The sequence below is a fragment of the Ptychodera flava genome, chromosome 2 (genome assembly GCF_041260155.1).
Source record: "Ptychodera flava strain L36383 chromosome 2, AS_Pfla_20210202, whole genome shotgun sequence".
Lineage (NCBI taxonomy): Eukaryota > Metazoa > Hemichordata > Enteropneusta > Ptychoderidae > Ptychodera > Ptychodera flava.
Window position 1 is genome coordinate 46,401,222 of NC_091929.1, and position 72,089 is coordinate 46,473,310.

Genomic DNA, 72,089 nt, shown 5'->3' on the forward strand with positions numbered 1-72,089 from the left:
GAAGTGTTCTTCTTGAAGAAATGATCAATTGTCAGCATTATTGCAGGGATTTTTTATCACGTTTGTTCGTCATGCAGTTGCATACAAAGTTAGGATGCATTTTACGCCATCCTGCAAACTATCCAATCAAATAGAAGTGTTCGTCTTGAAGAAATGATCAATTGTCAGCATTATTGCAGGGATTTTTTGTCACGTTTGTTCGTCATGCAGTTGCATACAAAGTTAGGATGCATTTTACAAATATATTTTCTGCCTTAATTTCAGCTGATCAACGGAGGGAAGAAGTGCAAGCTTTGAGAGATTATCGAATTCAATATCATGCTGTAACTCAAAGACCTCTATCGGATTATAAATGTCAGAGCGGTATGTACAACACGGTTTGCATTTAGTTGACTTTCTGCAACAAATTATACATGGTACGATAATCGACATAAAAAATACAAATATTACTTAGATATAATGTAATAGGGCGTCCAGTCACTGTGTTTTATTCATCATTCACGAATTCATAAACGACTGTAGCAGGTAGAACCTTCATGGTTGATGTTCTTGATGCAGTCTTTTTAAAAAAAGAGCTTTCAGTAAAGAGCTTTAATTAGTTAGTAGTTTATCAACTTAGATCCAAACGGATAGTTTCTACAGGGGCAGTTTTATAGCAAAAATTCCCCTCTGTTCAACCATAGTTGTGAGATTGACACCCTCTTTAGATCAGTTTTACTAAGTGCGGCCCTGCATATGAGTATTAATTTAGATCCAAGCGGGTAATTTCTACAAATGTGAAATCGATACCTGACATATTTAAAATCTGAGTCACGTGCACTCGGCTCATTGCCATAGCAATGGCTAGTGGCTCATTGATGCGTATAATTACAGACGTTTACAACTGAATCAACTTTCATAACCATTTAATCCATAATGTCTCATGTATCGTTCAGAGGTGGACTAAATCCTTACTGTTTCTGTATATCTAGTGCCTGATGAAATGTTTTCTGAATAAGATCAAGGGCAGCGACTGTCGTGGACTTTTCTTGTATTTGAGTAAACAACTGTTTGTATGGAACATAGTGTTTATACTTTCCCCGCCTCTTTGCTACTCCTGTTTTTCTTTGTATTACATCAATGACAACTCATGGCACAGGAGTTAAGGCTATCAGTACCAGAACTGTTGGAATAGCTGCTTTGACAGCAGAACTTACAAAGAATTCCATTAGTTATAGAAAGAACCATTATAATATCAATTCTTCCCATTAATTTATAACTGCAATGATAAGCAGAACTAATTTTTTCAATGTAGTTGGCCAACTGTTCATCACTGTAAACAACTGAGTTGTGCATTTTGCCTTTGATGATATATGTAAGGGTTGAAAAAAATAATTGAAGTAATATAGAGATCCGACACACAATATCGCAGGGGAGGAGAAGAAAATATAGAACTCCAGGATTGAGATGATTAAAATTTGGATGATGATGTTTATTTTAGTCATGATGAAAATCTTTTACAGAAGCTTAACCTTTTCTGGATGGCAGCTTATGCAACAGTTCACGCGTCAGCTCACGCAACAGCTCGCAAGTTGATCGGTAAACTAAACAGAGAGTATAACTTATAAAGGAAACGGCTAATGTATTCTTAAAAGAGAAGAATGACACTGATTCCTCAGCACGAGATTTTTTGATTTTGGATGCTAAGATTATACAAAAGAAAGCTGTTTAAGAGACATCAGGCTGCCAAAAGAGAAAGGAAGGTGTTTTAGTGCTTCCTCAATAAAATGTCCGGAAGCTTCTGAATTTATAAGAAAGGTATTTAATAGGGGTGACTCAAGGGGCAGAGACCCGACCTTGTGAGTTTTACATCCGGCTCTGAAGATGTGTTATGATTGAGAGTGCTGCCTGAGGAGCTAATGTCTGGTGATATGGTACGACTCAGAGATGAACTTAGAGTCTTACGATGTGATGCTAGTGGTAATGCACATGACTACCTAAAGTTGATAATCGAAATGAAGTGCTACATGACCTAATTAGTGAGGCGCATGAAAGACTTGCACAGACTAGGTCTCTTCGTGATTCAATTTCCGATCTAAAATAATGACTCAAGCTAAAGCCGACAGAGTCATTCAAATGACATGGTATAACATTCGCTACACTACTTGCTGCCATTGGCATGACAATATCATCAATTGCCCTGGCTGTGACTAAAGACCGGCCTTTGCTCAGCTAGCAGCTCAGGACATAATGATAAGCCAAGCAACGGCCCACCCAAAATGTACACAAAAGCAAAGGAAATTATCAGGCAGTTTGGTGAATGGTTAAAAACCCTAGCTGCAAAAAGTGCTGCTGCAATACCTGGTTTAATCGGCTCCCTTGTCAGTTTTCTATTAAAACAGCAGGATCAGTGGTCGGGTTCGTTGGAGAACAGCTATGGATATTTTTGACAGGTTTAACATTAGTCATAGTAAACAAAATTATGCATTATAGCAACCTCCATCATGTCCGTTGAAAACCATATTGCAAATTTCCTTTTTAAAAATAAAAACCTCTTTGATTCTCTATCAAATGTAATGGTGTAAACTCCGGCGAGTGCATCATCATGTCCTTCGGGCAAATCAAGGTATGAGGCTCAAAGACGATAACCTATATCAAAACATTTAAAATTAGCTTTCGTCAAGGACTGTCATAAGACCAACTTCTTTAAGCGTCTCGAATTCATAGCTGTTTTTCAGGATGCTGAAGACGATACAGATGCCCACACTCCAAGAATATTGGGTCCTTCGACTTATTACTCAGTCAGATGGTAATATTCACATGAAAATGTGATTTGTTTTGAGTATACTATATGCAATACTAGTAAATAAAATACCATGCAATCGGCCATTGTTACCGACTTTCAGCAACCTACATGAGAGGGAACAAAGGCAGAAAGAACCAATCATGTGGTTACTCATAATCCAAGTCAGGCACAGCCATGTGTGATGCTTACATACGGTGTCCAGAGCTGAAAAGTGGAGTAGCTTTTGGTTACAGATACCTTCAATCTTGTTTTTGACCTCATAATATTGGGTCACGAATATAATCAAGTACTTCAAAATATTGCCAAAAAATATAATCAAGTGCATGGTTTTAAATTTGAGCTGGAGAGGACGTATTGATTGTTTTGTACAACCGAGAAACTGGCGAAAAGTTTCCATCAGATGCTACAACCCGACGACCAACAGAACGCATGCAAATGAATTGTTCTATAAAATGGCGGCCTGCATACTGGTATGCACATTCATAACTTGGCAGCCAAAAATGTGCTTGACCTTCGAATTATTTTCTTTTTGAAGTATCACTTTCAGATAAAGTTGTTCCTTGGTGACGTTTGATTTTGTTCCCTCCTCGGAAAGCTCCAAACATGAAAAGCCTCAAAGTCGGCCAGGAGACCAACGTCGGGGCTAGAGACCATTTGCCTTCTGACGTCGGGCAAATTGTCACCTACCCTTGGGCACAAAGTCCCTTGTTTGGGCTATAATATATGTCGATTGTCACCTCTATTGTGCATCTTCGCTTGCAAAGGTCTCTTGTCTGGGGTGCTCGATGTTCCCCAAAACCTGAAGGTAGTTAGTGGTAAGTAGTGGACAAGTGCAAGCGGGTGATGCTCTGTGATGGTGATTAAGGTTAATGGTTCCTCTTGTCTTTTAGCAGTCGCTTTCTACATGAAATGGCCCACTACAGCCAAAAGGCGTCCCGTTTTTTACAGTTATAGCGTCCCGATGTTTCACTACACATACGTGGAGTGCGAATTCAGAGAGTCAATATCACCTCCCGCGTCATGTTGAAAATTTTGCCGTATTTCCTTGCAGCACAGCTAAATATCGATGAAAGAGTAACAGTTCCTATTTCCCGTATATGCTGCCCTTACAATTATAATATTTTGGGACGAATTTCACATGGATATTCAAAAAATACGTAAGTGATAACAGTCATATGCAAAATTAAGTAAAAACGCAGTCAACAGCAATACGATCTTCAACTCGTTATTTCATAAAAATAAGAGGGAAATTAAAAGAAAATAAAGTTTTAGGTACCAGCGAAATGAAAAAGTTAGACTAACTTTTTTTTCAGATTTATTTTTCATTCTACGATGTGTCTCATCAGCTCGATTTCCCATAGGAAACGATGGCGTTTAATGTACTGAACACACTGTTCATGTTTGGAGCTTTCGGAGGAGGGAACAAAATCAAACCTCTCCAGCTCAAATTTTAAAACCATGCACTTGATTATATTTTTTGGCAATATTTTGAAGTACTTATTTGAACTTATTCAAATTTCTCAATCCTGAACCAATGATAGTGAAAAGTGGCACGGTGTTCTTTGATTATTATACAAAATCCTGTGGTTTTAGTTTTTTAAATTTCTCGACGAAACATGTTTTAGTTGCATTCTATTTTTCCGATCGCTGAATTTTTGCTCTTGCCCTCGACAAAACGGCGATTTTACGGCGTTTGCATATGCAGAATCAGGGTCTTATATTGACCCATTTTAATCGGTCAGCGTCTCTAAAATTATAACGACCAAATACCTGTCAGGTTGTTGTAATCTTTACCAAATTTTAGCGAATATCACCTAAGAAAATTCCAGTAACTGCAAAATTAACACAGAAGAGAGGTGAACAGGCGTAGAGTCTCCACTGTAATCGTGCAGTGAACGTTATCGATCGATATTCTTTGGCCTAAACGGATACATTATTGTGTCGCTCACTCGCGTGTTTATCCTCGTTCACAATTGCGCCAAACTACGCCGAGGTGCGCCAAAATGCGCTAAACACGTACGTAAAAGTATCACCAAAATGCAAAAAAAGTGTCATCGATTTAATTTCAGTACAGGAAACAACAGATACCTTGATGTTAAAGTGTAAAAGTAAATATACGGATTAGTGTGAAAATGTTTATGATGTGACCTCAACACACGAGCGGCACCCAAGCAGATTTTCGATCGATAATCTATACAATGTTTGCCGTTGTCAATAGCGACCTACTGAGAGCGCTGTTCGATAGAAATTATGCTTGGCGGAATACTGTACACCAAGGCATATTTTGGGCTGTAGCGGGCAGTTTCAGGCAAAAATTACCAAGAGCTCTTTTTGTAATAGACGATCTTCACCATTCGTTTTGTATTGATTTTCTTGATTGCCGTCGGAATTTGAGATATTTTCAGGTAACAAAAGGGATACAAAGATGCACTGAACAAAGCCAAAGTAGGCCTACCTCCATGTCCTACAGTGGAAACGCAGACGATGTGCCGTCACGTGCGTCGCATACGCTCCATGTCTTATACGATTTAGGCTTTTGAAACCAAAGTCGTCATTTTTAACATCGTAGCTTTGTACGGTTATTTTTGCACAAATTAAAATTTATCACTGTTTTCACAAGCAAAATCTGCCTTATTTACAGTGTGAAATAAACGCTATCATACCTATCCGTAATCCATAACACTAGGTGAAAATTCGTTATAGACTTGTCATAAACATAGACACAAAACTACACAAAAAAGACAGTAAAAAGCACCGGTACATACAACAAAGTCAAAGCCCTGAAGGAAGACAGTATTTTTGTTTTTTTGTATGAAATCAGATCATTAGTTTAACATTTTACTATGTTGGAGCAGTCAGCATACTGATACAATAAGCATATGAATCTTGTACATTTATTCAAATGTCAGTTTCATTTTATATACATAGACATGTTAATACACTTTAAAACTTCAGCTTATTAATACTTAGCTGTCTGTTAAGTTAAAAGCATTTCAAAATGATGTATTAAAATTGACGAAAAAACGATTTTGATACACACAAATAATTAGTTTTCTGAAGTATATATAACTGCGTTCTCGTATAACTTTTTACATCAAGTTTAACTGTCCAGTATTCAGCCTCCAAACATATCCAATGTATGTATACCGTGTATACATAGAGTTGAAAAAAGACATCGAGTCTGAGATATAAATCAATTATTAAAAACTATTTTTTCTCAATATATACCTTTACAAACTCAAAATGTTGTGTTTTAGCATGTTGTACAAAAAATAGCAAGTAACTGTCACCGGACAAAATGAATGATATGCGTTCAGTATATTATAGGGTTATTCACAAAATACGGCCCTATATGGACGAGGGCTCAATGAGTGACGTATTGGACGAGCCGAAGGCGAGTCCAATTCGTCACTCACTGAGCCCTCGTCCATACAGGGCCGTATTTTGTGTATAAGCCTATTATTATACACCCCCCTCCTTTAATCTTCCGTATAAACTAATTCTATGGTAAATTTTGAGGGATGCGGCATGCGCGATATGAGTGGAACGCGCGCGATTACTGCTCCGTTGGCACAAAGCCAATTAATTTTCAGTGCAGCACAAGCAAACTTCGCTGAATGTTTTCAATTTAATTAGTTTTTTAAAATAAAAATCAAATGCATTTAGACTCAGTTTTGTGTTAGCATGTTTTAAACTCATACTACGAATACATTTATTATGTCTATAACTCACCGTAAAATAGTTTGTTTACATCCGATAATCGCTAGGTCAAAGGTCAAACAGGCGCGTCGCGCGTCTCCCGTATTCGGGACTCCGCGTACTATACAAAATACGGAAAGTTATTGGACGGTCAAACTCCCATAGGTTACGGCAGTAGGTGTATAATAATTACGTATATTGATGTATATGGAACATAATATTAATTGCATACGGAACGTATGTCTTTGTATATGGAACATTTCAATACGTCGATATGCGTAGTGTATATCTATGCAGATCATGAGTATACGTAATGCAGATCTTTGCACACCAAGTGTACATACGTACGTGTACACTTAACGTCTTTGACACATGTACATAACAAGTAAATGTGTATATATGGTTGTATATCAAGCATTTTTATCTTTTTTTCTTATGAAAAAACCATGGCATTCCTACATTAATAGATTTTTTCCTAACGAAAAATCATGAAATGCGACAAAATTATTAAAAGTTTTATTACAATTTTTTACTATAATTACAATGAGTGGATAATATAAAAATGTTTTTCATTTTTCATTGAATACCCCACCAAACAATCGAATCTCAACATGTTAAAAACTATACATCATAAAAACGCTTGGGAAACAAAACAGTCTCCCTTTTATACGATCAGCAAAACTTTCAAGTCTAACATCTACTACTCCAAGAATTTCGAAATTTCTCTCCCAGATATCCTTAACCCACCCGTCCGTGTTTTTTATTGCAACGTGAGGACTATAACTGAATATTGAATGGCAATCACTTAATGCAAGTTGTGTAATTGCAACAATATTTTATCTGGGGAATCTCAAATATCGTATATCAAACTGATATGCCTTTCATAACTTTTAGAGAAAATAAGGACTAATACGATGTTTTTATTAAGAGTTAACAGGTTTTCACAAGGGAACTAAGGCAAAGTGGACTGTAGCTTTTAATGCTGACTTCAAATTTATCATAATCGGCACTGTGTACGGTGTTACACTTAAACAGAAATGTGTTAAATCACATATTTCAATCTAGCTTTTACAAACTAGAGACTCATTCTTTGTTATGTCTTTTGTACATGGTGCTAATCTGATCTCATCATGGTGAGCGAGATGATGATAGTCAACGCCATCACGCAAACAAAAGTGTCTCATCAAATAAGCGTCGTCTTCTTTAGGAAATAATCAATTTTCAGCATTATTGTAGAAAGGTTTTGTCACGCCTGTTCGTCATGCAGTTGCATATAAAGTTAGGATGTATTCTTCAAATATATTTTCTGCCTTAATTTCAGCTGATAAATGGAGGGAAGAAATGCCAGCTTGGAGAGATTATCATAGTAAACATCATCATGAAAATCGAAGACCTCCATCGGATTATGAATGTCAGACTGGTATGTAAATACATGTTTACGATTAGTTTACTTGATGCAACAATTAATACATGGTACGATAATATACATCGAAAAAACCCCCAAAAGTACTTAGTTAATATGTAATTGGGCGTCTAGTCACTGTGTGTCACATCTGATTGAGAAATTTGTGCAGTTTTCTCCCAGTATGATGACAGAGGAGAGAACCATCCGGCTTACTATATTAGCCGAAAATCCTTTTCCAGGGAGAGAAATTCACAAGCCAAAGAAAGAAAATGCATAGTAAATGTTTTGGCTGTAAAACGCGTGAATCCTACTTTTACGGGAAGGAATTTGCAGTTAAAACATATCAAAATCCGTTGGCCTGGTTAGATAAAATGTGCAGTAAAAATCGTAGTTTGTTGCGTTATAGTTTGATACTGCAAGAGCATTTAAAATTGAGTATGATATGAATATATAATGACAACGCGTTGTCTAGGATGTAGAGTTCGGACGTACGGTCTTTTGTGAAAGTTCATGAATGATGTACTGAAAGAGCTCTAGTGACCTGACTTACAATTTTTTCAGAAATGCATGTTATACTTTTAATCATATGGTGATAGACAGTTGTTCGCCAAAGGTGCTGCACCCAACTTCGACAGTAGTCTATTTGATGTTTTTTTCTTGAGCAAGTAATATTGTCATTTTATTAATTTATTTCAAAATTTGCTGATTTTCCAAAAGATTTTGCAATACTTTTGATGTGGGTTTCCTGCCTACATCCCAATAAGAATGTAATGGTTCTAACAATATTATCCATGAGCTGTAATTCCTATTCATGAGGGAAGGTAAATCCGTATAGTCCTACATGTATACTGGTCAGAGTCTTTCGCTCACGTCTGGTTAATCATCAGCCTATGTACTGTGCCAAAGTGTAGAATGGAAATAACAAATACTTTAGAATATAGTATTTGCTGTTCCAAGCGTCTAGTAAGCATATAAGAATTTTGACATTTTTTTAGGATTTTTGTTTTTTGTGTGAACTCCGATCATTGGTTTTACATTTTACTATGTTGGAGCAGTCAGCATATTGATACAATAAGAATATGAATCTTATACATTTATTCAAATGTCAGTTTCATTTTAAGAATGTAAATGACAGTCCATTTTATGAAATATAAATGGATATGTCAATAAACTATAAAACTGCAGCTTATTTATACTAAGCTGTCTGATTAAAGCGCAGTGGTCGTCGCGCTGCGCATCCTCCTGAGGGGGTCCCCTCTGTTGTAAACAAATCCAAGAACGCCGCACATGTTACGGGTTGATTGTAATGTTTGCGATATTGCCGCTTGTTAAAATGGCGGCTGATCTGTCACAAGCATACCAACTAACCAAATGTAACACGCAATAAAAGGTCAATTAATCTAAGTTAAATATCTGCTGAATATTGAACAATAATTGCACGCTGGATTGAGATCACATTTGCTCATGATTTTCTTGAATCAGTTGAATGGGGCTCGGCTACTGTTATCGCTCGAGCCATAGTGCTAGACGTACGCATGTACGCATGTATACGCCAACAGACTATCAACAACCGGGCTCTAGTTTTCGACATCGCTAGCAAGGACCAGAGCTTTCATTTCAAGAGGCCCGACAGGAGTACAACAAGTTGTACAAAGACAACAACTCAAACTACAGAAATCTACAGCTCGCAGAGCAATGCCCACTGCAGCAAGAAGCATCTCTGCATCTGTTCCGTTCCGTGGTCTGTATGAACGTCCGTGTCAAACCAGGTATATGGCGCGCTACACTCGGCTGTGGAGAATCAAACTCAACTACAACAAAGTTTACCCCGTTTTGGGGTGCAAACGAGAATTCTGAGAACAGGTATCAAGTCAAGCGAAGGACCTTTCATAGGTCTTCTTGTTATGTGGGGGTTATCTCACTTGAAAGAGGATTCAGACCTACCCGGCAATCAGGAGGTACAACAACGAAGTTTGCCCAGCACCGGTAGGCCTACACCAGCTAGCGGTTGGATCACTGCCATGACCGTGCACAGGCCCGGGGCACAGGATCTCTCGATACGTCCATGCACGGTGTAGCCGTGCAATTTCCTGCCAAATGCCGCGAAAACTCGCTCGTTTTGTCTATTGTTTCCTGACATTTACTATTTCTTACCACGTAATACTAGGAGAAGTAAGACATGGTGATCAACAGTTGGTTGTGGGCCAAGTCGTCGCGGGCCGGCCGGTACGTTGTGGGACCGGATTCTCTATATCCGTGTACGTCAACGCGGTGACCGTCTCCCAACAACATCTCCGTGTCCTGCTCAGGCTAGCCGATCATGGTCTTGAGTGTAATTTTTGTGTTAGGCATTGTGCTTGTTGCTGGTCTACATATATAGGCAATGTTGATCATTTTAGTTATGTATTCTCACTGTACTGTACATAGCATTGTGTATAACCAGCGTGATCGCGCGCGATCAAAGCTTTTTGTTCACTGTGTCTGCGTGCAGTAAACTCAGCGACATAATGTGCTGAGTGTAGTGTCCCAATGTTCGTAGCTCTACACGAGTTTATACCACTGAAGTTCGCTTCCGATCTTAATATTTTACTATTGCATGATGTTGAGTCTTACAAAGGCCTTAACAAAGTGGGGGACTGCTCCCATCTCACTCAGATTGAAGTTGAGAAGACTTATGTTTACAAAAATTTATGTTTATCAACAAAAAAACCACGCAAGCGCGGCGCGACGACCCTGCGCTTTAAGTTAAAAGCATTTCAAATCGATGTAATAAAATTGACGACAAACGATTTTGATACACAAAATAATTGGTTTTCTACGTCTATATAACTGCGTTCTCGTATAAATTTTTACAACAAGTTTAACTGTCCAGTATTCCACTTCAAAATAAATTCAATGTATACATCCATCATGTATGTATACATCCATCATGTTCGTTGAAAAGAATAGTGCAAATTTTCTTAAAAATAAAAACCTCTTTGATTCTCTATTGAGCTGTATTCGTGTAAACTCCGGCGGGTGGAATCATCATGTCCTTCGGGCAAATCAAGGTATGCGGCTCAAAGACGATAATCAATTACAGCAGCCCAAAAGCCCCCCATTTTGTACAGTATAGAGCGTCCAAACTTTTTGCCACACATATGCGAAGTACGCGTGTACTGAGGGTAAATCCACCTTCTTCGTTATGTAAAAAACATGGCCGAATTTTCTCGCTGCAAATGTAAATATTTATTAAAGAGTTGCAGATCCCCATTTCCTTACATTTTGCCCTTTCCATAACACTAGGGCAAAATTCGTAATACACTAGTTATAAACATAAACACAAAACAGCACAGAACAGTCAGTAAAAAGCACCGGTACATTCAAGAAAGCCAAATTCATGAAGGAAAGATTTATGGATCTCTGGCCAAAAGGCAAAGAAGTGATGTCAGGTGTTTCGAAAGTAGTAAGCACATCCTACCCCACTTGTGGCACCTGTCATATATCAATCTGTAAGTCAAATAGGTAGTGGCCACCAACTAAGGTCCATTGTCACTGATGCCATCAGCGATCATTTGTCGAAGAAACGATGCGGTATTTATCTACCAGCTTGTAAAACCTGCCAAGAAAATGCGTTTGAATTTAAAGACAAGTCTTTCTCTGGTTTAACCTTGATTGAAAAGTCTGTAAGAGAGATGGCTATGTCTCTCTAGAAAATCACTATATGAACTGCTTACTCTTGCATATCCAATGAGCTTGGAAATGTATACCCTTAAGCTGGTGAGAGTGGAATATTAATGATGATCTATGGGAAATTGATAATACTAAAGTTAAAATCATCTCTCTTGTCATTCAGCCATGTAGAAAGTAGACCGTTAGAGTCAAATTCAAGGAAAATATCCAGCTATGAAGCAGAAGAGGCCGTTTCTGTAGTTTCTCTAATCTCCAATTCTGGAGGATAAAATCATAGTGAGATAGTCACTGACTTTGGAGTTATTCCTTGGAATAACATCGTCTATGTATCTTAATGTTAAGTTATAAGTTCCAGCTACAGAGACCTTTTTCTGTTTGATTACTTTCCGGATAAATTCTGCCTCGTAAGAGTACAGAAATGAGTCAGCAAGCAAGGAAGCACAGTTAGTACATAGGAATTACTACAATGTTGGAAAATGTGCTCTCCAAATTCAACAAATGTGTGTCGATGAGGAAATCAAGCATACTGATGTTGTATTTCTCGGTATAAAAATCATTAACACAGTTGTGTTTTTGACAAAACATGTAGTATCATACCCTAATACAACAAATTTGTAAAGGTATGAACCGTTTTTGTAGAAATATGCTGGGTTGGTTATGTTTGTCAAGCGTTCCTTAATTTATCATGAGGCATTGTGAAATACAATGTCGAAATATCGAAAGTTCTAATAGATGTTATTTTTGAAACAGATCTTGATTTCAAATTATCCAAGAGTTCCTTTGAATTTTGTAATATGCACATTTGATTTATACCACTGCGAGGAAAGACAAAATCACAGTGTGCCCGAAGTCCCCATTTGATGGCACAAAGAACAGAAGACAGTTTCTTCGATATCTATGTTGTTGAACATTTTGAAGACCCTGCGATAAACCTATCTTTTATGGTGTTTTGTTGTTTTGGTATCCAGTGTATGCTAGGCAACTTATTGCGGTCATCCTCCATTGAAATATTAAAATTATCCATGAATGACTTATGGATTGCCAAACCTTCAGTTTTATTGAACATTGATTGTCTGTCAGTGGAGTTGGTGGAGGTCTTAGTTACACCAAGTTCGGCTATAACACATTTAAAATAATATCTCTTACAGACAAATACAATGTTATTGACGGCATTATCGGCAGGGACGACAACATATTTGTCATGGATATCATTCAGACACTTGACGGCATCCTGATCCTGAAATACAGAATTGAATCTTCTGCAAATATGTGATTTAATACGGCCAATAGGGCCAAGGACTAATTTCCTAACAGATTTGACCCATTCTGACATTGTGTCTAGCTCTACATCTTCCCTTTTAGCCCTTTTCCTGGCATATTCCTCAACAGAGTCCTTTTTTATCTTAAAATTATGGTTCTAGTTGATCCTGCAAGGTTCTCTGAACTTGGGTCGAAAAGATGATATCTTCCAAGGTTGGTGATGTTCAACCAAATTTAGGTCAGTCATTCAGAGCAGTCACTGGATGCAGGTTTCTGAAGGAATTCATCGATTTTTCTAAGTGCCAAAATGCCTTATTGTGCTTGAGTATTTTGTTAAAGATTGTCTTGGTGTACCGATATGACAGAATAGGTACACACTGGTTCTTAAAGTAAACACGTATGGTTAATGTAAGCTTTTTTTGTGAAGTATATTAATGGCATCAATTCCTTTATTTGTAAATGGAAGATCAATCAATCAATCAATGAGAAGAATTTATAGAGCGCAAGTATCCACTATGAAGTAGTGTTCAATGGCGCTGTACAAAGATATGGCAAGGTGTCAGTAGGCTCTTTCGAAGAGATGGGTCTTGATGCTCATCTTGAAATTGTCCAGACTGCAAGACTGCCGTATTTCTAAGGGTAAAATATTCCAGTTAAGTGGAGCAGCACGCGAGAAGGCACGTTCACCATAAGTTTTCAGTCTGCATTGTGGAACATGAAGAAGATCCTTGTCATTTGACCAGATGATGTTCATTATTCATAGTGTTACGTGACAGAAAACGAACAAAAGGTGAACTCAGCAGTTCTGTATAAAAAGAAATGTATTACGAAATAAACTAATTGCTAAGTCAGTGATAGAATACAAACTGTAAAAGTGTACAGACTACTTATCTCAGCTGGGACGGCAAAGCACCAGTCTCAGATTTGTAACAGTCAGTCGGATGAATGATCAGTTCTTTGGCTTGCAGGCTTGAAGTGGCACAAAGTCCACAGTATAAATCCAGCGTTTGCTGTTAAGGTCTTGAAACAAAACTGCTGGAGTTTCCAAAGACTTGAAGTAACACTCAAGGGACAATCCCAAAAAAGTCTGACTGTAAGCTGTGCACGTCCCTACTTATACCCATGTGCTTACATAAGAGCATATAAGAACAATATAGAACTTTTATTGACATGCTAATTTCTGTTCTAAAATTATCTATCTTACATAACTAATTAAATTTCCATAACATTCTAAACACCACTAATTGAATTCAAGATTGTAAGGTCGTTAAAGGCAGTGACTTTGAGAATGTTTTAGATTAATTCAGGGGTTTCATTAAGAGTGGCAGCCGGCGAAATTGATCTGTTACCTTCACGATTTCGCCGGCTACTTTTTTGAGAAACTTTGAACTCTTTCATAGCTAAAATATTTTTTACCTTCTGAAATGATACGGACAAGTTTCACAAGCTGTGTAACCAAATTTTCAATGGCTTTTATTTGAAACAAAATTCAGAAGACGAGCGACTAATATGATCGCCTTGTACTACGATGCTGCACAGTCTTGCGTGTACTGCCTCAATAAAAATGGGAATTGCAACGGACGATTCTATTTGCTACTTGAATTGATGATTCCTATGTGGTTACCTTAATATACGCCAATGAAAACGGCACACTACATCTGTCGGCCGTCGTTAGCTAAACTCAAAATGGTCGATGAACAAATGAAGACGGAAGCGATCGCGAGGTCAAGCTTCGCTGTACGATCTTCGGTTTGAAATGGACCAAGACAAGCATACACCAGGACTCCTTAGGCCAATTCAAACTCCGAACAATTTTCTCAAAATGAAAGAAATATTTATCAACATCCTTTTCTTGGAAAGGGGGAAGTAACCTGAAATGCTTAGTGATGTCAAAACTGTCTGAAACGAAGAATTTACCTGACTGTCCAAGCTCTAAAGGTTTCATTTATACCTGTAGTCGAACCTCTGCTAAATCTCTTTACTTTTCTTTTTCCTCCCTTTCTTTCTCTCTTTGTCTTTCTTCCATTGCAATTACTTTTCTCTCTGTCTTTCTTCCATTTCTAATCTTTCTCGTCTTTCCTTCTCTCTCTGTATTTCTTCCTTTTGTAACTTTTCCTTTTCTAATGCCTGTCTCTGTATTTCTAGTTTTCTTAGTTCAAAGGTATACTCGGGCTCATAATATTTTAAGATGGATTCTTCAAATTAGCCTAAATTATTTAAATGTTTTGCAATATTGTATTTTCCTCGTGTGCATAGATCTTTTGACTTCAATTTTAAGTAAATTGGCCATTGCTATGAAGTTGTCTTTTCTGTGGGAATCAAATGTGTCCTGATCAAGGCCATCCATAAATTATTCAGGCTTGAATTCCACCATGATTAAATGTCGCTGAGTTGACAATGTACAGTAGTTTTGAAAAGGCTGGAACATAGTGTCAAACGGCTCAAAATATTCGGCACCCGGACGAGCCCCCAACTTTGTTACGTGACAGAAAACAAACAAAAGGTGAACTCAGCAGTTTCCATATAAAAAGAAATTTATTACGAAAAATAAAATTAATAGCTAAGTCAGTGATAGAATACAAACTGTAAAAGTGTACAAACTACTTATCTTAGCAGGGACGGCAAAACTCCACTCTCAGAGTTGTAACAGTCAGTCGGATGAATGAACAGTCCTTTGGCTTGCAGGCTTGAAGTGGCACAAAGTCCACAGTAAAAATCCAGCGTTTGCTGTGAAGGTCTTGAAAAGTCTTGAAATTAATACTGCTGGAGTTTCCAAAGACTTGAAGTAACACACAAGGGACACGATCCCAAAATGTCTGACTGCAAGCTGTGCACGTCCCTTTTTATACCCATGTGCTTACATAAGAGCATATAAGAACAATCTTTTATTGACATGCTAATTACTGTTCTAAAATTATCTCTCTTACACAACTAATAAATTTCCAGAACATTCCAAACACCACTTATTGAATTCAAGGTTGTGAGGTCGTTAAGGGCAGTGACCTTGAGAATGTTCTAGACTAATTAAACTCAGGTCATGAATGTGTGTGAAAATGACCTACATAAAAATAGGGTCTGAACCAACAGGCTAATATAGTCTGTACAGTGCCATATCAGCAATAATACTGACGAGTCTGTACGGTTTTCTTGTTTGGCTCTGTCAAAGACAACCCAAATGCGGAGGCATGCAATCTTCTCAAGTCCTTGATGAAAAGAGCAAATACATAAGTATGAATAAATATGATGGAGACTTAAGGCTTCTGTAAAAATGGAAGCATTTCATGAAATTTGTAATGGCAGTTGGAAATAAATGTGTTTAATTTAGGCTTATGGTAACGCCTATGTCCATGATTATGTCTACTACGGACTGAAGACTAAAGGAGGCCCATCACATTCACTTCTGAGCAACCAGGACTTGTGAGATTGCCTGTGTCTTTGATGTTATCATTACAACCATAAACATTGGGTTTGGTGTGTAAGTCGGTACGTCTCAATCCGAATCTGTATATCTGCGTAAAACACTACACATACAGAACGCACACAAGCACTCAACATGCTCTTCTTTCTCTGCCTGTGCGTTGTTTGCATTCTCCTTATGCAGACTCCGCTCTCCAGTCAACTGCTGCACGCTGTTTCACTAACTTCTCCTCAGCTGATAAGCATGCGCATTTAGGTTCATTGCTCTTTAAATCAGTCACACGCTGGGTTGGTCTCTTTTATGCACTCGCAAAACTCGAACGTTTCAATATGAAAACAAACTCACTTAGACAGAAATGAATGTTTTCGCAAAAGACTTGATCCCTAAACTTAGAATGGAAATACATATTCATAATGGATATAGGTCACTCTGCTCTCTGTTCTGGTAAAGTGACTGATTGTTTACTTGTGTGGCCGTGATAGTGGCTAACTGCTTCACTTGGAATATGGAATGCGGTTTCACGTCGTTCTCAATTGTAATTGCTTCAATATTGTTAGTTTTTTCAAATGTAGTAATACTTGATGTGAGCGTTGCAAAGATGTAATTTACACGAGAAGATATTCGAGAACATAGCTGAAAGAATTTGAACAGTGAGTTGACTTGTTTACTAAAATACTAGCATCCATTCCATCATATGCGGTTAGGGTTAGGGGTTATTGGGGATGGCGAGTTGAATTTGTTCCAATGCAAATGTAACACTTGACATTTCAACACTGTGTCAACATGTTATTTGATCATAGACATAATGAACCAGTAAAAAGTTTTCACAAAAGCTGAATGGTGGGAAGATATTTCTGTACATGCCAGAACTTTCGATATATCTAATCTATGTCCGCTCGCCCTGTGCAATGATAACATTGCATTATATTCAATGGAAGGTATGTCGTACCGTATGGTATATAGATTAATTCTGTAATATCTCTACATGGTGTGACAATGTGGTGTTGTATAATTAGTGGTGTACAATACAGGTATATACCTATGATACTAGTTGTATAGGCGTTTTTAGAAAATTAATGTATAGAAACACCTTTAATGGTCCCAAAATTCTGACAATTGTGATTCTTAACTCCTCTTAAATCAAATATTACAGTTGATCCTTTCCAAAGAAAGTATGTAGTGCATAAAAGAATATATCACATGTTGTGAATCACGTGTGATTTATCAAATTACGGCCAAATAATAACTCTCAGCATAATATCCCAATGATATTGATATGCATTGTATAAAAACACTGGACAGATTAACTTTTGACATGTATTCAAAGTGTGTGATAATATTTTTATCAAGTTACTCTGTTAACTTTAAATGATGAAAATATAAAGTGAAGAGATAAACTGTGGTAATACTAATTATTGCATTTTTACTTCCCATAACATCAATGTTAAAAAATAGTAATATATTCACACATACATTTATGCAAATATGTATAAGAAAATATAGTCCCTGTTGACAGCATATTTCTGTGTCTGAAATGTCCATTTTCATATATTTTAAGAGAACATGTACACATTAACAGAACGTCACAGCCTCATTGCATGATCCGTTGGTATAGAAGTAATTTTCACTTGCTAAAGAAAGCCAACTGCAGTGTATCATGAAAATATCTTCTATACCCTACAGATCATGCAACGAGGTAGTGGTTTGTAAGTGGCAAAGTCAAATAACTTATTGGTTCTCAAACATTTATCATGATACTGTGTATGTTGAAACCTCAAATGATATATTTTCATACATTTCCAAGGAGTAAAAATAATTTTTGGTCAACTGTTAACTGTTGTCTGCAATGTTGGTGTTTGTATAAGGTGCCAGGCTGAATCATGCCCCATTAGTAATTCCGAAATTTGTATTAGAAAGCTGTTAATGTTGAAACTTCAAATGCACATATTATACTAAATTTGTTACGGTGTGATATGTTTAGAAATTCTGCAGCAAATTTCATGAAACTTTTACAGATGTTGATGTGTAAGTACCCAAATATTGTGCAAACAGTAGTAACATGTAAATCAAGTACTAATTTGCATGTAATGACACCTTAACTAAATTTACTCGAGTTTGAGTTTGCGCCTCAATCGGTAATGTGGGCTAGTTTTATTGATATTGAAGCTAGAAGCATGGCGTCGACCACTGCGGACTTTTGGTCGTAGCCTAGTGAGTTTATCTGTTTTTACGGAGTTATAGAAGTTTACGGAGTTTTGATGGAGTTAGTGACTTCTCGAAATTTAGGAGATATGTAAGAGCTTACAGTGTTCGGGATCAGCGATTTCTGTTGTGAACAGGATACAGGTAGGGCCAGCAGTTGACCAGCAGCTGATGGAATATTTCAACAGAGAGTTCAGTGAGCGCACTATCGATGATAAACCAGAACACTCAATAGAAGACCAAAGATTCATGAAAATGATGGATACAGAAGCAGAGTACCATGATGGACATTACCAGGTACCACTACTATTTCGAAAGGGCAATGCTATGTTGCCAGACAACAGAACAGTTGCAGAATACAGATTGAACCAGTTGAAGAAACGGTTTAAAAGAGATGAAGCATATTATTGCGAGTATGCAGCATTCATTAAAGGCGTAGTGTAAAAGGGCTATGCTGAGAGGGTGCCACGGTCTAAGTTACACGGCCGTGATGGAAAGAAGTTGTATCTTCCTCATCACGGAGTCTACCATCCTCAGAAGTGTAGAAAAAGAGTCGACTTTGATTGTAGCGCAGAGTGTAGAGGAACTTTACTGAACAAAGAGTTGTTACAAGGTCCTGGTTTGACAAACTCGTTGCTTGGAGTATTGGGGAGATTTCAGCAGAATCGAATAGGACTGATGTCGCATATTGAGGCAATGTTTACGCAGGTCAGAGTGCACAAAGAAGATCACGATTACAAGCGTTTCCTCTGGTGGCCAAATGGCAACTTGGATGGACCTCCAGCAGAATGTCGGATGAAGTTCACATTTTTGAAACAAGCCTTGGGCATGCAGTGGAACGCGCAAGCAGACTCCCTTATTTTAAGAACAGATCAAAGATAAACTGGCACCAGACAAGGTATCTTGGGAGTTGTAAGTTCAGTTTACGACCCATGGGGCATCGCAGCTCCTGCCCTCTTACCACCAAAGATAATACTTCAAGAGCTTTGCAAAGGAAAATTTGACTTGGACGAAAGGATACCTAAACGATGGGAAGATTGAATGAAATATCTACCATTGTTAGAAGAGCACTTGTGGTCCCTAGGAGTATTAAGCCTGGGAAATATGGTGATACAGATTCTATACAATTACATCACTTATCCGATGGAAGCGAATCTTGGTATGGAGCTGTGTCAAATATTTGGATGATTGATAAGAACGACAACATTCACTTGCCTTTCTGATGGCAAAGGCTAGGTTGGCACTGGTAAAGCAAATAACAATTCCTCACATAGAGTTGACGGCAGCTATGGTAGCCGGGCGCATGGATAGGTTACTCAGAAGGAAGTTGGATCTAGAAGTCAGTTGATCATTCTTCTGAACTGACAGCAAACAGTGTTGCAGAATATAATAATGAAAGCACAAGATTTTATACTTTCATGGAAATCGAATAGCATCGATTCATGGTGAATCAAAACCATCAAGTTTGGCATACATAAACAGCAAAGACAACCCAAAAGATGAGTGTTTACGAGGTCAAACTATTGATGCATATCTTGACAACAAACTTTGGCTGCAGGGTCCAGACTTTCTATGGACTGCACAAAATAATGGTCAGGGAATGGTAACATCAATGGTAAACTTGACCCAGGTGATCCAGAGGTAAAGAAAAACACCAAAAACACCACGTGGAGACCAGTGAATAAAAGGACTTCATTCAAGGTCAAATCAAACATAGCTCCAGTTGGTATCGACTAAGAAGATCAATGGCATGGATCCAAAGATTCATTAAAGCTTTCAAGATGTTCGAAGCATGAAAAAGACTGCAATCAAGATAAGACACAGTGATTGACAGTGAAATATCTGAAACAGGCAGAGCATGCCATCATTAAATAGTTCAACAGAGAACATTTTCTGGAGAAATAGAGATCTTGAAGGGACAAGAAGAAAAAAAAACAGCTGTACAGTTTGGATTCCCAGAGGAAGTCTCATTTACGACTGATCCAATTTTGGAAAAAGGATGGTTTGTTAGGTGTTGGTGGACGACTTTCTCTGTCTATGTTGTCTGAAAGGAGTCAAAACATCCAGTAATTTTGCCAAAAAAGTCACATGTATCAGAGTTGATATTGCGTGAAATTCATGAGAAGAGTCAGCATTTTGAAGGTACTACATTCTATCCAAACTGCGTGAACGTTATTGGATTCTGAATGCTAATTCTGCGGCAAGAAGTATACTAAGCAAGTGTGTGATTTGCACACGCCAGCAGGCCAAACTAAGAGAACAGAAGATTGCCGATTTGCCAGCTGACCGAGTACAGCCACATCAATCACCATTTACAAATGTTGGAGTTGATTACTTTGGTCCCATTGAAGTGATGATTAAAGTGCCTATGACATGATTTCCAAGTTTTTATTTTTCCCTTCAAAAATTCAGCTAGGGGACCGCTCTATGGACTGCATATGGTGTCAGTTCAGAACGATGTGCGCGAAGGGCGAAATTGACTCCTTGTTCATGCCTGGTGATCAAGGGGCCTCTTCGCGCCTGAGACAGGCAGCGGTATTTGCATATAGACCAACAGGTATAATTGACGTCATTTGTACCACGCTATTGTCACGAAAGTGTATCAGCGGTTCTTGCATTAATTAAACTACGAACAAAGTTAGTTTTATAAACGGTGCTCACAGACGCCCAGTAAACACTGGCAAGGAAGTCACACTGGCGTCCAGCTGCAGGGTTTTATCAAGTGCTTCTAGCGAGGATAGTGTTGACCAGAATTCAGAAAGTGATTTCGAGGAGAATTAACTTGAAGGCGCACAGGCAACCCCGGGCATCCGGGACGAGTGGTTCAAAATCAGAGTCAGATTCTGACTCTGAAGAACAAAGCGCAAGTAGACAAAGCAATAGAATGCTCGGGACAGATTTTAAAGTACGATGAGGCTACGTTTCATTTCTTTGTAGGAAATAAGACAGTATCATTCTCAGTTTGAACTTTTTATGGTTGAATTTATTTTACAAAAAGTGGATCAATCCCGCGCCTATGTGTTTCGATTCAATGCATTGCATGTTGTAGCTGCCCACTCGTGACTTTTACTTGCGTTTTATCTGGATGTAGCCAGTGTAAGGGGAAACCCTGTTAAAATAAAGGAGAGTATACATCTACAGTTTACTCGACCACAACGTTCACTGCTGTCAAAAGCTTGAAAAGAAATATCAATGAGGCAGACACAGAAAATGTGCAGTTGTCTGCAAGTCAACTCTTTAATGAATCTCAAAAATCAACGATCTCTTACAACAAGGCAACGCCATGAAAACTTTGGCGTACTGTTTCAACACATGCATGAAAAACTAAACAGCTGATCAGAATCGACGTTCACTACTACACTAAACTACAAGGCCTTTTCTCAATAACTAGCAGAAATGAGCTATGATACTTTAACAACACTGGAGACGATTTGTTTACATCTATCGCCGGAGCCACTTGTCCCTTTCAATGACTGAGAACTATATATAAGTCTTTTAGACGCATCGATCGACACATCATCAGTTCACTTGCACAGTGGCTAAAAATAGCTCATGAAACACATGGCGCGTCTCCTCATGGGCGGCGATCTCATCCAAACTTTCAACTGAGCAAAACTCGGCAAAATCACTGAAATACTATACCAAACATACCTGTTAAAATAAAGGAGAGTATACATCTACAGTTTACTCGACCACAACGTTCACTGCTGTCAAAAGCTTGAAAAGAAATATCAATGAGGCAGACACAGAAAATGTGCAGTTGTCTGCAAGTCAAACTCTTTAATGAATCTCGTCAGATATCGCGAGATTCTCAGCAGTGAAAGTCTGACACTGGTGGCGCTGTACCCACTCTCGCTAACAGGTTACTCATTCGTATTAGGTAGGTACGTATAGTACCTGTATACAGTATATATATACAATAAGAAAAGAAAATAAAAAAATAAAAGTTGTCTATGGTTACACACTCCCCTGCTTTCTGGAATATCGTCCCGATATTCACAAGAAAATTCAGTCAGGGATTAACCGTTCGATACAATGTCAATCAACGCGGCACAAAGACGTTCTGCAGAATCTCCTTGGGCATTAAACTTCACAGATGTGAGGTAATCTGCTTTGACCATCCACTCTGGCTTACTGCAAACCTGAGTAAGATTCAGGCGATCTGGTGGCCGTATTGTCCGTTTTGATCTCCTTAAGGGTTCCCCTTCTACTTCTTGCATGGGTTCGAAGTGTACTTCCTCCTGAATTTCAAATTCCTTGTGTGGCTCAGCATCCTCCTGTAGACTCGGGTCATTTGATGGCTCCAAACTTCCGCTCACTTCGTTCTCAACAACACATTGTACATCTGGTAGTGAGGAATTCTCAATCGGAAGCGTATCTGAAGTAGTCCCTTGTGGACTGACACCACTAACCACTGATGTGGGCTTTTTCCCAACCATGGCCTGTTTCTCCTCTTGGGGCACAGTATCTGGGTCTGATGCCTCTTCAGGTTCGAGTACCCTCTCCTGTGGTGCATGATAGACTGGGACGAAATGAACATCCTGATCACCATCTGAGTCTGACGAAACTGTACTACGATCCTGTGATTCTTCTGTCTTGCCTGTCAATCTTGTATAATCAACAGTCTCTTTGGGTTCTGCTCTTTGATTCTCAGATGGGCAGGGCAATGAGAAGCATGGTAACAGTAGGTTGCGATGGAGAGTTCTCTCTCTTCCAACCCCAGACTCTGGCCGGACTGTATACACAGGGAGGTCAGGATTGGTCTTGCAAACCACTACATACACATCTCTCTCCCATCGGTCAGCAATCTTGTGTTTCCCTCGTATGCTAACATTCTTCACCAAAACCCGGTCACCATGCTCCAACACAGCTCCCCTTGCCCTACTGTCATACCTCTTCTTGTTGTATGAGGACTTCTTAGCAGCTGCCTTTGATGCAATCGTATATGCACAATCCAGTCGGTCTCTGAGGTCCTGAGCATATTCACCATATGTATTTGGCAAATCGCCCTCAGGTTCCAATCCAAGGTACACGTCGATAGGTAATCTGGGATGGCGTCCGAACATGAGATAATAGGGGGCATAACCAGTGGAATCGTTGGTAGTACAGTTGTATGCATGCACAAGTGGACCGACATATGATTTCCAGTCCTTCTTCTGGTGCTCCTCCAAGGTGCCAAGCATGTCAAGCAAAGTACGGTTAAAACGCTCTGTCTGTCCATTACCCATAGGGTGGTATGGGGTTGTTCTTGACTTCTGGACTCCTGTTATTTGGCAAAGTTGTCGAATGACCTCAGACTCAAAGTTTCTTCCCTGGTCTGAATGTAACCGGGCTGGAAACCCATAATGCACCATGAAGCTGTTGAAAAGATGCCGAGCTGTAGTCTGTGCGGTCTGGTTCTGTGTCGGGATTGCAACTGCATAGCGTGTGAAGTGATCGGTGATCACCAGAATGTTAATATACCTCCCTTGGATTCTTCTAGGGTCAGATAGTCCATGCATACTAATTCCATTGGCTGACTGGTCTGTATTTTCACCAATGGAGCAACTGATCTTGCACCTTGGGGCATCCTCCTTCTCACACATCTCTCACATGACTTGATCTTAGTCTCAACGTCATGTGCCACGTAAGGCCAGAAGAAGCGAGATCTCACCAAGTCTAGTGTTCTGTCCTTACCAAGATGTCCAACATCATCATGCAGACCTCTGAGGACCATGGCTCTGTACTGTCTAGGAGTACTAGTTGATGCAACTTGTTGCCATCACCTGTAATATGACTCCTGTACAAAACACCGCTCTTGAAACTGAGTCTCTGCCATTCATTGAGATAGCGCTGAACTTCTGAACTCTCAGTCTTCCGTTTTGTTCTGGTTGGAAGTTTCCCACTCTCCTTGAGGATGACGATGCGTTGAATGGCGGGGTCTCTTTGCTGTGCAGCCACCCACTCATCCCTAGTCAGTGTGGGTAAAGATTCACTTCCTGGCAGTGTTGGGGGACAATCTATGGTCTCGGGTACTGCTGTATTTGAACAACCAACCATCTCTACCAAGGGGATCCTTGCAGTCATATAAGACTGACACACAGCCTCTACCGATTCACATGGCACTTCACTCCCTCCTGTCTCATAGCGACTGAGGGTATCTGAAGTGAGTCAGAGTCGGTCTCTGGGCTAGAAGTGTGAGGTCGGCGAGATAGGCCATCAGCATCAGCATTTCTTGTTCCTGGTCGGTAAGCAAGACTGAAGTTATACGTTGAAAGTGCGGCAAGCCATCGATGACCAGTGGCATCTAACTTTGCACTGGTTGTTACATAGGTTAAAGGGTTGTTGTCAGTAACTACCTTGAATGAGTTCCCATACAGGTAATCGTGGAACTTGTCAGTTACTGCCCACTTTAAGGCTAGAAACTCAAGCTTATGAGCTGGGTAGTTTCTTTCACTCGGAGACAAACCCCTACTCGCATATGCAACAACTCTCTTCCTGCCATCTTGTTCTTGATATAGAGCAGCACCTAGACCATTAAGGCTCGCATCTGTGTGGAGCTCAAATGGGATGCCATAGTCAGCATAAGCAAGTACAGGTGGGTTTGATAACCTGTGGATGATGTCATTGAAAGCAGTCTGGCATTGGTCTGTCCACACAAACTCAGGCAGTGAGGGTGTTTGGTTCTCTTTGGTCCTTGCGCTTGCACAGCTGTACAGCTGTCAAATCATTCAATGGCTTCACTATCTTTGAAAAACCTGGGACGAACCTACGATAGTAACCGGCAAAACCTAAGAAAGACTTGACCTCGTGGACACTCCTCGGAACAGGCCATGTCTTCAGGCCTCAACCTTGTCCGGATCAGTCTCTACTCCATCTCCTGAAACCACATGCCCAAGGTACTTAACTTGACTCTTGAAAAGTTGGCATTTGGATGCCTTTACCTTCAGCCCATACTCTTGGAGACGATCAAAGACTGCCTCAAGCCGCTGAAGGTGTTCTTCAAAAGTGGATGAGAATATGATTATATCGTCCAGATACACAAGGCATATCTTTAGATTATAGTCTCCCATACACTTTTCCATGAGCCTCTGAAACGTGCTTGGAGCATTGGTCAACCCGAATGGCATACGGTTGCACTCGTAGAATCCAAAGGGTGTGGTAAAGGCCGTCTTTGGTCTATCTTTGTCCGCCATTCCAATCTGCCAATAGCCGCTCTTCAAATCGATTGTTGAAAACCACTTGGCTCCTTTCAAGGCATCCATACTCTCCTCTATTCTTGGCATGGCATAGGAGTCCTTGACGGTCCTGGCGTTCAACCTTCTGTAATCAACACATAGGCGAATTGACCCATCTTTCTTCTTGACAAGCACAATGGGGGCTGCCCATGGGCTACTTGACTCGCGTATGGCCCCACTTGCCAACATACCCTGGAGGAGGGACCTCACTTCATCATACATGGCAGGGGGTATGCGGCGATGTCTTTCACGAATAGGATGGGTATCACTGAGTGGTATCTCATGTTGTACAGCTGTACAATAACCAAGATCATTGTCATGTTTTGAGAATACATCAGACTTCCTCGCTAGTAGCTCTTGGGCCAGCTGATATTGAGTAGCACTCAAGTGGTGTAAGTCTATATTGCTGCCCAGTGATACATTAGCACCCAGGTGATCACTACAATTACTATCCTGTCTGGCGGCCGTCATCTGTTGCTGAATCCCAAGCTGGTATTGTGAAGGTGATCCGGCCCACGTAACAGCATGAACTTCACCAATCACATTCCCTGGCCTCACAGTTACTGTCTTGTTAGAAAAGTTCTGCAATTGCACAGGTATCCTACATTTCTTTCCGGTACACTTCATAGTTAGGGCTGATGGGTTGACAACAAGACCACCTGGAAACTGCCTCGTCCCTCTGGGTTCGACAGTAACAATGTATTCGTCTCCCTGAGGGCCCGATTTAGTTTTACCCATAATGTTGATAACGCTGTTAGGCTCAACTCTAACTGGGCACCGCAGCTGGGCTCTCACCACACCAAGATTACCATCTTCACCACAGAAATTGTCCCTGGCATCAAGGTGATTGTAAGCATCCTGGACAGCAGCTGATATCCTCAAACTTTGGACAGATGAAGGCTTTTGTTTGCACAACCTGGAACTCTTCCTGTACAAGTTAATGAGGTTGGTGCCAACACACAATGGTACTTCTTGGTTGTAAGCTGTATCCAATACAACCAGCACCAGCACACTGTAAGTCTCATCAGTACCAAAGACATCTCTTGGAAAAGAGATCTCAGCCTCTATGTATCCCAGGAATTCTACCACCTGACCTTGTGCTCCAGTTATTGTTAACAGCTCTTCAATGGGATGTATCTTGCATGACGACAAATTGTTCTTGTAGAATGATTCACCGACCGTCGTTACCTGAGAACCAGTGTCAATTAAACTGCGGCAGCTCACCCCATTAATGAATGCATTTTCTTCATTAGGATCACCCACAATGCGGTTGAGTACTGATTGACGGTGAACGATGACGTTTGCTTGGGCTTGCTCATTGGTTCTGCCTACCACCTGCCCGCCGGTGGAGGCAGCTGGGAGTTTAACTGACCAGATTGCTCCAGAACAGAAGGGGCGTTGTCCACCATCTTGGGATTTCGGCAACCTCTGGCTATGTGTCCCTCCTGACCACATCTGTAACAAATTACAGGTCCCCGGATGCGGCCAGTACCTCTGGACTTCTACCTCTCCTTCTTGTGCCAGCATTTTGTTCAGGCAGATTTCTTTCTCTTTGCCTACCTCTACCACGACCCTGCTGTGAGGGCATGTCTTGAGGGTTAGCGTCTGAACTCGTACCATTACCCTCCATCCTGTCAAGTCTGGCTGACAAAGACTGCATGTGCTGCTGAATTTCCTTTACTACTGAGTCCTCCTTCACAGCATTTGCCTTTTCAGGGACAATGGTCTGATTGGAGATACCAGCACGTGCAGGTTTGGCATACGCAAATGTTTCCTTCACTTCTTGTTCTGCTAGGCGGGCGATGCGGAGCAACTCATCAAACGATGTTGCCTTATCATAGCGATGTCTGGCAATATTTTTCACTCGTTCATCACGCAAACCCTTCCAAAATACAGTTCTGAGAGCTTCATCCACCGCCACTGCTGCTATACCACCTCTCTCCTTGGCCTTGTTAATTGCCAGTTCAAGGCGACATCCATATCCAGCCACTGTCTCCTTCTCTTCCTGTTTGCTGTTATAAAATTGCTGTAGTAGAGTAGCACCAGTTTCAACCACACCATATATCCCACTCAACTTTTCCAGGATAGCCTCAATGGTTACATCTAACCCCATGTGCATCACAACTCTACCTGCATCTCCGCGCAGTGACTTCCTAACTGCTGTGGCCAGCGTCTCCCTGCTATGTGTTCCATCTCTCTGCAAACACTCAATTTCGTATTTCCATGACTCAAAGTCTGAGTCACCTTTATTCTTTGGGTCACCAGAAAAAGTTGAAATTCTTGGCGGTTGAAACAATGCAGCTGGTAGCATGACTGTAGACTTGTCAGTTGTAACTGGACATGACACCGCTGGGCTACCGTACTTTGGTTTGACTCTTATACCAGGTTGCCGACTGACAGGGGTTACTTCATGTCCAGCTTTACGCAGAACTTCGATCATGCGGTTCAATTCGGCCTGGTTGACTTCACCGGCATCGGTTACTTCACTCTCGTACTGTAACTTTTGACAGGGTGTGTACCTGGTTGGCGTGACAACTGGTCTTGATGTCATATTGCTGCTCATTGTCTTGGGTATGGTGTTAGATGCTGATGGTGTGGCCTCATATCGGAGTCTGTCGTACAAACTGACCGGCACCCTAGTAATTGTCAACTTGCTACCCAGGAACAGTTGGCCATTAAGTTTCACAATTGCTTCTTGAGCTGTGGCCTTGTCAGCAAACTGGCAGAAAGCATGGTCACTACGACTAACTGACTCTGGGTCGACCGGCCAGACAATATGGCTGACTGTACCGACAGATGACAGGAATTCACTCAACTCCTCACATGTAGCACTCCCTGCAATGCCCTTAATATAAACCGTATGGTCCAACAGGGCTCTGAATTCGCTGGGTGTACAGGTATGTGGAGGGGTATCCATCATTGCTTGTAAAAACCACTTGTATGTCAATCAGATATTGAGCAGGTATTTATCGTAGAAGAAAAAATATATACAGTTTACAGAGTCTCTCTTGTACTTTCAACTAGCACAGCAACAGTTCAGTTCAAACCTCTTTATTTCTCTTCAGCGACATATAACTTGTGGTTCACTTTAATAGTTGACTGCAGTTACCATGGAGATAATGCTCGATACATCATCTGTCAAACACTGCAACATAAACTTCATAGGGCACCATATGCTTGTTTACTGCAACACTTTTGCAACGGAGCCCCACGTTGGGCGCCAAATTATGTAGCCAGTGTAAGGGGAAACCCTGTTAAAATAAAGGAGAGTATACATCTACAGTTTACTCGACCACAACGTTCACTGCTGTCAAAAGCTTGAAAAGAAATATCAATGAGGCAGACACAGAAAATGTGCAGTTGTCTGCAAGTCAAACTCTTTAATGAATCTCAAAAATCAACGATCTCTTACAACAAGGCAACGCCATGAAAACTTTGGCGTACTGTTTCAACACATGCATGAAAAACGAACAGCTGATCAGAATCGACGTTCACTACTACACTAAACTACAAGGCCTTTTCTCAATAACTAGCAGAAATGAGCTATGATACTTTAACAACACTGGAGACGATTTGTTTACATCTATCGCCGGAGCCACTTGTCCCGTTTCAATGACTGAGAACTATATATAAGTCTTTAGACGCATCGATCGACACATCATCAGTTCACTTGCACAGTGGCTAAAAATAGCTCATGAAACACATGGCGCGTCTCCTCATGGGCGGCGATCTCATCCAAACTTTCAACTGAGCAAAACTCGGCAAAATCACTGAAATATATACCAAACATACCTGTTAAAATAAAGGAGAGTATACATCTACAGTTTACTCGACCACAACGTTCACTGCTGTCAAAAGCTTGAAAAGAAATATCAATGAGGCAGACACAGAAATGTGCAGTTGTCTGCAAGTCAAACTCTTTAATGAATCTCGTCAGATATCGCGAGATTCTCAGCAGTGAAAGCTGACACTGGTGGCGCTGTACCCACTCTCGCTAACAGGTTACTCATTCGTATTAGGTAGGTACGTATAGTACCTGTATACAGTATATATATACAATAAGAAAAGAAAATAAAAAAATAAAAGTTGTCTATGGTTACATGGACAAGGACGGTGATACGCAATGCAACACAGTCACGTAAGCTGACTTTAAGACCCAAAGAGTGAATTTACGTTTGGTTGTATTGGCATGTCATAGGCCATTTAAGAGATCATAAGTGAGAGATATGGTGTCATATTTCAATGCCTTGCAGTCCGGGCAGTTCACATTGAAGTTGCAGATTCTTCATGAATGCTCTGAGAAGATTTATTGCAAGGAGAGGGCAAGTAAAGATTACAAGATCTGACAACATCATTAACTTTTTAGGTGCAAGGCGAATACTACAGGAGCAAATTGACGAGTAGGATAAACAGAAGATCCAAGACAACTGTTTACAAGATAACATAGAGTGGAAATTTAATCCGCCTTATGGTTCACACTTTGGTGGAGTGCGGGAAAGGCAGATTCATACTGTACGGCAACTACCGTACTACTGTCTTTAGTGAAACTGCAGCAGCTTACAGATGGGAGTCTACAGACATTTTTGTGTGAAGTAGAGCACACTATTAACTGCCGTCCAATCACAAAGTCTTTCGATGACTTAAAGGATCTAGGCGCATTGACTCAAGTTGTTCAATATGAAAGGAGCACGCTTCACCTGGTCCATTTGAAAGGAAGGACATATACGCGGTTCACAGATAGAAGCAAGTACAACACCTATCAGACTTGTTTTGGAAGCTTGGATAAAAGAATATTTACCTTCCCTGCAGGACAGACTGAAGTGGTTAAAGGGTTAAGAGGAATTGGGAGTTGGATGTATAGTCTTAGTCAAGGATGTCATACAGCAAGAAATGTATGGTCATTAGGTAGATTCATCAAAATTATGCCAGAAAAGAAAGGTCTGGTGAGAAGAGTAATGTTGAAGACAAGGAACAGTGTGCTAGAAAGACCATTTGACAAATCTCGCGTGTTATTGGAAGCAGATTAGAACTATCGCAGTGTTTACACATATTTACATGCTAAAAGTGCGTGGATGAGTGAACTTACCAGTTGAGTTTTCCTGTGTGATATCAAGAGCTCAGTCAGTGGACAGTGTATATGATTGCCTGAAGCCAGTCCAGGATGATGGATAGAGTTGTATGCCATGCTTGGCCACATGGTTTGACCAAGACGATGTCTGGGCATTGTCGATATGAATTTGTTTGAACTTGTTATGTAATTTCAGCATTCCAATTTATGTGAGGCATCAAAGGACTGTCGTTAGGAGAAAATTGCCATTTTTGTTACGGCAATTTTGAGGGATTGTGTAAGGACGCCTCAACTAAATTTACTAGTGTTTGAGTTTGCGCCTCCATCGGCCGAACTGGGCTAGAACGATTGCGTCGACCACTGCGGACTTTTTGGTCGCAGCCTAGTGAGTTTATCAGTTTTTACGGAGTTTGTAGATGTTTAGGGAGTTTGGTGGAGTTACAGACTTCACAAAATTTAGGAGCTGTGTAAGATCTTACGGTGTTGATGTTACATCCAGTTTAAGAGTTTGGAATCTGTGTTCTGGAACAAACGGTGCAGTTCGCTAAAGGTATTTGACGTCTGTGCTTTTCTATTCTACTGGTCTGAGCTGGTGTTCGTCAACTCATGTGAGTAAACGGACCTCTTGCTATCAACAATAAATTTAAATCTATAGTCGTGGAGGAAACATTATTGCCATGCAAAAAGGGTCTCCTACGTCAATATCGCATATTCAAACTTGGCAAAATGCTTGATATACAACAATATATACACATATACTGATTCTGTACATGTGTCAAATACGTTAAGCATACAGGTATGTTTACTAATAAAATGCAAAACTACAGTGTACACTTAGTGTACAAAGATCTGCATTACGTATACTCATGATCTGCATAGAAATACGCTACGGATATAAACGTCTAGTTCTTTTACAGGTTCCATGATGCAGTGCGCGCCAGCATATACAAAGCGTACGTTAACCATAAAACTTTTTAGCTGTAGGGTACACGCAGGGTATGTTACACATAGAACTCTATGGCAGGGTACATCATGACCTACATTGTCGTCACTAATGGTTAGAATATACGTGGGGCATTATTTAGTATTGCAATTATGTCATTCTTTCTATAACAACCAGTTGTACAAAACAAATCAGAATTTTTTTTTTGCTTATATACGGTTTGTGATAAAGTCACTGCAATGCATTGTGGGATAACAGGGAAAAGGTCTATTAGAATATTCCATATACAAAGATGTACGCTGCGTAGCAATTAATATTGTGTTCCATATACGTCAATATACGTAAATATGCTAAGCGCATATCAAGCATGTTTTCCAGTGTCAGTGATATGTCTTGAAATACAGCTGTAAACTTGATGAGTACAGGTGTTGATTTTAAAGTCACGAATTGCATGCAAAAACATTTAGCTGTATCACGTCAATTAATTCTTCATTTGAATATTTAATGAATTTTTGTAATTAGGCTAATATGTCAAGAAAAGCTTCATCAGCTTTATTAACACTTGGTATAGACGTTTAGCTAATGTTGCGTGAACACAATATGGTCTCCATCGTTAATTTTTGGAGTGATCAAATCTTTTAACGTGGCGTGGCCCTTTTATAATTAATATATCTTGCCTTCTAAGGTTGCCATGGAAAGAAACTGCATGATATAAAGATAACTTTCGTTTATTACAACTCATCAAAAAACGTTTTTTTTTTTGTAAAAATTTGTTGCATTGCAAGCCATTTTCAATGGGACTAGATAAAAAATGATATTTTGAACCACACACATTGGTTTCCATGGAAAAAATGGGGCTCCAAAACGGACATCAATTTAATTCGTTTCCGCCAAAATTACACCCATGCTATAAGTTACGTGCAACTCAGACCTATATTTTTCGGATTATAATAATTATATAATATTTCATGATGATGATGAGATGATGATGATGATGATGATTATTTTGTATACTGAGTATGAAAAAAAGTGACTTTTCATCATACATTAGTATGAATTTAAGCATTGTCACCTTTATTATTCTCTGATAAAAGAAAACGAACATCCAAACAATATTACAAACATTAATTTTGATATCTTTCAGTTTTTGTGTATTTTTGTAAAAACTTTTATCATTGGGTTTTTCATCTTATTATTTTAAAGCATTTTTATTCAGCCTGTCAACACATTGATATGTGTATTGTACACACAGATTGCTGTCACCTTCATTTCATTTACATATGTGTAAATATCTTATAAGACTGCTGCATAATAATAGTTAGGCTGTTTGAATAATTTTAAAGCTTTTCAAATCAGTCATTCTCCAAGTCGGCAAGAATGACATTAACAATAGTAAGTCGACAGGCGATATTGGTTCTAGCTACTATGAGAACTCGATAAAACCTACAAACTCGACATCGAATGACCATGTAAATGTAATGAGCATACCTCCTTGGGAGAACAAATTTACAAATATGTATTGAACATATCAACTCTTATCGTGAACGGCTTTGTCAGGGAGAAAATGCAACTTTCGTTAACAATGACAGCACATTTAATTCCGAGACAACACCATTGACACCTCTGCGCTTTATCATGGCAGTGTGCATCAGAGTGTTAAGGGTCTACATTGAATGTTTCTGAATGCATATCTTGGTCACATATACCAGCTTGGCCAAATTACAAATCGTTCAGTTGAGGTTCTCACATTTCTATAAAATTCAGAGAGTTTTGTAAGGTTCAGCAAATAATTATTTGTGACTTGTATGCCACCCAGTGGCCACATCTCTCAGAGACATATGACTTTAATGACCTCTTTGATAAGTTGATGTGATGTTTCTACCAGGTAAGTAATGCGCATGCTCCTTTTATTGTGAATCGAGTGAAAAGACTCCGACAGTCGTCATGTTCAACTCCAGACATTCTTGATCTTATTTATGTCCGGGACTATAATCTAGTTAAAGCTATCGGTTCTAAGTCTCCCGATGATTGGCTGCTGTATAGATCTTTAAGACACAGAGTTGTAAACATTATTTCTTATGCAAACCGACAGTACCATGTTGGCATTTTCAGGAACAATTCTATAATCCTTTTATCATTTACCGTTCTATTAATAACATTCTCTTTCATAATAATTCTCATTCAAAGTCCTTGCATTTTGAATAAGGGTGGAAAGATAACCAATCAGAAGAATATTGCAAAAGATTGTATGTGCATTTTTCAGGTATTGTTAGTAAATATTATTAAGTCTCAATGATTGACCTGACATTGGTTTTTTTATAACTGAGTGAGTTCAAACATTATTGTTACCCTGGCCAATTTTAAGATTCCTCCGATTTCATTAAATTTTGTAACAGAGCAGCTTTCTATAATAAATGGATGTAAATCAGCTGCAAATGACAATGTCTCACCCAAACTCTTGAAAATTGCCAAAATGTTACAGAAATGTTTTATTTGTAAATTATCAGTGGTACATTTACTGACTGTTTCAAATTTGCTACAGCAGTTAAGATTCAAATGGGGAGGGTCTGCGAATGATGTCAACAAATACAGGCCAACTTTTGTTCTGCAAGTCCTTTTTAAAATACTAAAAAACGATTTGATATGACTCATTACAATTTTATTCATTCAAACGATCTTTTTGTCAAGTCACAATCATGTTTCAAGCAACATCTCTCGTGCCATACTGCTTCACACACTAGGTGTAAGACCTCACACACATCTCGTCAAAATGGGCCCATAACAATAGCATTTCCATTAACACCCCTAAAAGCAAATATATGATTGTTGCATCTCGCCCGAGGATATATCATTGAGGGCCAAAAGGATCCTTGAGTGAGAAATGTTCGGCGAAGCCTGTTTTTCTACCTGCAAGCGCTTTCAGGCGGTCGCTGTTGACGACAGCAAGCATTGTATCAATTTATTTTCAATTGAATATCGATCGAAATCTGTTTGCGTCCCTCTCGTGTGTTAAGATCAGGTCAAGGCATGAGTTCTTCCACAATGAGCCAATTTATTTACTTTTTTACCATAACATCAACTTATCCATAGGTATTAGGACATGGGCTAGATTGGGTCTACGTGTAGCCCAAGGATATCAAACCTGTATTTTTCAAAGGCCTTGGGATCCCTAGAATTCGAGATGGAATTTTTAATAGAAATCTAGGGACGCAATAGCTCTTTAGGTCCTCGTTTTGAACGGTAACGCAAAATCACGATTTTGCGACCCAAATGCATTATTGACATAATTAATTCATGTAAGTCTTCTGCTTAGCCTATTTAACTTATTCCGGCATGTTTGGTATCATTTATCAAAAAGGCAATTTATTCTTCTTTAAGATGTCATATTGTAATATGCAATATTATGTGCAGTTTTCGTGGAATACAACCATAACTTACCAAATATACCCGAATATTTATCGCAAATTCTACAATTCTACAATTTTTTTAGCTTAGACATAATAAAGACAGGCAATACTTTGAATGAAATCTGCTTTATTCGATACAGGAACATGTCAGAAATATGAAGTAGATTCTTTCTCAAATCTGTATTAATATGAGTCATCTGTTGAGCTTATCTTTTAATATAACCTGGCTTGTTTCATATCATAATATGCAATATCTTGTAAAGTTTTTATGGCATATAACCAAACGTTACCGCTATACCCCAAAGTTTACATTAAAAATTACTGTCAGAGCTTGTCATCAAATTCTGCCATTTTTTGGCAAAAAGCGATGTTTTGGCGATAAGCAATGTTTTTATGAAACTGTGTGCTTTGGTACTAGGTCATGTCAAAACTAATTAAATAAAAATTTGAACAGAAAAATTTTGGGTATCTATAGCTGTAAGAGTCATATTTGAAGGGTACCGCAAAATCACAGTATTGCGGATTCGCATGCATTTTGTTAAAGCTGTCTTCTTATAAGTCTTCTGCTGAACTCTTTTAAATAACCTGATTTATAAGGTATCATTAGAATGGTTATCTACAAGTCTTGAAAATAACACATTGTAATATGCAATATCTTGTACAGTTTTCATGAAACAATACGAAAAATATCCCTACCCCAAAGTGTACATATCAAATTATAGTGAATGTCAAGCTATACCAATTTTTCAAAATTTTTAAATCTTTTCTGTATAAAGACAACATTTGTATGAAATTTGTGTTATTTGTTACAGAAGTATGTCGCAAAAATGAAATAAACATTAAACAGGAGAATAATGTGATTTAGTAGCCATTCGGATCATATTTGGAAGGGGTACTCAGATATGGCAATTTGCTGAAACACGTACATTTTATCAAACACGTCTTGGTGAAAGTTGTCAGCCCGACCTGAATTAGCACATATCCATAATGTTAGGGTAGCATTGGAAATAATATGTACGGGCAATTTTCATCGTTCATATTCGCCAATATGCTATGAATTACAACAACCTTGACAGTATTTCGTCCGTACAACTCACGAGACTCTTACTGTTAGAATTTAGGAATCTGAACGAGCAAGAAGAGTGCAACCTGTTCGATATCTTAGACGTCATTATTTTCTATGGGAAATCGAATTTTTTCCAATATCTTAAATGAAAATACTCCTTGAAAAACCCGTTGGTTTACTTTGTTTCATTTCGCTAATATTTTTTGCAATATTGAAATTACATAGTTCATCTAGTAACCTAAAAATTAATTTAATAGTTTTATTTGTTAGGGTTTTCTCTTATTTTTAATAAATGACATGTTAACGATCGTTTGTGCCGTTGGCTGTGTTTTAACCTTTTTTTGTACGAGACTATTACTCTTATGTTTTTTGGAATTCCTCCGTATAATCCTTGAAAAAATATCATTAGGGAAAGGGCACCATATTGTTACGTGCAGAGAATACGAACAAAAGGGTGAACTCAGCAGTTTCCGTTTAAACAAAATTTATTACCAAAATAAAACTAATTGCTAAGTTAGGGATAGAATACAAGCTCTAAAGTGTACAGACTACTTATCTCAGCTGGGACTGCAAAGCTCCAGTCTCAGAGTTGTAACAGTCAGTCGGATGAATGAACAGTCCTTCGGCTTGCAGGCTTGTAGTTGCACAAAGTCCACAGAGTAAATCCAGCGTTGGCAGTGAAGGTCTTGAAAAGTCTTGAGAATGACTACTGCTGGGTTTCCAAACACATGTAGTAACACACAAGAGACACGATCCAAAAGTCGGACTGGAAGCTGTGCACGTCCCTTTTATACACATGTGCTTACATAAGAGCATATAAGAACAGTCTAGAACTTTTATTGACATGCTAATTACTGTTCTAAAATTATCTCTCTTACACAACTAATCAACTTTCCAGAACATTCCAAACATGACTAATTGAATTCAAGGTTGTGAGGTCATTAAGGGCAGTGACCTTGAGAATGTTCTAGACTAATTGAACTCAGGTCATGATGAGTGTGGGGGAAATGACCTACATAACACACCCCCTCTTAAAAAAAAATTCAAAGAAAAATCTTTCTTTTGGAAATGTAATCTTGAAAAAGATTTAAGTACTCATTTTTTTTTACTCTAAAGTAAAACTTCTTGAAAGTGAACAACAATAAACTCTAAATACGAGAGAGACTGTCTGCAATTAAATTGTCTCTGCCTTTGATATGTTTAATATCAAGATTAAACTCCTGTATCATTAAACTCCATCTTAGCAATCTCCGATTTTTGCCTTTAAATTTCTGCAGAAAAACAAGAGGGTTGTGATCAATATAAACCACTATTGGCTGATTTGAAGAAGTAACATAAACTTCAAAATGCTGTAAAGCTAATATCAAAGATAAACACTCTTTTTCAATTGTAGAGTAGTTTCTCTGGGATTTGTTAAATTTGTGTGAAAAGTAGCAAACAGGTTGAGCTGTCCCATGACTATCCTCTTGCAATTTTGTATTGGAAAACTTGAAATGGCACTGAATTTTGCATAAAGTATGCATGGCAAAGTCCAGTTTTTTTTATTGAGTTCGATAAAGTCATTGTTCGGCAAATACTTGGCTTCCTCCTGGAGATATTCCGCTTTTGCAGGATTCAGTCCGTCTGGATGTTGTTCCACTGGATTACTGTCGCAGACATCTTCGTTGTGATAGATGATGTTTGTCCTCGTTAGAATATCTTGGAACAAATGTTCATGGATTGGTTCTTTCAGCTGTTGTTGTTGTTCTGGCTGGAGGTGTGCCAACTTTGTAGACTCCAGCTTCTGCAGGATTTCTGAGTTCTGAAGCTTGACCGAGCCCAGCTTTGAGTTTAGAGTATTTTCACTCAAGTCAGTTTCAGTATCACTATCTTCATAATGGTTTGAACTGACTGCACTGACAGGCTGAGTTATAGTAGGATTATCCCTATCCAAATATGGCTTAAGCATATTTATGTGACATAGCCGGTTTTTTTTCGCCTGTCAGGTGTTATTATGATGTAATTTAAATCACTCAATTTCTTATCAATTAGGTATGGCCCAAAGTAACGAGCATGGAGTGGTTTGTCAGGAATTGGAAGTAGAACAAGAACTTTTTGACCTGGTTCAAACTTCCGTTTTGAGGTGTTTTTATCATGTTTGGTTTTCATTGACTGCTGAGATGACTCAAGATTTTCTCTGGCTAATTCACATGCTTTAGAGAGTTTTGTACGAAAATCTGACACATATTGTAAAATATTCAGACAATCATCATCGTCTGATAGGAATTTCTCTTTAACGAGCTTAAGTGGGCCATGGACTGTATGTCCAAATACAAGCTCAAATGGGCTAAAACCAAGAGACTCTTGAATTGACTCTCTAAAAGCAAAGGGCAGAAAATGAATTCCTTCATCCCACTGCTTCTCTGTGTCAAAACAGTAGGTCCTAATCATGTTTTTCAAAGTTTGATGAAATCGCTCAAGAGCACCCTGACTTTCTGGATGATAGGCGGATGACCTATACTGTTTAATGCCTAGCTGATCCATTACTTGTTGAAAAATACCAGACATAAAGTTGGAGCCTTGATCGGACTGGACACATTTAGGGAGGCCGAATAAAGTGAAAAATTTGACTAAAGCTCTCACTATAGTCTTTGTCTTTATGTTTCTCAGTGGTATGGCTTCTGGGAACCGAGTTGATGTACACATAATTGTCAACATGTACTCATTTCCTGATCTTGTTTTTGGTGTGGCCCAGCACAGTCTATTAGTATCCTACTAAATGGTTCTTGAAATGCAGGAATTGGCTGTAAAGGGGCCTTTGGAATGGTCTGATTTGGTTTTCCTACCATTTGATATGTGTGACAAGTTTTACAGAAATGTGCTACATCCTGCCTGAGATTAGGCCAATAAAAGTGACTGAGAATTTTATGATAAGTTTTCCTGACTCCTAAGTGACCATCCCAGGGCGTTTCATGGGCCAGGCGCAATATTTCAGCATGATAGGGCTTTGGAACCACAATTTGATGTTTTATAGCCCAATCGTCATCAACCAAAACATCTGGAGGTCTCCATTTACGCATGAGAATACCAGATTTTGTATAATAGGAAACAGAGCTATCTGAAGTTTTACCTTCATCATCTACCCTGTCAAACAAAGACAAATATTGGGTCTTTGTGTTGTTCTGCAATGAGATTTGATCTAGAAAATGTCTGACTTTGGTCAGCAGAAGTTTTACTGGAAGTTTCAAATCCACAAGGGATAACGGAATGATCCGTGTCAAACACCTGACTGAGAAAGGTGTCATTTAAGTCAACATCTGTGACATTATTTTTGAGAGTATTTTGATTCTCAGAAGTTTTTTCTTTGACATGGCTCGAGTAATGGCACATGAAGGAAAAGGCCGGGAATTTCTTCCTCTATTGGCTCTGGATTCTGATCTAAACTAGGATTATCAGTCACAAGTGGGATTAGTAATGACCTTGTCCCCAGCAAGGTCGTTTCCAAGAAGAAGGTGAATCCCTTCAAAAGGCAAAAAAGGCCTAATAAAAAAGGCCGACTGGTTTTGTGTGAGGCCTATCAGCTAGGGGATGTTGCCGTGAGTGTGTGGGGGTTCGAATCCCATTTGGGTTATAGTAAATTTAGATATCTAAAGTCACAGGTCCAGAAACAAAGTCCGAAGACAAATAGACATTATGGAGAGGAACAGGAATAAAGTCATTGCAATCTACCCCCTTAATAAGAACTTTAGAACCTGAAATGACTTTTCAGAAAACGGCAGGGTATCTGCCAACAAACGAGACTGGGACGCCCCGGTATCTCTTAAAATTTTGACAGGGGTAGTGGAAGAGAAATCACTAGAAAGTGATATAAAACCATCATGAATATATGTTTAGAATTTAGGAATCTGAACGAGCAAGAAGAGTGCAACCTGTTCGATATCTTAGACGTCATTATTTTCTATGGAAATCGAATTTTTTCCCAATATCTTAAATGAAAATACTCCTTGAAAAACCCGTTGGTTTACTTTGTTTCATTTCGCTAATATTTTTTGCAATATTTGAAATTACATAGTTCATCTAGTAACCTAAAAATTAATTTAATAGTTTTATTGTTAGGGTTTTCTCTTATTTTTAATAAATGACATGTTAACGATCGTTTGTGCCGTTGGCTGTGTTTTTAACCTTTTTTTGTACGAGACTATTACTCTTATGTATTTTTGGAATTCCTCCGTATAATCCTTGAAAAATATCATTAGGGAAAGGGCACCATATTGTTACGTGCAGAGAATACGAACAAAAGGGTGAACTCAGCAGTTTCCGTTTAAACAAAATTTATTACCAAAATAAAACTAATTGCTAAGTTAGGGATAGAATACAAGCTCTAAAGTGTACAGACTACTTATCTCAGCTGGGACTGCAAAGCTCCAGTCTCAGAGTTGTAACAGTCAGTCGGATGATGAACAGTCCTTCGGCTTGCAGGCTTGTAGTTGCACAAAGTCCACAGAGTAAATCCAGCGTTGGCAGTGAAGGTCTTGAAAAGTCTTGAGAATGACTACTGCTGGGTTTCCAAACACATGTAGTAACACACAAGAGACACGATCCAAAAGTCGGACTGGAAGCTGTGCACGTCCCTTTTATACACATGCGCTTACATAAGAGCATATAAGAACAGTCTAGAACTTTTATTGACATGCTAATTACTGTTCTAAAATTATCTCTCTTACACAACTAATCAACTTTCCAGAACATTCCAACATGACTAATTGAATTCAAGGTTGTGAGGTCATCAAGGGCAGTGACCTTGAGAATGTTCTAGACTATTTGAACTCAGGTCATGATGAGTGTGGGGGAAATGACCTACATAACACACCCTCTTCAAAAAAAAAAAATTCAAAGAAAAATCTTTCTTTTGCAAATGTAATCTTGAAAAGATTTAAGTACTCATTTTTTTTCTACTCTAAAGTAAAATTTCTTGAAAGTGAACAACAATAAACTCTAAATACGAGAGAGACAGTCTGCAATCAAATTGTCTCTGCCTTTGATATGTCTAATATCAATGTTAAACTCCTATAACATTAAACTCCATCTTAACAATCTCTGATTTTTGCCTTTTAATTTCTGCGGGAAAACAAGAGGGTTGTGATGAATATAAACCACTATTGGCTGATTTGAAGAAGTAACATAAACTTAAAAATGCTGTAAAGCTAATATCAAAGATAAACACTCTTTTTCAATTGTAGAGTAGTTTCTCTGGGATTTGTTAAATTTGCAGGGTGATCGATCCCATGAGTATCCTCTTGTAATTTTGTATTGGAAAACTTGAAAAGACACTGAATTTGGCATAAAGTATGCACGGCAAAGTCCAGTTACTTTTATTGAGTTCGATAAAGTCATTGTTCGGCAAATACTTGGCTTCCTCCTGGAGATATTCCGCTTTTGCAGGATTCAGTCCGTCTGGATGTTGTTCCACTGGATTACTGTCGCAGACATCTTCGTTGTGATAGATGATGTTTGTCCTCGTTGGAATATCTTGGAACAAATGTTCATGGATTGGTTCTTTCAGCTGTTGTTGTTGTTCTGGCTGGAGGTGTGCCAACTTTGTAGACTCCAGCTTCTCCAGGATTTCTGAGTTCTGAAGCTTGACCGAGCCCAGCTTTGAGTTTAGAGTATTTCACTCAAGTCAGTTTCAGTATCACTATCTTCATAATGGTTTGAACTGACTGCACTGACAGGCTTTGTTTAAATAGGATTATCCCTATCCAAATATGGCTTAAGCATATTTATGTGACATAGCCGGTTTTTTTTCGCCTGTCAGGTGTTATTATGATGTAATTTAAATCACTCAATTTCTTATCAATTAGGTATGGCCCAAAGTAACGAGCATGGAGTGGTTTGTCAGGAATTGGAAGTAGAACAAGAACTTTTTGACCTGGTTCAAACTTCCGTTTTGAGGTGTTTTTATCATGTTTGGTTTTCATTGACTGCTGAGATGACTCAAGATTTTCTCTGGCTAATTCACATGCTTTAGAGAGTTTTGTACGAAAATCTGACACATATTGTAAAATATTCAGACAATCACCATCGTCTGATAGGAATTTCTCTTTAACGAGCTTAAGTGGGCCATGGACTGTATGTCCAAATACAAGCTCAAATGGGCTAAAACCAAGAGACTCTTGAATTGACTCTCTAAAAGCAAAGGGCAAAATGAATTCCTTCATCCCACTGCTTCTCTGTGTCAAAACAGTAGGTCCTAATCATGTTTTTCAAAGTTTGATGAAATCGCTCAAGAGCACCCTGACTTTCTGGATGATAGGCGGATGACCTATACTGTTTAATGCCTAGCTGATCCATTACTTGTTGAAAAATACCAGACATAAAGTTGGAGCCTTGATCGGACTGGACACATTTAGGGAGGCCGAATAAAGTGAAAAATTTGACTAAAGCTCTCACTATAGTCTTTGTCTTTATGTTTCTCAGTGGTATGGCTTCTGGGAACCGAGTTGATGTACACATAATTGTCAACATGTACTCATTTCCTGATCTTGTTTTTGGTGTGGGCCAGCACAGTCTATTAGTATCCTACTAAATGGTTCTTGAAATGCAGGAATTGGCTGTAAAGGGGCCTTTGGAATGGTCTGATTTGGCTTTCCTACCATTTGATATGTGTGACAAGTTTTACAGAAATGTGCTACATCCTGCCTGAGATTAGGCCAATAAAAGTGACTGAGAATTTTATGATAAGTTTTCCTGACTCCTAAGTGACCATCCCAGGGCGTTTCATGGGCCAGGCGCAATATTTCAGCATGATAGGGCTTTGGAACCACAATTTGATGTTTTATAGCCCTATCGTCATCAACCAAAACATCTGGAGGTCTCCATTTACGCATGAGAATACCAGATTTTGTATAATAGGAAACAGAGCTATCTGAAGTTTTACCTTCATCATCTACCCTGTCAAACAAAGACAAAATTTTGGGTCTTTGTGTTGTTCTGCAATGAGATTTGATCTAGAAAATGTCTGACTTTGGTCAGCAGAAGTTTTACTGGAAGTTTCAAATCCACAAGGGATAACGGAATGATCCGTGTCAAACACCTGACTGAGAAAGGTGTCATTTAAGTCAACATCTGTGACATTATTTTTGAGAGTATTTTGATTCTCAGAAGTTTTCTTTGACATGGCTCGAGTAATGGCACATGAAGGAAAAGGCCGGGAATTTCTTCCTCTATTGGCTCTGGATTCTGATCTAAACTAGGATTATCAGTCACAAGTGGGATTAGTAATGACCTTGTCCCCAGCAAGGTCGTTTCCAAGAAGAAGGTGAATCCCTTCAAAAGGCAAAAAGGCCTAATAAAAAGGCCGACTGGTTTGTGTGAGGCCTATCAGCTAGGGGATGTTGCCGTGAGTGTGTGGGGGTTCGAATCCCATTTGGGTTATAGTAAATTTAGATATCTAAAGTCACAGGTCCAGAAACAAAGTCCGAAGACAAATAGACATTATGGAGAGGAACAGGAATAAAGTCATTGCAATCTACCCCCTTAATAAGAACTTTAGAACCTGAAAATGACTTTTCAGAAAACGGCAGGGTATCTGCCAACAAACGAGACTGGGACGCCCCGGTATCTCTTAAAATTTTGACAGGGGTAGTGGAAGAGAAATCACTAGAAAGTGATATAAAACCATCATGAATATATGTTTAGAATTTAGGAATCTGAACGAGCAAGAAGAGTGCAACCTGTTCGATATCTTAGACGTCATTATTTTCTATGGGAAATCGAATTTTTCCCAATATCTTAAATGAAAATACTCCTTGAAAAACCCGTTGGTTTACTTGTGTTTCATTTCGCTAATATTTTTTGCAATATTTGAAATTACATAGTTCATCTAGTAACCTAAAAATTAATTTAATAGTTTTATTGTTAGGGTTTTCTCTTATTTTTAATAAATGACATGTTAACGATCGTTTGTGCCGTTGGCTGTGTTTTAACCTTTTTTTGTACGAGACTATTACTCTTATGTATTTTTGGAATTCCTCCGTATAATCCTTGAAAAAATATCATTAGGGAAAGGGCACCATATTGTTACGTGCAGAGAATACGAACAAAAGGGTGAACTCAGCAGTTTCCGTTTAAACAAAATTTATTACCAAAATAAAACTAATTGCTAAGTTAGGGATAGAATACAAGCTCTAAAGTGTACAGACTACTTATCTCAGCTGGGACTGCAAAGCTCCAGTCTCAGAGTTGTAACAGTCAGTCGGATGAATGAACAGTCCTTCGGCTTGCAGGCTTGTAGTTGCACAAAGTCCACAGAGTAAATCCAGCGTTGGCAGTGAAGGTCTTGAAAAGTCTTGAGAATGACTACTGCTGGGTTTCCAAACACATGTAGTAACACACAAGAGACACGATCCCAAAAGTCTGACTGGAAGCTGTGCACGTCCCTTTTATACACATGCGCTTACATAAGAGCATATAAGAACAGTCTGGAACTTTTATTGACATGCTAATTACTGTTCTAAAATTATCTCTCTTACACAACTATCAACTTTCCAGAACATTCCAAACATGACTAATTGAATTCAAGGTTGTGAGGTCATCAAGGGCAGTGACCTTGAGAATGTTCTAGACTAATTGGACTCAGGTCATGATGAGTGTGGGGGAAATGACCTACATAACACACCCCTCTTCAAAAAAAAAAAAATTCAAAGAAAAATCTTTCTTTGCAAATGTAATCTTGAAAAAGATTTAAGTACTCATTTTTTTTCTACTCTAAAGTAAAATTTCTTGAAAGTGAACAACAATAAACTCTAAATACGAGAGAGACAGTCTGCAATTAAATTGTCTCTGCCTTTGATATGTCTAATATCAAGATTAAACTCCTGTAACATTAAACTCCATCTTAGCAATCTCTGATTTTTGCCTTTAAATTTCTGCAGAAAAACAAGAGGGTTGTGATCAATATAAACCACTATTGGCTGATTTGAAGAAGTAACATAAACTTCAAATGCTGTAAAGCTAATATCAAAGATAAACACTGTTTTTCAATTGTAGAGTAGTTTCTCTCTGGGATTTGTTAAATTGTGTGAAAAGTAGCAACAGGTTGAGCTGTCCCATGACTATCCTCTTGCAATTTTGTATTGGAAAACTTGAAATGGCACTGAATTTTGCATAAAGTATGCATGGCAAAGTCCTGTTATTTTTATTGAGTTCGATAAAGTCATTGTTCGGCAAATACTTGGCTTCCTCCTGGAGATATTCCGCTTCTTTTGCAGGATTCAGTCCGTCTGGATGTTGTTCCACTGGATTACTGTCGCAGACATCTTCGTTGTGATAGATGATGTTTGTCCTCGTTGGAATATCTTGGAACAAATGTTCATGGATTGGTTCTTTCAGCTGTTGTTGTTGTTCTGGCTGGAGGTGTGCCAACTTTGTAGACTCCAGCTTCTGCAGGATTTCTGAGTTCTGAAGCTTGACCGAGCCCAGCTTTGAGTTTAGAGTATTTTCACTCAAGTCAGTTTCAGTATCACTATCTTCATAATGGTTTGAACTGACTGCACTGACAGGCTGAGTTATAGTAGGATTATCCCTATCCAAATATGGCTTAAGCATATTTATGTGACATAGCCGGTTTTTTTTCGCCTGTCAGGTGTTATTATGATGTAATTTAAATCACTCAATTTCTTATCAATTAGGTATGGCCCAAAGTAACGAGCATGGAGTGGTTTGTCAGGAATTGGAAGTAGAACAAGAACTTTTTGACCTGGTTCAAACTTCCGTTTTGAGGTGTTTTTATCATGTTTGTTTTCATTGACTGCTGAGATGACTCAAGATTTTCTCTGGCTAATTCACATGCTTTAGAGAGTTTTGTACGAAAATCTGACACATATTGTAAAATATTCAGACAATCACCATCGTCTGATAGGAATTTCTCTTTAACGAGCTTAAGTGGGCCATGGACTGTATGTCCAAATACAAGCTCAAATGGGCTAAAACCAAGAGACTCTTGAATTGACTCTCTAAAAGCAAAGGGCAGAAAATGAATTCCTTCATCCCACTGCTTCTCTGTGTCAAAACAGTAGGTCCTAATCATGTTTTTCAAAGTTTGATGAAATCGCTCAAGAGCACCCTGACTTTCTGGATGATAGGCGGATGACCTATACTGTTTAATGCCTAGCTGATCCATTACTTGTTGAAAAATACCAGACATAAAGTTGGAGCCTTGATCGGACTGGACACATTTAGGGAGGCCGAATAAAGTGAAAAATTTGACTAAAGCTCTCACTATAGTCTTTGTCTTATGTTTCTCAGTGGTATGGCTTCTGGGAACCGAGTTGATGTACACATAATGTCAACATGTACTCATTTCCTGATCTTGTTTTTGGTGTGGCCCAGCACAGTCTATTAGTATCCTACTAAATGGTTCTTGAAATGCAGGAATTGGCTGTAAAGGGGCCTTTGGAATGGTCTGATTTGGCTTTCCTACCATTTGATATGTGTGACAAGTTTTACAGAAATGTGCTACATCCTGCCTGAGATTAGGCCAATAAAAGTGACTGAGAATTTTATGATAAGTTTTCCTGACTCCTAAGTGACCATCCCAGGGCGTTTCATGGGCCAGGCGCAATATTTCAGCATGATAGGGCTTTGGAACCACAATTTGATGTTTTATAGCCCTATCGTCATCAACCAAAACATCTGGAGGTCTCCATTTACGCATGAGAATACCAGATTTTGTATAATAGGAAACAGAGCTATCTGAAGTTTTACCTTCATCATCTACCCTGTCAAACAAAGACAAAATATTTGGGTCTTTGTGTTGTTCTGCAATGAGATTTGATCTAGAAAATGTCTGACTTTGGTCAGCAGAAGTTTTACTGGAAGTTTCAAATCCACAAGGGATAACGGAATGATCCGTGTCAAACACCTGACTGAGAAAGGTGTCATTTAAGTCAACATCTGTGACATTATTTTTGAGAGTATTTTGATTCTCAGAAGTTTTCTTTGACATGGCTCGAGTAATGGCACATGAAGGAAAAGGCCGGGAATTTCTTCCTCTATTGGCTCTGGATTCTGATCTAAACTAGGATTATCAGTCACAAGTGGGATTAGTAATGACCTTGTCCCCAGCAAGGTCGTTTCCAAGAAGAAGGTGAATCCCTTCAAAAGGCAAAAAAGGCCTAATAAAAAAGGCCGACTGGTTTGTGTGAGGCCTATCAGCTAGGGATGTTGCCGTGAGTGTGTGGGGGTTCGAATCCCATTTGGGTTATAGTAAATTTAGATATCTAAAGTCACAGGTCCAGAAACAAAGTCCGAAGACAAATAGACATTATGGAGAGGAACAGGAATAAAGTCATTGCAATCTACCCCCTTAATAAGAACTTTAGAACCTGAAAATGACTTTTCAGAAAACGGCAGGGTATCTGCCAACAAACGAGACTGGGACGCCCCGGTATCTCTTAAAATTTTGACAGGGGTAGTGGAAGAGAAATCACTAGAAAGTGATATAAAACCATCATGAATATATGTTTAGATTTAGGAATCTGAACGAGCAAGAAGAGTGCAACCTGTTCGATATCTTAGACGTCATTATTTTCTATGGGAAATCGAATTTTTTCCCAATATCTTAAATGAAAATACTCCTTGAAAAACCCGTTGGTTTACTTTGTTTCATTTCGCTAATATTTTTTGCAATATTTGAAATTACATAGTTCATCTAGTAACCTAAAAATTAATTTAATAGTTTTATTGTTAGGGTTTTCTCTTATTTTTAATAAATGACATGTTAACGATCGTTTGTGCCGTTGGCTGTGTTTTAACCTTTTTTTGTACGAGACTATTACTCTTATGTATTTTTGGAATTCCTCCGTATAATCCTTGAAAAAATATCATTAGGGAAAGGGCACCATATTGTTACGTGCAGAGAATACGAACAAAAGGGTGAACTCAGCAGTTTCCGTTTAAACAAAATTTATTACCAAAATAAAACTATTGCTAAGTTAGGGATAGAATACAAGCTCTAAAGTGTACAGACTACTTATCTCAGCTGGGACTGCAAAGCTCCAGTCTCAGAGTTGTAACAGTCAGTCGGATGAATGAACAGTCCTTCGGCTTGCAGGCTTGTAGTTGCACAAAGTCCACAGAGTAAATCCAGCGTTGGCAGTGAAGGTCTTGAAAAGTCTTGAGAATGACTACTGCTGGGTTTCCAAACACATGTAGTAACACACAAGAGACACGATCCAAAAAGTCGGACTGGAAGCTGTGCACGTCCCTTTTATACACATGCGCTTACATAAGAGCATATAAGAACAGTCTAGAACTTTATTGACATGCTAATTACTGTTCTAAAATTATCTCTCTTACACAACTAATCAACTTTCCAGAACATTCCAAACATGACTAATTGAATTCAAGGTTGTGAGGTCATCAAGGGCAGTGACCTTGAGAATGTTCTAGACTATTTGAACTCAGGTCATGATGAGTGTGGGGGAAATGACCTACATAACACACCCCTCTTCAAAAAAAAAAAATTCAAAGAAAAATCTTTCTTTTGCAAATGTAATCTTGAAAAGATTTAAGTACTCATTTTTTTTCTACTCTAAAGTAAAATTTCTTGAAAGTGAACAACAATAAACTCTAAATACGAGAGAGACAGTCTGCAATTAAGTAGTCTCTGCTTTGATATGTCTAATATCAAGATTAAACTCCTGTAACATTAAACTCCATCTTAGCAATCTCTGATTTTTGCCTTTAAATTTCTGCAGAAAACAAGAGGGTTGTGATCAATATAAACCACTATTGGCTGATTTGAAGAAGTAACATAAACTTCAAAATGCTGTAAAGCTAATATCAAAGATAAACACTCTTTTTCAATTGTAGAGTAGTTTCTCTGGGATTTGTTAAATTTGTGTGAAAAGTAGCAAACAGTTGAGCTGTCCCATGACTATCCTCTTGCAATTTGGTATTGGAAAACTTGAAATGGCACTGAATTTGGCATAAAGTATGCATGGCAAAGTCCAGTTATTTTTATTGAGTTCGATAAAGTCATTGTTCGGCAAATACTTGGCTTCCTCCTGGAGATATTCCGCTTTTGCAGGATTCAGTCCGTCTGGATGTTGTTCCACTGGATTACTGTCGCAGACATCTTCGTTGTGATAGGTGATGTTTGTCCTCGTTAGAATATCTTGGAACAAATGTTCATGGATTGGTTCTTTCAGCTGTTGTTGTTGTTCTGGCTGGATGTGTGCCAACTTTGTAGACTCCAGCTTCTCCAGGATTTCTAAGTTCTGAAGCTTGACCGAGCCCAGCTTTGAGTTTAGAGTATTTTCACTCAAGTCAGTTTCAGTATCACTATCTTCATAATGGTTTGAACTGACTGCACTGACAGGCTGAGTTATAGTAGGATTATCCCTATCCAAATATGGCTTAAGCATATTTATGTGACATAGCCGGTTTTTTTTTCGCCTGTCAGGTGTTATTATGATGTAATTTAAATCACTCAATTTCTTATCAATTAGGTATGGCCCAAAGTAACGAGCATGGAGTGGTTTGTCAGGAATTGGAAGTAGAACAAGAACTTTTTGACCTGGTTCAAACTTCCGTTTTGAGGTGTTTTTATCATGTTTGGTTTTCATTGACTGCTGAGATGACTCAAGATTTTCTCTGGCTAATTCACATGCTTTAGAGAGTTTTGTACGAAAATCTGACACATATTGTAAAATATTCAGACAATCACCATCGTCTGATAGGAATTTCTCTTTAACGAGCTTAAGTGGGCCATGGACTGTATGTCCAAATACAAGCTCAAATGGGCTAAAACCAAGAGACTCTTGAATTGACTCTCTAAAAGCAAAGAGCAGAAAATGAATTCCTTCATCCCACTGCTTCTCTGTGTCAAAACAGTAGGTCCTAATCATGTTTTTCAAAGTTTGATGAAATCGCTCAAGAGCACCCTGACTTTCTGGATGATAGGCGGATGACCTATACTGTTTAATGCCTAGCTGATCCATTACTTGTTGAAAAATACCAGACATAAAGTTGGAGCCTTGATCGGACTGGACACATTTAGGGAGGCCGAATAAAGTGAAAATTTGACTAAAGCTCTCACTATAGTCTTTGTCTTTATGTTTCTCAGTGGTATGGCTTCTGGGAACCGAGTTGATGTACACATAATTGTCAACATGTACTCATTTCCTGATCTTGTTTTTGGTGTGGCCCAGCACAGTCTATTAGTATCCTACTAAATGGTTCTTGAAATGCAGGAATTGGCTGTAAAGGGCCTTTGGAATGGTCTGATTTGGCTTTCTACCATTTGATATGTGTGACAAGTTTTACAGAAATGTGCTACATCCTGCCTGAGATTAGGCCAATAAAAGTGACTGAGAATTTTATGATAAGTTTTCCTGACTCCTAAGTGACCATCCCAGGGCGTTTCATGGGCCAGGCGCAATATTTCAGCATGATAGGGCTTTGGAACCACAATTTGATGTTTTATAGCCCTATCGTCATCAACCAAAACATCTGGAGGTCTCCATTTACGCATGAGAATACCAGATTTTGTATAATAGGAAACAGAGCTATCTGAAGTTTTACCTTCATCATCTACCCTGTCAAACAAAGACAAAATATTTGGGTCTTTGTGTTGTTCTGCAATGAGATTTGATCTAGAAAATGTCTGACTTTGGTCAGCAGAAGTTTTACTGGAAGTTTCAAATCCACAAGGGATAACGGAATGATCCGTGTCAAACACCTGACTGAGAAAGGTGTCATTTAAGTCAACATCTGTGACATTATTTTTGAGAGTATTTTGATTCTCAGAAGTTTTCTTTGACATGGCTCGAGTAATGGCACATGAAGGAAAAAGCCGGGAATTTCTTCCTCTATTGGCTCTGGATTCTGATCTAAACTAGGATTATCAGTCACAAGTGGGATTAGTAATGACCTTGTCCCCAGCAAGGTCGTTTCCAAGAAGAAGGTGAATCCCTTCAAAAGGCAAAAAAGGCCTAATAAAAAAGGCCGACTGGTTTTGTGTGAGGCCTATCAGCTAGGGGATGTTGCCGTGAGTGTGTGGGGGTTCGAATCCCATTTGGGTTATAGTAAATTTAGATATCTAAAGTCACAGGTCCAGAAACAAAGTCCGAAGACAAATAGACATTATGGAGAGGAACAGGAATAAAGTCATTGCAATCTACCCCTTAATAAGAACTTTAGAACCTGAAAATGACTTTTCAGAAAACGGCAGGGTATCTGCCAACAAACGAGACTGGGACGCCCCGGTATCTCTTAAATTTTGACAGGGGTAGTGGAAGAGAAATCACTAGAAAGTGATATAAAACCATCATGAATATATGTTTAGAATTTAGGAATCTGAACGAGCAAGAAGAGTGCAACCTGTTCGATATCTTAGACGTCATTATTTTCTATGGAAATCGAATTTTTTCCCAATATCTTAAATGAAAATACTCCTTGAAAAACCCGTTGGTTTACTTTGTTTCATTTCGCTAATATTTTTTGCAATATTTGAAATTACATAGTTCATCTAGTAACCTAAAAATTAATTTAATAGTTTTATTGTTAGGGTTTTCTCTTATTTTTAATAAATGACATGTTAACGATCGTTTGTGCCGTTGGCTGTGTTTTAACCTTTTTTTGTACGAGACTATTACTCTTATGTATTTTTGGAATTCCTCCGTATAATCCTTGAAAAAATATCATTAGGGAAAGGGCACCATATTGTTACGTGCAGAGAATACGAACAAAAGGGTGAACTCAGCAGTTTCCGTTTAAACAAAATTTATTACCAAAATAAAACTAATTGCTAAGTTAGGGATAGAATACAAGCTTTGAAGTGTACAGACTACTTATCTCAGCTGGGACTGCAAAGCTCCAGTCTCAGAGTTGTAACAGTCAGTCGGATGAATGAACAGTCCTTCGGCTTGCAGGCTTGTAGTTGCACAAAGTCCACAGAGTAAATCCAGCGTTGGCAGTGAAGGTCTTGAAAAGTCTTGAGAATGACTACTGCTGGGTTTCCAAACACATGTAGTAACACACAAGAGACACGATCCCAAAAGTCTGACTGGAAGCTGTGCACGTCCCTTTTATACACATGCGCTTACATAAGAGCATATAAGAACAGTCTAGAACTTTTATTGACATGCTAATTACTGTTCTAAAATTATCTCTCTTACACAACTAATCAACTTTCCAGAACATTCCAAACATGACTAATTGAATTCAAGGTTGTGAGGTCATCAAGGGCAGTGACCTTGAGAATGTTCTAGACTATTTGAACTCAGGTCATGATGAGTGTGGGGGAAATGACCTACATAACACACCCCCTCTTCAAAAAAAAAAAAATTCAAAGAAAAATCTTTCTTTTGCAAATGTAATCTTGAAAAAGATTTAAGTACTCATTTTTTTTTACTCTAAAGTAAAATTTCTTGAAAGTGAACAACAATAAACTCTAAATACGAGAGAGACAGTCTGCAATTAAATTGTCTCTGCCTTTGATATGTCTAATATCAAGATTAAACTCCTGTAACATTAAACTCCATCTTAGCAATCTCTGATTTTTGCCTTTAAATTTCTGCAGAAAAACAAGAGGGTTGTGATCAATATAAACCACTATTGGCTGATTTGAAGAAGTAACATAAACTTCAAAATGCTGTAAAGCTAATATCAAAGATAAACACTGTTTTTCAATTGTAGAGTAGTTTCTCTGGGATTTGTTAAATTTGTGTGAAAAGTAGCAAACAGGTTGAGCTGTCCCATGACTATCCTCTTGCAATTTTGTATTGGAAAACTTGAAATGGCACTGAATTTTGCATAAAGTATGCATGGCAAAGTCCTGTTATTTTATTGAGTTCGATAAAGTCATTGTTCGGCAAATACTTGGCTTCCTCCTGGAGATATTCCGCTTTTGCAGGATTCAGTCCGTCTGGATGTTGTTCCACTGGATTACTGTCGCAGACATCTTCGTTGTGATAGATGATGTTTGTCCTCGTTAGAATATCTTGGAACAAATGTTCATGGATTGGTTCTTTCAGCTGTTGTTGTTGTTCTGGCTGGAGGTGTGCCAACTTTGTAGACTCCAGCTTCTCCAGGATTTCTGAGTTCTGAAGCTTGACCGAGCCCAGCTTTGAGTTTAGAGTATTTTCACTCAAGTCAGTTTCAGTATCACTATCTCATAATGGTTTGAACTGACTGCACTGACAGGCTGAGTTATAGTAGGATTTCCCTATCCAAATATGGCTTAAGCATATTTATGTGACATAGCCGTTTTTTTTTTCGCCTGTCAGGTGTTATTATGATGTAATTTAAATCACTCAATTTCTTATCAATTAGGTATGGCCCAAAGTAACGAGCATGGAGTGGTTTGTCAGGAATTGGAAGTAGAACAAGAACTTTTTGACCTGGTTCAAACTTCCGTTTTGAGGTGTTTTTATCATGTTTGGTTTTCATTGACTGCTGAGATGACTCAAGATTTTCTCTGGCTAATTCACATGCTTTAGAGAGTTTTGTACGAAAATCTGACACATATTGTAAAATATTCAGACAATCATCATCGTCTGATAGGAATTTCTCTTTAACGAGCTTAAGTGGGCCATGGACTGTATGTCCAAATACAAGCTCAAATGGGCTAAAACCAAGAGACTCTTGAATTGACTCTCTAAAAGCAAGGGCAGAAAATGAATTCCTTCATCCCACTGCTTCTCTGTGTCAAAACAGTAGGTCCTAATCATGTTTTTCAAAGTTTGATGAAATCGCTCAAGAGCACCCTGACTTTCTGGATGATAGGCGGATGACCTATACTGTTTAATGCCTAGCTGATCCATTACTTGTTGAAAAATACCAGACATAAAGTTGGAGCCTTGATCGGACTGGACACATTTAGGGAGGCCAAATAAAGTGAAAAATTTGACTAAAGCTCTCACTATAGTCTTTGTCTTTATGTTTCTCAGTGGTATGGCTTCTGGGAACCGAGTTGATGTACACATAATTGTCAACATGTACTCATTTCCTGATCTTGTTTTTGGTGTGGCCCAGCACAGTCTATTAGTATCCTACTAAATGGTTCTTGAAATGCAGGAATTGGCTGTAAAGGGGCCTTTGGAATGGTCTGATTTGGCTTTCCTACCATTTGATATGTGTGACAAGTTTTACAGAAATGTGCTACATCCTGCCTGAGATTAGGCCAATAAAAGTGACTGAGAATTTTATGATAAGTTTTCCTGACTCCTAAGTGACCATCCCAGGGCGTTTCATGGGCCAGGCGCAATATTTCAGCATGATAGGGCTTTGGAACCACAATTTGATGTTTTATAGCCCTATCGTCATCAACCAAAACATCTGGAGGTCTCCATTTACGCATGAGAATACCAGATTTTGTATAATAGGAAACAGAGCTATCTGAAGTTTTACCTTCATCATCTACCCTGTCAAACAAAGAAAAATATTTGGGTCTTTGTGTTGTTCTGCAATGAGATTTGATCTAGAAAATGTCTGACTTTGGTCAGCAGAAGTTTTACTGGAAGTTTCAAATCCACAAGGGATAACGGAATGATCCGTGTCAAACACCTGACTGAGAAAGGTGTCATTTAAGTCAACATCTGTGACATTATTTTTGAGAGTATTTTGATTCTCAGAAGTTTTCTTTGACATGGCTCGAGTAATGGCACATGAAGGAAAAGCCCGGAATTTCTTCCTCTATTGGCTCTGGATTCTGATCTAAACTAGGATTATCAGTCACAAGTGGATTAGTAATGACCTTGTCCCCAGCAAGGTCGTTTCCAAGAAGAAGGTGAATCCCTTCAAAAGGCAAAAAGGCCTAATAAAAAGGCCGACTGGTTTTGTGTGAGGCCTATCAGCTAGGGGATGTTGCCGTGAGTGTGTGGGGGTTCGAATCCCATTTGGGTTTAGTAAATTTAGATATCTAAAGTCACAGGTCCAGAAACAAAGTCCGAAGACAAATAGACATTATGGAGAGGAACAGGAATAAAGTCATTGCAATCTACCCCCTTAATAAGAACTTTAGAACCTGAAAATGACTTTTCAGAAAACGGCAGGGTATCTGCCAACAAACGAGACTGGGACGCCCCGGTATCTCTTAAAATTTTGACAGGGGTAGTGGAAGAGAAATCACTAGAAAGTGATACAAAACCATCATGAATATATGGTTCGAAAATACCCATAATGCTATCTTGAGAAGAATTGACCTTGACCTCAATAATTGGGGATAAGAGGGGTTTGACCTCAGAAAATGTGTTGCACACATTATTAGACTCTAATTGAGTTGATGAAGAAATAAAGCCGGTGGGCTTAATTCCACTTTGACTTCACGTTTTCTTTTCAATTTGAAACAATCTGACATTAAATGGCCATCTTTCTTACAATAATTACAAGAAAGTGTACCGAACTGTTTGTCAGAAGGAGATTGAGACTTGGGATCGATGATTGGGAGTGTTACTTGAACTCTGTGAACTGTTGTCATTTGATTTCCTACTGTCCTTTGACAATTCTTGGATGAAAAGGAGGAGTTAAATTTACCTGCATTGTTTCTGTAGGAAAAGGACTGGGATGGTTTGCTGAGAAATGAAGATTTGTGGGTCAATGAATAATCATCGGCCAAACGTGCAGCAACCTCTAATGTATCTGCCTTTTGTTCATTGATAAACGTCTTGATGTCACTCCGAATGCACCTTTTAAATTCCTCAATCAAAACAAGCTGTCGTAATTTTTCATAATTCTGACTGACCTTTTCAGAAGAGCACCAACGATCAAACAGTTGTTCTTTTGTTCGAGCAAATTCAACATAAGTTATATCTTTTACCTTCTCACAATCCCTAAATTTCTGACGGTAAGCTTCAGGCACCAACTCGTAGCCCCTGAGAATTAATTCCTTCACAGAATCATAATTTGAAGCCTGCTCTACTGACAACTGAATGTAAATTTCTCTGGCTTTACCCACCAAAGCACTCTGCAAAAGCATAGACAAGGACTCCTTAGGCCAATTCAGACTCTGAGCAATTTTCTCAAAATGAAGGAAATATTTATCAACATCCTTTCTTGGAAAGGGGGAACTAACCTGAAATGCTTAGTGATGTCAAACTTGTCTGAAGAGAAGAATTTTCCTGACTGTCCAAGCTCTAAACGTTTTATTTCTACCTGTAATCGCTGTTCTTGTAATCTCAATTCTTTTTCTCTCTGTCTTTCTTCCATTTCTAATCTTTCCCTCATTTCCAATTCTCTTTCTTTCATTTGTAATTCTTTTTCTTTCTGTCTTTCTTCCATTGCTAACTTTTCACGTGCCAAATCTGCCTGTATTTCTAATTCTAATTTTTTGAGTTTGAAGGAAGACTCAGGCTCATAATCTTTTAAGGCAGACTCCTCAAAATGGCCAGAATTAACTAAATGTTTTGCAATCTTGAACTGTATTTCTCGCTTGCGCATAGATCTTTTGACATCTACTTTAAGGAAATTTGCCAGTGCTATGAGGTTGTCTTTTCTGAGGGAATTAAATGGGTCCTGATCAAGATCATCCATAAATTCGTCTGGCTTGAATTCCGCCATGATTAAATTTCGCTGAGCTCACAGTGTAGTAGTTTTGAAAAGGCTGTCAACATGTTGTCAAACGGCTCAAAATATTCTTACCCCGGACAAGCCCCCAATTTGTTACGTGCAGAGAAAACGAACAAAAGGGTGAACTCAGCAGTTTCCGTTTAAACAAAATTTATTACGAAAATAAAACTAATTGCTAAGTTAGGGATAGAATACAAGCTTTAAAGTGTACAGACTACTTATCTCAGCTGGGACGGCAAAGCTCCAGTCTCAGAGTTGTAACAGTCAGTCGGATGAATGAACAGTCCTTCGGCTTGCAGGCTTGTAGTTGCACAAAGTCCACAGAGTAAATCCAGCGTTGGCAGTGAAGGTCTTGAAAAGTCTTGAGAATGACTACTGCTGGGTTTCCAAACACATGTAGTAACACACAAGAGACACGATCAAAAAGTCGGACTGGAAGCTGTGCACGTCCCTTTTATACACATGCGCTTACATAAGAGCATATAAGAACAGTCTAGAACTTTTATTGACATGCTAATTACTGTTCTAAAATTATCTCTCTTACACAACTAATCAACTTTCCAGAACATTCCAAACATGACTAATTGAATTCAAGGTTGTGAGGTCATTAAGGGCAGTGACCTTGAGAATGTTCTAGACTAATTGAACTCAGGTCATGATGAGTGTGGGGGAAATGACCTACATAACAATATAAGGGAAGTAGAATCTGCAACACTTTTATCAATATTTAGCTGTGCATCGACAAAATTTGGCGAATTTTCAACATGACTTTGAACGTTGATTCAACTCTTTGCACACTTACGTGACGTAATAGCGGTGAAAAGCTAATATTATCCAAAATGGGATGCCTTTGGCCACACTGTATCGTTTAAACTACTCTGATATTCCATTTCATATTTACGTCAATGAGGAATTTGAATCGGCGAGAGTGTGGAACCTGTACGGTACTCTAAACGCCATTTTTGTCTATGGGCAATCGAGCTTATCACTACATCGTAAAGTGAAAAATATATGTGAAAAACCCGTTGGTTGAACTTTAAATTTTAGCTTTTATTCTTACAATATTTGAGATTACACATCTCATCAAGGTTAATTAGAACCCTATTTTTTTATCTTTTTGTTTCCCCCTCTTATTTTTATTATATGAGTTATTATTATTATTATTATTATTATTAATTATTATGAATCTTTATTTATTATTCTCGCTAATTCCATAGGTTTTTACAAATAAACCTCTCATGGAGGTCGATACACATAAAAACCCATTCCAACATGAAAAACAATTAGCAAAAAAGACATATGACATGAAAAAAACACAATCAAACGTTTTGAAAAATAACAACAACAAAGACAAAGACAAAACTTTTAAAGGCAAGCTAGAAATACAAAGATCAGTCTTCTAGAAACTGAGTAAATATAATAATTTTGACGAGCTTTTCCAAAAGTTTCTAACCTATCTAGTTCTCTACAATGAAGAGGTAAATTGTTAAAATATTTAGCACATGTGACTTCGAATGACTTTCTAAAAACTCAGTTCCCGCTCTGGCAATCCGCAAAAGATACTGATCAGCGGATCGTAAGCTTTTCGTTAAAGTCGATTGATATAGTCTGGTGCGAGCTTTTTCCGAGCTAAAAAAACAAGGATTAAACTATTTATTTTTTCTTTAAGGCTTAAAATTAACCATTGTAATCGGGAATAAATATCCTTTGCTGGCATAGTAGAATAAGTTCCCAAAATTAAACGAATGGCATATGTTTGAATATGCTCTAGAATCTCTATATTGATTACCAATGTAGAACCCCAAGCATTAGAACAATAAGAGTAACAAAGATACGGTAAAATATTTTCTAGAATGGAGAGTCAAATAATGCTTCACTCTCGATAAACGGTACAGCTTTGGCTTAACTTTAGATTCAATATAACATATGTGGTCAGACCATTCCAGGTTGTGATGCAACATGACACACAGTAGTTTTTTCAAACTTAACAAAATCAAAGTCAATGTTATTCATATAAACGGAAAGTGACTGCGTACTGAGGAGGCACCTATTTTGAGAAGATGTAATTAACAATGACTTTGATTTGTCCCCATTGATACACAATCAATTTTCGTCACACCAAATACTAATGATCGTAAGATGTTTGCTCAGTGCTGTCGCGATTTCAGGACCATCATTACCAGAAGTATGAAGTGTGGTATCATCAGCAAATATTGATTATTGAGAACGATTTAAATGAAGTGGTAAATCATTGACATACGTAATAAATAGCAGCATGAATAGTTTACCGTCGTTTGAGCTGTCGGGTGTGTTTTTACCTACTTTTGGTTATGAATGTTATCGTTTTGGTATTTTTGTAGTTTCTGCATGAAATTATTCCAAAAATACCATAGTGGAAAGGCACCATGTAAGGAAATCGACTCTACGACTCTTTCATCAATATGTAGCTGTGCAGTGAGGAAATTCGGCGAAATTTTAAACATGGCGAAAGTAATATACACTATTGTAAAACATAATGGGGGCCTCTAGTCCTTAAGAGGTCAATGGTCATTTTTGTATCTAAAAACTTCTGAAACTTTGAATTCGATTCCCCCACCCCATTAATCCGTACCTCTTAACCCTTGTCGACGTTTAAATCAGATTGCATTGTTATATTTTCATGAAATATTGTAACAGTAATGAAAGCTCTGACATACACTAGCCAGTTATTCAATTGTCTTTCACATCACTGTTTACCTATTCCGCATTTTTGTTTATTTGACGACTTTTTAGTCTATATATCCGATTTATTCAGGAGAACTCTAATGGAAGGTATAATTTCTGTGTTCTTATTAGATTACCCTCTTTATATAAAGTGTATAATGACAATGATAATAATCATCATCATCATAATCATGATCATCATCAGGATGATCATCATTATCATCTTCATTGTCTTCGTCGTCTTCTTCATCATCATCGTCATCATCATCTAAAATCGTTTATTTTATTGAATTACCTACGAAATTATTGAACGTGAAAAAGTAAAAAATAATAGAAAATAAAAAGAACCAGAAGATGTTCATGTATCATCCTTATACGTAGACCGAAATTTTCAAGTCTCACTTTTACTACCAAAGAATTTCCAAATCCCTCCCCTTAAATTGCTCGACCCAACCAATCCGTGTTGTAAATGCAGCCTTATAGGTGCCCTTTTCAATCCCAGGTTCTAGCATTAGCAAATGTGTCAATAGCCCATTTACAGTTTGTCATTCTTTTGTTTTCCATTGAATATTTAATCAAGTAAATAATATTTACATTATAGATAAATCTGATAATTGAATGGGGGCTTTAAGCGTGTAACTGAATATGAAAAGCCATTATTTGTGATATGTGTAATTTCAGCCGCATGTTACCTTGAAAGAATTGGTTTGTTTACCAAACTGATAAACTGTACATAACATTCATAGAAAATAAGGACTTAATATGTAATTATACAGTCAGTGTTTACAAGTACGAACACGAGCACCAAGGCAAAGTAGACTGTATTTTTTACGCTGACTTTAAATTTAATAATATTTGGCTTTGTACACGGTGCGACATTAAAAACAGAAATTCGTTTAATCACAAAATTAAATTCTGTGGTTGTTTAAAGCCTAGGAAAACGTTCTCTATTTATTTATTTTACAGAGCCCTTATCTGATATAACGGGAACAAGAACTTTTGATGGGCAAGATTCTTATAGTCAACGCTATCTGGAAAACCACAGTTTCCTAAAAAGTATGAACGTCTGTGTGATTCGTTCACTATACGACAGTCTATCTTGCCATCATATATAACAAAAGAATAAATAATGTAAACTTGTAATTTCTGACACTCTTATAACCCTAAATAAACTACAGTTAGGTCATATTTTTAATGGGAAGATAATGTACATAATGTGCAGTCATAATACTTACGTTGTCGATTCAATTGATATTCAATACATGCCATTAAGAATTCCTGGCGAATAAATTTTAGCGGTGATTTACCATTGTACTGGGAAACTTGATCTGGATTAAGTTGAAAGCATCAGAAGTTACACTTCTGAATATTACGATATAGATATTTTCATTTTAAAGAAATGATCCTGAACCAGTCTTTTTGTAGGAAGTTTTGTCTCTTCGGTCGGCCAAGCAGTTGCATGCAAACTTAGAATATTAAGCTAATAAATATTTTGGCTGTAATTTCAGCTGATCAAAACGGAAAGAAATGCCAGCCCTGTTACTCGAAGACCTTCATCCAATTATGAAAGTCAGAATGGAACGTGCAATACATGTGCATAATTGTCTTACTTGGTGCAACAGATTATGCGTAGTACGATAATGTACATAAAAGACAAAGATACACAGATATGACGTCAGAAGACATTTAGTCACAGTTTTGGTTTAATATTCGTGTTTGCATAAAAGACAATAACACGTAGGACCTTCATTATTGAGGTTCTGAATTTAAGTTTTTCAAAAGAGCTTCTAAAGATTATATGCAATAAATTTGCGAAATTTCGACTATCTGCTTTTTGTGAATTATAAAAGTCCCCACACGATTGATTTTAACTTCCTTTTATATATCAAGAGTCAAGGAACAACATCATCACTTAGATTAAGAACAATAAATATAAGACAATATGTTAAATAGTTTACAGAGATTCAATTGTGATTTGTGTTATTGAGCGACGTTAATGACGAAATTCATATATTGGAGATATTCTGTCAATTAATTTGAAAACTCATTCTTCATGCATGTATTACAGCATTTTTACCATATTCGACAGGAAGTGCGAATCACAATTATGAAAGAAAACGCTATCAAGCAAGCCCTTGTCATACATCTAGGAACGACAATGACATTGCAGCTAGAGATAACACACCTTATCAAAGTGCGCGAGGTAAGGAATTATACATAATACTTTATCAGTAAATCGTCAGTGTAATAACCAATTCTGGTCACAATTTTTGGTTGTGAAAACATTCTTCGGTACATACCTTGAAATTTCTGTTTGGTCAAAAAGATTTCGGCTATTGTTTTAAATTTGATGAATGCACTGAACTTTTCTACGAAATCTTGTTTGCAGCTATAATGACAGTGTTCCTTAGGTACGAATCAAGAAAAGTAAATTCCATCGTGGTATACGCAGGACTTGATTTATTCACTCAAGGAAAAGGAGCAAGCTCGCTAAAAATACCGGGCTTCATTGGATCCTGCAGACTGTTCTCGTTTCTCGCGTAAGCGTGCTGAATTTAAATTACTGAGTAATTCTATTTACAAAGACCACTAACTTGAATTGCAAAAGTCAATCAGCGAAAATAGTAAACGTTTTGGTCCATAGTTAATAGTAAGCATAATACTAGGTCATCTCCCTCTACTGTTCATTATAAGGGGCTTCGGCCGAAAATTCAATCATTTTATTAAAGATAATGTGACAGATATACTAGAATGTAATCAGTACTCCTGCAATGTTCTTAACACTTTTTGTTTATTTAAATGTATATTTATTTCGTCTTTCATAAGTTTTGACAGTTCATAATGACATAATTACATTCTTTGAAAAATACTAAGCAGAATATCAATTTTTTGAGCTTGCGCTCTCAGATACAGCTCATCTTAACATCATTATTGAAGAAAAAGTTCTGTGAATATTACTGACATGATACTAATAAATAGACCATTTTGTAACAAAAATAATAAGATTTACAATTTTTTCAGTTTTCTTTTTCAAGTTATTCCTCTTTTCAAAGTTATTCCTCCTATAACAGTTTCAAACTTTAGAGTAACCCTACTTTCTACAACATCACTTACTATATTTTTGTCATCTCCCAAATATTTCTGGCCACAATAATCCCAAAATCTGTGTCTTAGTGTATCTACTTCACGGCAATACGTACACAATGGGGCTTCAATTTTTTTCCATTGAAATAATCTGAGATTTGTTGGTACTCGTCGTATAGTAAATTTCCAGTGAAAGCTATGTAACTTTGTTTCTGGTGTGACTTTTTCCGCTAATAGCCATACATTTCTTTCATTAAATATACATTTACACTCTCTGTTCCACATTTGAATTGCATTTGTATTAGTTAAGAAGTCATCTAACAACAATTTATAGACAATTTTTGTTGAAAGTTTTGAAACGTCGATTTTTTCACTTCCCTTACTAAAAATAAAAGTATGCAATATATGATCTACTACTGGTACAAGAAATCTGTATAAGGAATTCCACAACAATGTCTTTTTGTTATCTCTTTTGCATTTCGATCTCATGTTAAACCATACTTTCAGACAATCGGTATAAAACCCAGACAACATGTTAGTGATCTCATGAGGCAAATTATTAAGATCAATATATGATCTCAATATACTCTCATTGCAATATGGTTGTAAAAAGGAGGAAAACAGTATTTTCCACGCTGTTTTGTTGTCATCAAAAAAAAAATCCTAAACAACGTAAATTTTAAAGCAGGTGTAAGCTCGTAGAAACTTGGACTATTTAAACCTCCCTTTTGTATAGGTGACAAAAAACGCCCTTTTTTGGAGGAACATCTAATACTGCTGCTAAGTATAAAAGATTAGATAAACCAAGACTCTTCGTAATTAAAACTTTACCATGTAGAGTTAAGTTTCTCATTTTCCAGGTATTCAAAGTGCTCTCTAATTTTTCGAGCTTTGGCTGCCAATTTAACTCATCGCATTTCTGTTTATTGTACCCAACATATACCCCAAGTACTTTTACAGGTTCAGTTGTCCACTTTAACTTCCCTCATACTTTCTTTGAATCTGTTTAACTCCCCAGCCACACAGCCTCAGTTTTTTCTCCATTCAGTTTTTAAACCAGATACAATCTGAAATTGATTCATGATATCCAAAACTCTATTAATAGATTTCTCGTTTCTGACAAAACGGTAGTGTCATCTGCTAATTGAGCAATACGAGCTTGTTTTTCTTCTACTTCACTCGGTAATTGAACACCATCGATCTCTTCACATTGTCTAATTCTACATGCAAATATTTCTACACACAAAATGAACAACTGGGCATTCAGTGGACATCCTTGTCGCACTCCCCTTTTAAATTTACAAATTTTTCATCCAACCATTATTATTTACACTACTATAAATGTCACTGTACATTACATTAAACCACTTGATAACTTTTTCGCCAAAATTTAAAACATTTAACACTTCTTCAATATATTTCCAGTTAACAGAATCAAAAGCCTTTTCAAAGTCAATAAAAAGGACTGCACCTGGTATTTTGTATCTGTTAGTGTAATCAAACATATCTTGTATCAATCTCAAAACTTTTCCAGCTTGTCTACCTTCAATGTAGCCAACTTGATCACAGCTGATCAATGTCGGTAGCACTGTTTTTTTATTATTTGCCAAAACTTGTGCCAATATTTTATAATCGGTGCACAGAAGACTAATGGGTCTCCAATTTTTAAAAGCTCAGGCTTGCTTTTCTTGTGTAATAATGTGATAATGCCTCTTTTCTGTGGAACTGAAAGCATACCCTCTCGAAAACACTCATTCTAACATTGAAGCAGTAATAGACTTATAAGAGGCCAGCATTTTTTATAGAATTCTATTGTCAATCCATCGTACCCGGGTGATTTATATTTCTTCATATTCTTTAAAGCATTAAAACACTCTCCATTTGTTACTGGTCTATCACAGAACTTTTTCTGGTTTTCGTCTAACGTTGGAACGACTGTGTCTTGTAAAAAGTCCCCAAGAGTAATGTCTCGGTTTTTTTTCCCCGTACAATTCTGCATAAAAACTTTTAATTTCTTCTTGAATTTCCCGCTGACTGGTAATGTAATTTCCATTTGCTTTTTGTAATTTTCTAATAATTTTATTTCTTCCGTTCCTTTTTTCCAATCTTAAAAAATACTTAACGTTCTTTACACTTTCGACATATCAGCTGACCAATCATTAGCTGCTTTGAAAGAGATCGATCCGACGAAATCGGTGGTGATGATGGCATTTCAGGAATTATTTTAAAGAACTGTGCTGAGGAGCTGTCTGTTCCTCCTAAAATGATATTAAATAGGTCTTTGCAACAGGGTTTTTTTTTTCCTGCTATATTCAAGCGGGCAAACGATATCCCTATTTTTAAAGCATGGGACAGAACTGAGGTTGGAAATTACAGACCAATCTCTCTTTTGCCCTTATTTAGTAAGATTTTTGAGAAACTAGTTTACAATAATCTTTTCAATCATGTTAAATCTGTCATATTTGAAAGCCAACTTGGGTTTGTCAGCGGCCGTTCGAACAAGACAAATCAGATATCTTATATTAACTATATCAACTCAGTGATGGAAAAAGGAGGGCACGTTGACTCTTTTTACTTGGATTTTTCAAAAGTTTTTGACTCAGTCGACCATAGTTTATTACTTCATAAATTTCAGTCATATGGTATAGGTGGTAATCTATTAACCTGGCTCTCCACATATCTTGAATGTCGATTACAAAGAGTAGCTTTTGATGGGGAGCTGTCATCATGGAGACATGTTACATCAGGTCTTCCCAAGGGTCTATTTTTGGTCCGCTCCTTTTTGTACTTTACATCAATGACATGTCTAAATGTATGAGCTATGCAAATTTATCTTTGAATGCTGACGATTCCAAGTTATTTATGGCCATTACTGATATGTCCGTTTGAGTCAAACTGCAACGAGATACAACAAGATATCAACCAGGTTGTGAAGTGGACGAGCAAATGGAAGTTGTCATTAAATGTTAAAAATGTTCATGTATTTCATTCACTTTGAAAAAAAAGGTAAAACATTTCCTTACAGATGTGCTAAACAAACTATTTTGGCTCGCACCAACTTTGTACAAGACCTTGGTATATTCTTAACAAGTAAACTTAACCGGAGTATGCACATTAACCGTGTTGTTTTAAAGGCAAAATATGCTGTGTTTGGTGCAGCGCCCCCTTAAAATGACGCAATTTAATCAGTATGCGTCTCATAAGTTGTACAGACCAACTACCTGTCGTGTTGTTGTAATTTATACCATTAATCGGCGAATATCAACGATGAAATTTTCATTAAATTTGAAAAAATAACCCAGATACAGGTGAACGGGCGTCGTCTCTACTGTAATCGTGCAGTGAACGTTATCGATCGATATTCTTTTATCGGATATTGATACAATGTTGTGCTGTTCACCAGCATGACCTTCCCGCCTCACAATGGCGCCAAACTTGGCCAAAGTGCACCAAATGTGCTGAAACACAAAAGCATTACAAAACTGTAAAAGTGTCGAGCTTAAGTTCAAGAACAAGAAACCAACAGCTTCGTTGATGTTATGGTGTAAGTCTTTACCATATACCCACGCCAAAATCGCTTCATCTTTGTGATGTTTACCGTAATCAACCGTGATATTTCACGGTAAACGTCGAGATATGCACGATAAACGAGATTGGTTTAGGAGTGCATTTGATGGTAAACAACTTAAATAAGCATAATTGCTGCTACTCTCCGCCTGCGAAGCGATGTTGCCGATATGAAAATTTGACAGGCTTTGAGGAACACGGATATTTCAGTTTCTAAATACAGAGATAACATGATGAGCGTTGTAATGTTTTCCTGTGGTTCTTCGGTTAAAGTTCTTGTATTGTTTTAGACAAGCTCAGGCGGACATTGTGCCGTTCGCACGGCACTGTCTACCTTCGAACAGGTAGCGAGCGAGTGGCATGACAGTGATTTCGCGAGCGCGACGCCTGTTAAATGGTTACTCTCAGTGTAAACAACCAAATGGCGGCCCCGCCCGTACAATAAGACGATCAAACGCGATCGAAGTCAGGAGAGATTTTAATCAAAGGATAGTTTTTGATCGGTTACAATTGTAATAGCATATTGCACCTTAAATCATTCCCCTGGACAACAATTTTTGAATCCCGGTGCCTTTTACCGCGGGTTTATTGAGATTAGGAGGACTTGCAGCTATGTCACGCCTGATGTTGACACTTCGTCGAGTTTATGATTGAAGCCTGTTCTCACAAATATTTCGATATTTATGCGCAAGGTGAAAAAATGTAATGCCACAAAATTGAATGTTTTTTGTAAGTATTAGTAAAATTCTGGGCATTGGTATATGGTAAATCTGTTATTTAAATATAACACATGAGAGCGAGGGCAACATCACGATTTTTTGCCTGCCCAAGGTATGGTGGTCATGATCGAAATATTGATGATGCCCGAGCCGTAGGCGAGGGCATCATCAATATTTCGATCATGACCACCAGCCCGAGGGCAGGCAAAAAATCGTGATCTTGCCCTAGCTCTCATGTGTTATTATTTTTATTACACCGAACAAACTTCTTCGAGTACAGTTCGCCTTTCTGCATGAGTCCGGACCTCAGCGTAATGTTGTCAGTGCCAAGTCTAGGGTTGCCGCTGAAAGTTTGCCGATCTCCTCGGTCGCGTATCCAAATTTGTTGCTTGCATAGTCGCTGAACACAGAAATTGCATTCCTTGTTGCCATTTTCGTTCGTTTGCTGTTTACTTGCATCAAAATATCGTCTAACTGTGCCGATGACAGCTCCGCATGACATTCGCAGCGATAGTAGCAAGTACAAGCGAACGACAATTTGTTATGCGCAGAAAGGATGCGCAGTAAGTAAAATGACGTCATCCATGTAATATCAAATGCAGAGGGCATCATCAAGTTCGCAGAGGGCATCATCACGTTCGCAGAGGGCATCATCACGTTCTTTTACATGTCACGTGAGTCATGTTTAACCAATGGCAGTGCACGCTGAATGAGTGAGGTGTAATAATACCCAATATCGCTTGTTCCTTCCGTCGTATCAGCATGATGGTCATTTGTGCTGCGTCAGACACGAGACGAAGTCGAGTGTGTAACGCAGCACAAATGACACTCATGCTGATACGACGCAGGAACAGACGTTATTGGGTGACAAAACTTTATATATTAGGGTTATTGTGGAAATATTCATGATGTGATCTGAAAACATGAGCCAGTACGCCGTCAGATTTTGATCGATATTCTATTGCAAGTTAATTGATATAATGTTTGTTGTCATCACTAGCAACAAGCCGAAGGCGCTCTCAGGTATAAAATATACGGCCTGCCATACACTTTTCGCCACCCATACGTCAAGAATAAGTACAAAGAGTGAAATCTACCTTCCCCTTAATGTTCAAAATTTCGCCTCATTTCCTCGCTGCCAAGCTAATGTTGATAAAAGAGTTGCAGATTTTTATATTGCCCATTCCATTGCCTATTACCCATCCATTTATGATATTTTGGCAAGAATTTCACGAACGAAATTCACAAAAATCCTAAGCGATATTAGTCAAATGTAAAATTGGTGAAATACAGCTAATAGTACAAATAGAAATACAGTTGAAAATATCCCCCATACGAAATATATGCATGGTAAATTAAATTGCCAATATGGTTTCTGCAAGGGGAAGTCATGTGGTACCCAACTTGTCAAATCGTTCAAGAAATCGGAGAAATTTTAGATAAAGGAGGACGGGCGGATATGCTTTACCTGGATAAAGTTCCTCATGACATATTATTGCAAAAGATGTATTCCTTTGGTTTTAACGGTATGTTACATAATTAGGTGTCTAATTATTTGTCAAACCGAAGTCAGAGAGTGGTTGTTGAAGGTGAATGCTCAGACTGGTTGCCTGTTCTTTAAGGAGTTCCCCAAGGATCTATTTTGGGTCTTTTTTATATTAATTATATGTCAATGATATGCCAGGCCGTGTATTTCCTGAAACTACCTTAGCTCTCTTTGCTGACGACTCCAAGTGTTTTCGTGTGAAAGAAAATTCGCAAGATTGTGTGGCTTTTCAGAGCGATATTCATGCTTCTTAATAATGAGAGTGTCAAATGGGGTATGGCATTTTAATACAGGAAGTGCAGTGTCCAACATTGTACACGTTGTACTTTATCGGTAGTTTATACTCTCTGAAGGGTCATACGCCATTTAGTCCGTAACGCGGATTTTTCTACCGTCAGAGGTTTAGATACATGGTTTGTGCCGGCCAATCCCTTCACGGTTTATCGTTTAACAAACTGATAAACTGTACATAACGTTCAGAGAAAATAAGAACTTAATGTATTTTTATATTCGATGATAACAAGTATTAACAGGAGAACAAAGACACAGTGGATTGTAATGTCTTTGTGCTTACTTCAAATTTTATCATATTTGTATGAAGTATAAAAACTAGAAATCATTCCCTATTATCCCTTTTAAAAGTGCTGTCGTCTGATGTAATTTGAACAAGAATTTATGATGGTCAAGAAAAGCAGAAAACCACAGCTTCTCCTGAAAGTTTGAACGTCTGTGGATTCGTTCAGTATACCACTATCTAACTTGTCATCATAAATAAGACAAGGTCAAATAAACTACATATAGGTTGCATCCCTATGAGAAGATAATGTACATAGTGTGTATGCTATTATTCTAATGCTGTCATATATTTTTATGTTTCATGCATGTCATGAAACTTCCAGGTGAACAAGGTTTATAGGTAATTGACCATTGTACTGAGGAACTTTGCCTGGGTTAGATTGTACGTATCCAACGTTACACTGCTGGTGGTTACGAATAGTCATCTTCTTTTTTAAGAAATTATCAAATGTCAGCCTCTTCCTAGGAAATTTTTGTCACTTCGGTTCGCCATAAAGTTGCATAAAAACTAAGAATACAATATACCCAATATATATATATATTTTGGCCGTAATTTCAGCTGATCCATGGGAAAGAGAAATGCAAGTTTGGAAAGATTATCAAAAATATCACTATCCTGCAATCAAAGACCTTCATCCAATCGTGAAAATCAGAGTGGTATGTACAATACATGTTTACGATAGTATTACTTGCTGTAACAGAGTATGCATGGTACGATATGTACATAATTAAGACTCAGATAAGCTGTCATACGATGTCCATTCACAATTTTCATTTTTTGTTTTAGGTTCTTGGTGGGTTTTTCAAAAAATCGTGTTAATTAATAGATTTGCAATCAATTTGTTAAAATTGTTGAACAACTTGACTACTAGCTGCTACTTCCGGATCTATAAGAATTCCCACACTATTGATCGTAAGGTCTTCTTGTATTAAGGGTCTGTACGACAGCATCATTTATATTCAGAACAATAAAATCTATGACATATTTGAAACATTTTTTAGAATAATTTGATCTGAGTAATTTTAGCTACGTTGATGACAAAATTGAATTCAATTATATATATTGTGGATCGTCCGCCATTTTTTGAAAACTCAATTATCGCAAAAGTATCAAATATCGTACATGCATTAAAACACTCTCACTTTATTTGACAGGAAGTGCAGAACAAGATTATCGAAGAAAATGCTATTCATCAAGCCTTAATCTAACATCTATAACGGCAATGAAATTGCAGCGAGGGATAAGGCACCTTTGTTAATTGCAAAAGGTAAGGAAATGTTACATAATAATTATCAGTAAATCGTCACTACAATTACCAATACTGGTTATAATATCGGTTTTGAATAAGGGCTCTGGTAGATATTACTTTAACATTTCTGTTCCGTCACAAAGTATTGTTAATGTCTTAGAATTTATATTTAACCAACTAAGTAGTGATAAAAAGCTAAAACTCTGCCACACCGCTCTAGAAAACACCCATGAGGTGTTAGGAATATCCAACGAATATTCAGAGACTTTGGTGCCCTGAAGACAGTTGGTCACGCGATGAAAGTTGGTCACATGTTTATAAATTTATTTAGGTAATTAATGCATTAATTGTCATGGAGGATAAGGCCAGTTATAGGATTAGAGAGCTGATTTTTGAAACATAAATATGGATAAGTATAGGGCGTAAATCGTTTGCCTAATTTTACGTCAGGACACATGACTTAAGCTCGAATGGGTAGTTTTCATCCAAAAAGTTCCATGTAACTAAATTTTATTTCTTCAAAGTTTAAATAAAGAAAAAGATTAGAAATATCAGGATTACGTAATCACATATTCAACTTGATGTGGGGAAAATAATCTTAAATCTTACAATGTTGAAAAAAGAACAAAATCTATGCCATCATTTAATTCAATTATTAATAACTCTATAATTTCTTTCAGTTTTCCCAAAAAATAAAACTAATCACGAATTTTCTCCCTGGTTTTTGTACAAAGATATATTCAAAGGCAATTGATAATGCTAACTAGGGGGCAGTTTCTGTGTGGATGTCCCCCTTCTGCTAATTACGTTCGGAAAGATATGGGTACACATAGATATTTGGACAATAAAGTTGAAGGCGCGATAGCACGAGAAATCGCCTACTTAGAAAAAAGTCCGTTGTTTGTCCAACATAATCACCGAAAAACATAAAAAAAATATCCTGTGTCTACGTTGTATTGCGGTTACAACATTTAAATTTTTAAAACTCTGAAAAGGCCTTATTGGCCAACAATCCCTTTTAAAGTATGTTTTTGCCCCATTTCCATAAGCAAAACAGCCGCGGTTCAGTGCACTGGTGCTGCAGCTGTCATTCCAGACATGCTGACAACTTATTTTGGAGTCAAAATATGGTAGCCTTAAATACACTGTCAATGGCTATGCTTGATATAAAGATGCATATCGCTTGCTTGTCCTAGGTCTATTTCTTCACGTGGCTAGGGGAACAATCTTATTGCCCATGCCTAGCGTCCCCACTCAGGCAATGACAAGCAGTGGACATGGACTAGTGTGGTTCACAGTGAAAGACTTAGTGTACACGTTAAAACTGAGGCGGCGGTTCCCACTATCACCAGTCTCAGTTTTCCTTGCTTTCAGTCAGCAGCTATCAGTTAATTTGAGCAGTTATGGTCTAATTTACCCTTAACTGATGTGATCTTTAGTGTGTTGATGTATTCGAGGTTCGTACAGCCCAGAGAGCCGTATATAAATGTCGAATACATATTTGCTTAACAAAAATTAATTTTATTATGCATTTGAGAGATGACAGGTCTGGTAGATCGACCGCTAGCTACTCAGGCGCATTTTTCATCGCACCGTAACTTGCTCTCGGCAAACACAGAAACTGCTCTTGCTGTGACCGTGTCTGGCGATCGTTCTGAGGCAATCATCGCAGTCACTAGATCATTCCAAAAACGCAAAACGTGTTAGACTCAATCATTAACTTCATACAGTCATACACAAATGTTATCTTACCCACCGATAGTTTGCGAGTGATTTTTTTTATTTTCATGTAAACTGTGTAATAAAGGGTCGTAATAACAACAAATTTTCAGTCACTGCATAGTCAAGTTCTGCGGTCCACTGCCAAATACATTAACATATTGTGCTCTCGCCAGCATGCTTGTCTGTACGGTGGATGACACAGTGATAACTGGCAAGTGAGGCAACAGTTG

General features: G+C 38.0%; 1 long non-coding RNA gene across 1 annotated transcript; it reads left to right on the plus strand.

Moving 5' to 3' along the window:
* Positions 1-263: 263 nt before the first annotated feature.
* LOC139122508 (uncharacterized) lies at positions 264-60,439 on the plus strand. Its single transcript, XR_011549492.1, has 3 exons — positions 264-363; positions 7,806-7,904; positions 60,362-60,439. It is a non-coding gene; the product is annotated as an uncharacterized lncRNA (long non-coding RNA).
* The last annotated feature ends 11,650 nt before the right edge of the window (positions 60,440-72,089 follow it).